Raw genomic sequence first — 72089 nt, forward strand, 5'->3', positions numbered from 1 at the left:
ACCTCCTAACACCTGTGTGTGATGGAGAATGGGGAAAGAGAGAGGTCTAGGGATGTACATCCAGAGGTAAGTGAACTTACCCCCAGATGATGAGCCATCAGCGGCATTAGGCACCCCCTCCTCTCCGGGGCCTCCAAGGAGCAGGACAAAACACTCTTCATTTCAACACACCTATGTTCACCCAGACCCTCTACCCCAGAGAGGAAGGGGGCAAGCGGCAACCTCCGGCAGTTAAAAGGGAAGCCTATGCGGAAGTGACAAAAATTGCAGTCATCCCCCTTATCCACCAGGGGCTCCAAAACAGAACAAATCCCCATAGACTCCCATGTTGAAAAGACCAACTTCACAGCAGAATTAAACATGTTAGCAGCCTCGTGCAAAAAACATTTCAGGTTTGATAGGTCAGGTTTATCGTCATGACAACTGTGGGGGGAGTAAATATTTTTCTAACTCCTCCATTTAGAAGTAATTTCAAATCAAAATTTGGCATATTTAGGAGTGTGTCCTTTTGACAGGTTTGATTGACAGGACAGATATCCCACTTCAAGAACAAGAATGTAGAACAACCGTTGTTTTTATATTATTAACAGTGTGGCTAAGCTTTAGCCTGCTTACCTCTATCTATGGTTAGCTCTTGTTAGTCCAGGGTTTGCTCGGATAGCTCTTAACTACAGGCAGGTCATCGGGCAGGTTGCTAGATGTCAATCATCCACGACACACTCACAGCCCCCCTCTCAGCTCTACTTCTTTGTATTTTCCGGGAGAGATGACACGCATAAAACTGCCAAGATGGCAATGGTAGGAACCGCCCAACGAGCTTCAATTTAGCTCTTCAGAAACCTACAGGTGACGTCACGGAGGCTCCGTCCATCTTTTATATATGGTCTATGAATTCAGCTAATTGATTGTTTGTCACTGTACTAATGTAATCTAAAAAGAGATTTCTGAATGACTGGATACACAGATTTTGTTTACTCAATTCAAAAGGATTATTTTTCTTTACATCCATAAACTAGTGTGGATTAGGTTTGCAAAATTAAACATAATGTTAATTTCACCCAAGTGACCCAGTAGGCACAGTTGGGAGTTTGATGGGTTCAGACCCATCCTGAACATCCTTAGTCCCGTATAACAAGTTCTATACAGAATTTTGAATTGTATTAGTTGTATATTTGAAGTCATAGTAATTTTAGATGTGTTTAAATATATTTGTCACCATTCATTGTGATTAAAGTTACTCGATAGGTCTGCTTCCCAAGTTGGGAGAGAGATGGAATCTTCTAGCTTCGATAATCCTTTTTTTTTTTTTTATAATAGCTTTGGGACATTGAGATTTAAGAATTCTGATATCCTAATGGGTAGCTGCAAGTTGAATTAATCAGGGGTGTATTTCTTACCTATAATAGACTTAAGTTGGTTGTATTCTAAGAATTTAGTGCTGCTGATTTTATATTATGAAGTAATTAAATCAAAGGCTGAAAGTTTCCATTTTCTATTATATGTTCTAACTGTTTCACTCCTTTATTTTTCCACTAAGGGAAGTTTATCATCTTTTTGTTTTGCAGGATGGCAAGATTGTTTCAGAGAGGTGTGAACTTACATGGAATAATTGCAGACTTGGTTATTTTCAAGAATTCCTACCAAGCCATTAGAGAGGAGCTGATGTTAATGCTTTTAGAACATGATATGATTTGATAGTTGAGCTGGTGAAAGGCAAATCAGAGATGATCAAATCCTCACACAATGCTTGCTCTACATCTGGCCATGGCTCATCCAGATTGAACATCTTTACCAAGCTGATCCCACCGATGTACACTGCCCTGATGATGTGAAGCTGTTCTTGGAAGGAGATGGTATAGTGGAGCTGGCTTCTGTTCATGCTACATCTGACCCTGGACAACATGGCCTACTAGAGGAGTTGAGCGGTCTGGCTAACCAGTCTGAACAGCAACAGGATGAACTTTGCACCCTTTTGCAGAAATGGGAGAAGGTATTTGCAAAGCATGACAAAGATTTCAGCTCGACCCAATCATGCTTGATTCAAAACTGTGCAGAACTTGAAAGGCTGCTGGAAATGTGGCAGTATGGAATTCTGAACCTTGAACAAAAACAGTTTCACATTGTACCGTGTGTTATGACTTCCCTCTTAAATATTCTTTTTTAAATGTCCATCCATCCATCCATCCATCCATCTTCTACCTTTGAACTGCTTATCTGGGATCTGGTCGGGTTGTGGGAGGCAGCAGCCTAAGCAGGGAAACCCAGTCTTCTCTCTCCTCAGTCACATTTGCCAGCTCATTGGTGGGATCCCCAGACCAGCCAAGACCACTACCAGTCAAAAGTTTAGACAAACGTTCCTATTGGATTTAATGGTAAAGTATGTCCACACTTTTGACTGGTAGAGTATAATCCTTCCGGCGTGTCCTGAATCTTCCCTGGGGTCTCCTCCTGTATGGACACGGCCATAACACCTCACCAATGAGGTGTCTAGGTGGCATCCTAACAAGGTGCCTGAGCCAACTCAACTGGCACTCTCAATGACAAGCGCAGAGTCCACATTACTTCAGATGCTGCACCCATCTTCCTGTCAATCTCAAGCTCCATCCTTCCCTTTTCAAATGTCAGGGTAAAAAAGACAAACAACAAACATTATGTTGGTTGAACTACACCTTCGCCATCCCATCCTCTCCGTCATTTTCACTACTCACAAACTACAGGGGAGGGTCAATACTGCACCCGCGCATACAGTAGCTTCCAAAAGTATTCATATCCCTTGAATTTTTCCACATTTTGGCACAGTACACGCCACAAACATAAATTTATTTTATTGGAATTTTATGAGAAAGACCAACACATAGTGTCACACAATTGTGAAGTACAATGAAAATGACATGATTTTATTTTATTTTTTGGGACAGGGAAGTTGGTCAGAGATGATGGGAAGATGGATGGAGCCAAATATCGGGTGATCTTGGAAGAAAACCTATTTGAGTCTACAAAAGACTTGCGACTAGGAGAGAGGTTTACATTCCAACAGGACTACGATCGTGAACATAAAGTCAAGGCTACAATGGAATGGTCCAAAGTCCAGACCTAAATCCCACTGAGATTCTGTGGCATAATCTGAAAACCACCATTCACAAACAGCCTCCATATAATCTGACTGAACTTGAGCTGTTTTGCAAAGAAGAATGGGCAAATATCTCAGTCTCTAGATGCACAAAGCTGGTAGAGACATACCCCAAAAGACTTGTAGCTGTAGTTTCAGCACAAGGCGGTTCCACGAAATATTGACTCAGTGGGGCTGAATACTTTTGTACACTGCACTTTTAAGTTTTTTTTTATTGTGAAAAAAAGAGTGTAATTTTCATTGTACTTCACAATTGTGTGATGATGGTTTTTCACATAAAATTCCAACAAAATGTACTTTTTATTATTAGACATTAGACACGTAATCAAAATGTGTAAAAGTTCAAGCAGTATGAATACTTTTGCAAGCCACTGTAACTCACCTGACTTGCACACATTAGCTGTGACTTATAAGACAGAAGAGAATTATTTCTGTATCACCATATAAGGGAAAATGTAACAGTATTCATACCACAACTTTTTCATACCATGCACATATCTGGAGCAGGGAATTATAGGAAACTTTCAGGACCTTAGGGACCAAGTTCCCCACCACTGTTTTAAATGAAGCCATGTCTCTGATAGAAGTAACTTTCTAACCCATGTTGTGATGAGATGTAAATGAAAGTTTATTCAGTAAATCCTACAGAAAAACCCAGAATAACCCTTTCAAAGCAAGCCAGGAGGCAATCAGGAAGTGTGTATAGCAGGCTGGAGTAGCTGCTGCTTCTGAGTCAACCACAGAGAGCAAAGAAGACGCAAACAGAAGCCAGACAAATCCACTGCAGCAACTGAATCAGACAGTTTATATTAGACTGAAATATGAGCTCATGCAGAGTGAAGTATGTCACTGAGCACTAGAGATGAGTTCACAAAGAGCCTGCTGGTTTGTATAAAAAACCAGCATCTACACTATCTGTATTGCACAAAAATGTGTTGGTCGTTTATATATTTAACTACCTGACATGAATTCAGAAGCAGCTCACACAGATGTGTTTGGTTTGGGGGTAAACGTCGGCTGCCAATAAACCAACAGCATCAGCATGGGCCGAGAGGTGTGATACGAGTCTACTGTTCAGAACGCAAGGCATGAGTGTGTTTGTGGGGGTTCTTTGTCTCCACCACAGCAACAAACTGTCTTATGTGTTTACAGGATAGTTTGTGTTTGCAAGATGTAGCTTCAGTTTCTGATGCATTCCTCACATGTCCTTAAAAGCTCCAAGAACCTCACAGCCATCACTCATCTCAATGTTAGCTTAAATGAGCTCCAATTTCTCTGCCGTGCACGCATAATTTCCACTGTGATCACCGGCTGAGTATTAGATTTCTAAGATGAGTGTCAGCAGATTATGTCACGAGCTGTGGTGTGTTTGGATGCCCATGACTAGCAGCAGATATTTACACATCAGCCCTCTGCTGCCACCTGATATAAAGGTTCCCTTCATGTAGTTTAAACATAGATGTTCTGTTTGCCTGGGTCTAAACCTTTGAGTTGGTCTTCTCCACCAAACTGGCAAGGTCATCTGGCATCAAGACATGAAACACCAGTTTCTCTGTAGAGGAAATTTGGTCCAATGAGCAATTAGCAAATAGCACCATGCTATTGTCAAGCTGGACTCTGACAAGGCAGTTAGCAAAATAGGCATGTTGACATGGCAAGATATCTATGTATGTCTAAATTATATTAAATGTATGCAAATATGACTTACAAGGATTTGGTTCTCATTGAGAGAACACAAACATTGTCCTCCATTACAGCTGAGATGCCAAAGAACCAGTGCTGATGAAAGGACATCATCATGCGCCCCAGCATCTGGAAAAACAAAGATACAAAGACCACCTCCTGCTCTGAGTTCAGACACGTGATCCATATATGTGCAAGAGGACACAACTCTACACCCTAAAAGGTGGTGATTGTTTGTATATTATGCAATAGGTGAAACTAAAGGCCACAAACATAGAAAAATAACAAATGAATCAGCGTTTTCTCCATTTTATTTTGCACATGTGGAAAAAAGTCCCTATAACATGACCCCTAAACCACCCTACCACTAAGAGGTGTGTACTGTGAAGTTTGATTTTACAACCCCATGTCCTCATTGGTCTACAGATTGTTAGATGAGTGCTTAGGAGAGACAGTTATTAGGAACAGGGCTTCCAAATGTAAATTTAACTGAGGGAAATCCAGTCTAGCTTTGTAGTGCAGACCTCAGCACCTCTTACTGATCATACTCTCAATAGAAGAGTAATACAGGAGCAGTAAGGTGGACAAGAAACTGCTATCCACAAACTGATGACAAAGACCCCGTAATAAAAAAGTGGTGACACTGTGTAAACTGTAAATAAAGAGAATGCTATTATTTAGTGAGCTTTGTCAACGCATATTTATTTTCCAAAAGAACATAAACAGCAAAGTGTTGAAACTGAGACATTTTATGGAAAATATGAGCTCATATATAATTTGATAGAAGCAACACATTTGTAAAAAGTTGGAAAATAACTGGTACAAATCCGGGAATCAACATTTGACAACTAATTAGTTTTATTGGAGGCAGGTTAGTTAATTAACTGGGTATATAAAGAGAATTTCAAAGAGGCAAATAAGAAGAAAATAAGTAAAAATTGTGGTACAATCGCAGAAATTTTAAGAGCCCACCATTTACAGTGTATAATATCCTCAGAACATTCAGAGAATGTGAAGGAATATCTGTGCACCGACTACAGCAGATGGTAAAAACTGGATGATGGTGATCTTGATGATGGGATCAACTAATTAAACTCTTCCAAATCAGGATTATCAGCAAAACAACACATCAAATCCCAATGGAACTGAAAAGAAAGAGAAGAGGATGCCGAGCAGGAGTGAGGCAGAGGAGAAAGCGATGGAGATTTAAACCATTTCTCCCAACTGTCCTCATGGGTAATGTGAGATCACTAGCTAACAAAACGGACGAGCTCGAGGTGCTAACAAGGTCTCAGAAAGAATACAGAGAGTGCAGTATTATGTGCTTCACCGAGACATGGCTGCATGAACACATCCCTGACTGTAATGTGTCTGTACCGGGCTTTAAAACGGTCCGTGCAGACCGCAGTAGACAACACAGCAGAAAGCTAAAGGGTGGTGGAATTGCAGTGCTGGTTAACCAGCGTTGGTGTCATCCTGGACATGTTACTGTCAAGGAGAAGATATGCACAAGGGACATGGAACTGTTAGCTGTGAGCTTTTTTAGATAACAGTGGGGAAAAGCAAGTCTATGATGCGCTGCCTCTCTTCTTACATTACCACGTTTCCAGTTTTTGTTTTTTGCAAGCATCTGACAGCTACTCACATTTAAAATTTACTATCTAAATCAATAAACACTGTTTATGCAACATTTGGTTCAGTGTAACATTTGCTGTTTGGTGTTGAGAGCCCAATAAAAGATGTTGGCATAAAATGACAAGCTGTTTGCTGTTACAGAGGAAATGTTTGGTATAAAGTGTTTGACCAGTGATGCTTCTGAGTAAACAAGGCATCGGTTTGGTTCAGCTCAACACATCCGTCCCCTTAACCACAAGTTAACAGTTTTTAACAATGTCAACTTGGCTTTGTGTCAGAGTAAAACTTTAATACGGTGTGATTAAACAAGCCACATTCTTCTAAAGCAGTAATCTCATCTCCTTTGACAGGATTTTGATTGGAGGAGGTTTCATTAGGAGCATGAAATCGTTCCACACAGCTTTGAGAAATAAAATTTAATGAGAAATTGAGCTAGTCCTGCATGTGTCGTCTGCAGGTGTGTCTGTCCTGCAGTCGCACACACAAGGGAGTCATCCTTTGAGCTGGCAGCTGCCCAGGCAGCAGGGCAGCAGGAAGCCGTGGCCTGCACATTCCTCCACAGCATCTAATAGGAGTGATGACAGCAGGGAGCACAGAGCAGCAATAAGTGGCCTCATTGCTAGCAATACTAGCAATAACCTGGCCATTGTGTGTGTGGTATGAGCAGGTGTGCTGCAGGCACTGACAGACAGGTCCCTTCCACATGGAGGTATGCAGCAAGTGGCTTTAACCAATCTCTCTTTCTGTAGCCTGTTAGCAGGCTGTACTTTTATTTCAAATAGCTTTAACTCTTTGGAAAAGTCTTTATTTTCAAGTACCTCGTGTTTAAAACATGCTCTTTTTTAGCAAAGGATGAAAGAAAGTTGTGTTTGATGTTGGAAACCGACACACGATCAGAGCTCCGCAGTGAAGTTATCTACAAGTCCTGAGAAGTTTCAGCATAACCACAGCAGTATGTGTACAGGATCAGGGTTAGAGAGCCTGAAATCTGATGGTACCCTCCAGGTAATTAGTCATCTGTTAGAGGTCTTGATGTTTTATCCTACACCTCTTTTCCCAAGTCTTAACCTGAAGTTAGCATGATGCTACATAGCCATGCTAATCTAGTTTTATGGTAGCACTATGTAGTTTTCAGAAAAAGTGGGGAAACCATGTGATATTTAGTATTTATACGAACAACACATCAACTTATTTGATCAAGATCTTCATATTATAGCCAAAAATAAACTATAAAGATGCTCCAAAAGTTTCACAAGTAACCATGCTACTGTAGCTAGCGCTACATGAACCAGTGTAGTTTAAAACCAGAGGTTAGCAAGGCTACTCGTTCATTTTAAAGTTGCTACTGCATGAAAATGTGGAGAATTATATCCTGTAACCTGTCTGATTTTCCAGTGATGGACTAGTGATTTATGCAGTGTGTACCTGCCTTTCACCCAGTGTTTGCTGGAATAGGCTTCAGCTTCCCAACAACCTTTAATCTGACTAAGCGGTTTGGAGAATTAATAAATGAATGAATGAATGTCTTATTATATAGAGGATGTATAAGAATAAAGAGACAGGGATATGTTTCTGATTTTTTGTAAAGATGAAGGACACAGATCAGGCCGAGACAGACCCAGTCCCAGTATCAGTAGTCCAGCAGTCCCCCCCGTGGAGCTCACCACACCAGTCTACCACCACCAGTAGACCAGAACCTCCAGAGGAAAAGCCACTGATCTACCTACCGCATCAAGCTCCACAAACTGAGCCCCAAAACAACCAACTTATCTTTTTACAGACCTTTTTAAACTTGTTGCCAATATTTTCACTTTGTTATCCAGATTATTAATGTTAAGTTTTATTTGTCATGTCTCTCGGATGTGATCACAAGAATTACAACACTGTGTGTGTGTAATTCATCTGGCAAAATCCACAGAAAACTCCTGGTTTCCAGTCTAACAACTGCAACTCAAGGACCTGTGATCAGTCTTTCACCCTTGTGGAGAAACAGAAGTTGGGGTGATGGGTTCTTTTCTCATTCACTATCCCAACTGGTTCTATACTGGGATGTCCTATTACATGCAAGCTGAATGCATCAGACTGAGGAACATCCATCACTGACCAGTGTATCCAATTTTACTTCTACCAGCTCTGATAAAAACAGAATGTGTGATGTGTCTGATGATGAAGCTTTACTCACCACTCATTGACAGAATTACAGATTGACGCGGCATCACTCTCCAGCTATGGACTCTATTTGGGGCAATGAAATCGGGTGTAACTTACTTTTGAGCCCACCTTTGTCTTCATTTTCTCAAGAAAATAAAGTTTATTCAGCTAACGACATAAAATTTCCCATCATCACAAGAGAAACAAAACCTTCTGGTTTCTGTGAAGTTGTTCAGACTGGATCCCAGCAGATGAGGATGCAAACTGGGCCACCTGCTGGGCTCTTAGTGCATCACATGAAGACTTCTATAAGCAACCTCTGCACTTTTAACTAAACATGTGCACCGTCATGTTTTTATTATCTTAGGAATATTTAATAGATAAGATAATTTATTACTTTTGGAGACTGAGAGGAGTTTTCCTGTTTAATCTCGGCTGGACAACAGCCTTTTTCCTTGTCTTAATAAAACTCCGGACAGAGCTCTGCTGCCAGGCTTTTCACCAGCTCGAAGAAATGTGAGCAGATTACGCCCATTTTAGCTGCATCAACTGCTGGTATGTTTTAGGATTTTATTGTTTACATTTAAAGCACTCAGTAGAACTTTGTATTTTTGTTGTGAAAAGAGCTTTATAAAAAGAGATTATTGTTATAAAAAGTGTATATTATGCATTAAACTGTATCAAAATGTATTATTATAGACAAGGACATGTGGCTCTTTGCTACTGGTTCCAGTTCTCCATCTTATCTGGACTCAGGTCTTGATCCACTTCTTCACTGTGGAGTCCAAATCATAACCAGCATTGATTCACCCATCATGACTGGAAACTGGTCTGATTGGGGCTCTGCAGAACCTCCTGGAGGACTTGTACATAAGAACAGGAAATTTAAAAACTTATTGTCTATTAACTTAATAAGATGTTTTGCTGGAAAGTGGAGATTTTGCTGCAGTAAATCCTACAGATTTACTCATGGATGAGGAGTCATGGAGGACAATGGCCTTTAACATATCGGCAAGAGACATGCGAATTCTAAAAATAGGAAAAGCGGTATGGGACAATCTTCTGCAGGGAAGATCTGATTTAAACTGACTGCCTTTACATGTAAAACTGTATGTGTACATGTAGACCATTTACAGCTGGCTGTACCACGGTGCCCAGGCAGCAGCTGGAGGTTCAGGTCCTTGGGACCCAGAGAGGTTCACCTGGGCTCCCCTGACCAGCACTTTAAGTCAGGCATCTCACATTCCCATCCTCGAGGACCACTGACCTGCAGGATTTAGATGTTTCCCTGCTTCATCACATCTGACTCAAATAAATGGGTTACTTTGCAGACCTCAGCAACAAGCCATTGAATCACTTTGATCTGAATCAGGTGTTCTGGAGCAGGAAAACATCTAAAACCTGCAGGACGGCCGCCTTCGAGGACCAGAGCTTGGCTAAAGACAAATGTACACCGCAATTTTCTTATTTTTATTTAAGAAAAACTTTGAAAACCACCTATTTTCCTTCCACTGTACAGCTGCGAGCTACTTTGTGTTGCTCTGTCAGTAAAGTTCATTGAGGTTTGTGTTTGTGATGTGACAAAGTAGTTGAAGAATACTTCTCAGTAAGTTGCATGTTGTACAGTCTTTCAGCAAATGCTGTAACTGTGTCATTTCAAATGGTCCGCTGAGTTTCCAGAGAAGTTTGTGGGTTACCATGACAACTAAGAAATGTTGCTTTATCTGAGTTACTCCTGTGAAGACTCAAAGATGCATGAAGTACAAGCACCTGTCCCACTACTGGACTTTATAAACAGGAATATGATGTTCATATGACTGGATGGTCACATGATGATACGAAGACAAGGACGCAAATTACAGAAATCCTGAAAAAGAAAAAAATAAGCATACATGGATTATTTAGGAACATATGATCAGATACTGTAACTCAGAGAAAGTTTGAGAGTCAGCTGTGGAACTCAAAGACAGCAACAGATGATACTAGTTTTCCTTTTTTCAGATCTGGATGGATGGATGAATGGATGGATGGATGAATGGATGGATGGATGGATGGATAGATGGATGGATGATGGATGGATGGATGGATGATGGATGGATGGATGGATGGATGGATTAATGGACAGATGGATGGATGGATGGATGGATAGGTGGGTGGGTGGGTGGGTGAATGGATGGATGGATGGATGGATTAATGGACAGATAGATGGGTGGATAGATGGATAAATGGATGGGTGGGTGGATGGATGGATGGATGGATGGATGGATGGATGGATGGATTAATGGACAGATAGATGGATGACGGATGGATGGATGGATGGATAGGTGGGTGGGTGGGTGAATGGATGGATGGATGGATGGATGGATTATTGGACAGATAGATGGATGGACGGATGGATGGATGGATAGGTGGGTGGGTGGGTGAATGGATGGATGGATGGATGGATAGGTGGGTGGGTGGGTGAATGGATGGATGGATGGATAGGTGGGTGGGTGGGTGAATGGATGGATGGATGGATGGATGGATTAATGGACAGATAGATGGATGGATGGATGGATGGATGGATAGGTGGGTGGGTGGGTGGGTGAATGGATGGATGGATGGATGGATGGATTAATGGACAGATAGATGGATGGATGGATGGATGGATGGATAGGTGGGTGGGTGGGTGAATGGATGGATGGATGGATGGATTAATGGACAGATAGATAGATGGATGGATGGATAGGTGGGTGGGTGGGTGAATGGATGGATGGATGGATGGATGGATGGATGGATGGATGGATTAATGGACAGATAGATGGATGGATGGATGGATGGATAGGTGGGTGGGTGGGTGAATGGATGGATGGATGGATGGATGGATGGATGGATTAATGGACAGATAGATGGATGGATGGATAGGTGGGTGGGTGGGTGAATGGATGGATGGATGGATGGATGGATGGATTAATGGACAGATAGATGGATGGATAGGTGGGTGGGTGGGTGAATGGATGGATGGATGGATTAATGGACAGATAGATGGATGGATGGATGGATGGATGGATAGGTGGGTGGGTGGGTGAATGGATGGACGAACGGATGGATAGATGGATGGATAGATGGATAGATGGATGGATGACACAGAGCGGGTGATGTTTGTTTGATACGTACACAGGATAGATAGAGTTCATTCATGATGGCTCGGAGTCCGATACATTACAAAATCTAATCTGTCTGTAATGAATGTACAAATTATGAGAATGATGGATGGAAAACTCAGGATTTATGTTTCACTTGTTAATCAGTTAAAGCACTAACTTGTAGCAAAAACAGACTTTCTCTGTTGAAATGGACATGATGTCACCTGTCACATCGGTTTTGAGAAGAAAAGCAGCAGATTTGAGACACCAACAGAATCTGATCTTTAACAGGCTGCGCGCCGTTTAATTGATTTCTGGCAGCCAATCACTTTATGGCACAACACCTGTTTGTGCCTGCGTGGTTACCAAGGAAAATTTTTTTTTTTTTTTTTTTTATGGATACAAAAAATGGATAAACTACTGTGTGATGCTTTTCACATGAATGTAAATCAGTGAAAAGATTCAGGAATGGTTCATACCATGTAGCATTTAACCATAATGGTTATATACTAGAATATTGAATTTCCCTTTGGGGATTAATAAAATATTTTTCATTTCATTTAATTTAATTTCATACAGGGAATAAATTTAGCCCAAAAAAGCAAATAGTGTTTTGATAACAAGCCCAAAAAACTGCAACCTGCAATTGATAATATTTACAAGCGACTTTCCATAAAAACAAGCCCAAAGTGGCTTAAAATAATTGGACCTGGCAACACTGTTCAAAACGCCTTTTGCACTGTGATCCTCCAGCGTGTCCTCCTCCAGATGCATTCTGGGAGATGTATTCTTTTGTAGCGTCTATCCGTGTTTAATCACCTAATCCTTGAAGTAGAAAAACTACAACCTTTCAATCTTTCAATGGACGGAAAGCAGCTGCAGTAAAGCGAGTGTGCAGTCGCTTTTTCTGTCCCCACCAGGCAGCTAAAATGTTAATTATTCTGTTTGTGCTGTTTTTATGCATTTTCAGCCCAGTCTGCTGCGTTTTTCAGAAACTGTTCTGCACCATATCAGAGAGCTGTGACTGTGACTTTAAGCCGAACATCAGAGGTAGGAAATGCTTCTGGCTGGAAACTTAATGCTGATGCTATTTGTTAGCGAGCAAAACAAAGTGCTGTTATGTTATCCGTAACTCAACATAAATGTTTTTTAAATAGTAATTGTGTTAGCCAAACAGTGTTTTGATTACCAATGCGTTGGATGAGGTGATGAAGCATGCTTGTGGTGGCTAATGCTAGCTCCCAAACAGGAAGTTGTACAAGTTACAGTTATAGTTATACTATAATATATAGTATAGTATACTATAGTTATAGTTATACTATAATATATAGTATAGTATACTAAAGTTATAGTTATACTATAATATATAGTATAGTATACTATAGTTATAGTTATACTATAATATATAGTATAGTATACTAAAGTTATAGTTATACTATAATATATAGTATAGTATACTAAAGTTATAGTTATACTATAATATATAGTATAGTATACTAAAGTTATAGTTATACTATAATATATAGTATAGTATATTATAGTTATAGTTATACTATAATATATAGTATAGTATACTATAGTTATACTATAGTATATAGTATAGTATACTATAGTTATCATTATACTATAGTATATAGAATAGTATACATTAGTTATATTTATACTGTGGAATATAGTATAGTATACTATAGTTATACTATAGTATATAGAATAGTATACATTAGTTATATTTATACTGTGGAATATAGTATAGTATACTATAGTTATAGTTATACTATAGTATATAGAATAGTATACATTAGTTATATTTATACTATGGAATATAGTATAGTATACTATAGTTATAGTTATACTATGGTATATAGTATAGTATGCTATAATTATAGTTATACTATAGCATGTAGTATAGTATACTATAGTTATACTATGAAATATAGTATAGTATATTATAGTTATCATTATACTATAGTATATAGTCTAGTATAGTATACTTTAGTTATATTTATACCATAGTACATAGTATAGTATACTTTAGTTATATTTATACCATAGTACATAGTATAGTATACTTTAGTTATATTTATACCATAGTACATAGTATAGTATACTTTAGTTATATTTATACCATAGTACATAGTATAGTATTCTATAGTTATTGTTATACTTCAATATATAGTATAGTATAGTTATCGTTATACTATAGTATGTAGTATAGTATAGTTATAGTTATACTATGGTATATAGTATGGTATACTATAGTTATACTATGGAATATAGTATAGTATATTATTGTTATCGTTATACTATAGTATGTAGTGTAGTATAGTTATAGTCATACTATAGTATATAGTACAGTATACAAGAGTTTTATTCTAGACTATTATTCTATAGTATATAGTATAGTATACTATAGTTATAGTTATACTCTGACATTAAAAGAGGCTGGAACAAATATAAAGTTATGTTTATTTATTGAAGTTACAGTTATAAAACTATACGTAGACATAACAACAGCTTTTATTCTGTTATTTAAAGGAACTCCTTTAATCAGTCATGTCAGTCCAGACAGAAATAGTTCATTTTGACACATGAGGATTATATGGTCTATTAAGGAGGTTGTAATGTAGGCATTTATACTTCAGGGGAGTAAAATCCTCCAACAAAGCATGAAGACTTTTATTAACAGTCCCATTGTGGCTGATCATGTGATTTATTAATGCAAACATAAACCTGAGCTCCAGCATCTCAGCTGTTCCTCTCCTCGTTTCCCGATAAGCAGACCTGGAGTGGGATCTCTATAAGAACGTCTTTGGTCAGCATCTGGCTCAAGACATTGTGTCGGAGGAGGTGGCTAAGTTCCTGAACAATAAAAACCCTGACCGACCCCTGGTACTGTCTTTCCATGGCTCTTCGGGGACGGGGAAGACGCTGGTGAGCTCCATGCTGGGGAATCATCTGTACGGTTCAGCCATGAGCAGCCCGTACGTCCACCAGTTTGTCCCCACGCTTCACTTTCCTTCGCCCCAGCAGGTCACACAGTACAGGGTGAGTCTGCCGTGCCTGGATTTAATCACTTCCAGTTGATATGAGAAGCTGCCATTTCTCATGTAAAAGACAAAAAACTTCATTAATTCTGTTACATTGATATATTTTTACATAACGCCGTCTTGATTTTTGTTAAATCGTCATGTGATATGTGGTAAAAACTAACACAAAATGGTGCATTAGTGATTAAACCAGTAGGATTTTCTCAGTCTGCTATCAGTAATTGTCCTCGCCTTGCTTTGCAGAAGCAGCTGAAGAGCTGGGTGGAGGGAAATCTGACAGCGTGCGCTCGCTCTGTCTTCATTTTTGACGAGATGGAGAAGATGCCTCCAGGCTTTATCGATGTTCTGGAGCCGTTTTTTGGGCCCTCCCATGTTGTGTTTCGCACTAACTACCGCAAGGCCATCTACGTCTTCATCAGGTACAGAACTCCAGCACTGGACCGACCGCGCTGACGTGCACGTAGAGTCAGCAGAGAAACTCTTCTTAACGTCAGCTGGCTGCTAGTTTTATTCCTTGTTTATTTGACAGGGACAGTTTGCAGAGTTAGCGAACAGCTAATTTGCATCTGCAGTCTCCGGGCAGGTCCAGACAAAAGCAGGTACAAAATAAAGACACCACATAAAAACTAATGATGATAAAACTAGGGCTGGTTGACATGACGATATATATCATCTGGACGATAGAAAATGTCTCATTTGAGGCTCCTATCGTTGCTGCTTTACTGCAGCATTTTACGTCAAGACACGCTTTACGGCACGCTGTAATACATAAACAAACATGGAGGAAGACGGTAGCAGACGTGTTTCAGAGGATAATTCACTAAAAGATGAGCAGCCAACCCAAACTGATGATCTTGTTCTTAAAAGAGGGAGATTTCTGTCTGGATGCAGTTTGGATATAAAAAGAGCGACGTGGAACCGACAACAGACTAGCTCACAGTTCCAACAACGGACTCTGACACAACTAACTCATTTTATCACCTGCAGGAATCAGGATAAAGAATACAGAATAAAGAATAGAGACAACCAGAAAAAGCAGCTTCAAGTGGAGGAGAAAGCTCAGAATAAACTCCAAACGCTGCAGCAGGTATTTACCTGTGGAACGTCAAACGGCCATAGTTCCCCCAGATGGAAGGAGATCACTGCTGCTGTTGCCTAGCAACATCTGACACATAACTGATGGCTGACACGTTACACAGTTTTATATCATTATGGGCATATAAATTAAAATTAAATGAAAATAAAATTAAATGAAATGGAAAAACACTTTATTAATCACCAAAGGGAAATTCAATTAAAAAAAATGTTTTTATTGAAAAAAATTCAATAAAATGAGCTATATCAGGAGATGGGATCTTGCTCAGCCCTAGACAATATACACACACACGAGACATTATAGAATAGAGGTATAAAAATAAAACAGTAACTGTACGATCTAAATAACAACATAAAAATGTAAGAGCAGTAAAGACACACTGTCTCTCCAGCCAGCAGAAGACCATCTTACCATGACTGTTTTCTCTTTTTCTCTCTTTTAATCTTGTGGGGTTTTTTGCTGAATCAGCAATGTTAAATGTTCAAAACATCCAGTGTGTTTTGTGACTGAAGTGAAACTCTGCTGCGACGTCACGTCGCGTCCTGGATGTAAAAGTTGCATGGTGTCGGTTTCTCAGCCTCGGGACGCTGCTGGGCAGCAGCAGCTCTAGAAATACACATGATAGATGTGACTGTCATCGAACACGTCCGAACACGGAGTTTTAAGGTCAGAAAGTTGCGTATTGCATCTTTAAAACACCCTACTGTGATTGGAGCGGCGATGTTTAAGGAGTTGAGCTCAGATGAATCATGGTTAGAGTCTGTTTGCTGATTTAAGCCAAAGCTGAAGTTGTTTGTTAAACGATACAAAGCTGCCAGAGTTCCTGATATCTGCAGGGAGGGAATCCCACGTCCGCTCCACTCCTACAGAAATTTGCCAGCGTTGTTCTCTTCAACGTGGGAATCCAGCCTCCCCTTGCCGAGGCTCGGCTCCCCACTCGCACGGTTCGACCGCTGTCAGGTGAGTTCAGGCTCAAACGGATCCTCAACACCAGGCAGACGTCTGAACAGAAAGGTTTCAGAGCGAAGAGGATGTTGTACTTTCTGTGTGCAGATTGGAAACTGCGGTGGAAAAGGTCACATGACAGTAACCATGGCGAAGGGAAGTTTGACTGTAATTAGTCATTTAATCATGACTGTTCTTCTGAACATGTCAGATGAAGACCTCTGGCCTGGCAAGCCAGACTCTCTCGCTGTACCAGCGTAGCATCTGGGGACTCAAGCTTGTCCCATCTTCCACAAGAAGCGAGAACCGAGTTCTTGTTCTCGAGGCTGCAAGAACAAGAAAAAACGTCTTGTACATCAGGTCCATCCATCCTCCAGGAGAAGCAGGTCTGCAGCGGGGAGGGGTCACTGCGGGGGGCGATATCTGCTTTATGTGCCATGAACCCGGTTGTTACCTCCACCGAGGAGGTTGTTTTTCCCGCCGTCTTTGTGCTCAAGATAACTCAAAAGGTTACGGAGGGATTTTTATAAACATTTCCAGAGTTGACGGAAATGTAAAAATGAAGAAGTGAATAAATTCTGGTGGTGATCCGGATCACCGTTTGGATCCAGGAATGTTTTAAAAGGATTCTTTAACGTCGTGCTTGGTGGAGGTTTCTGCTCTCCGAGTTTCTAGTTTCATATTTAACGAGCAGCTTCGTCCGCGGCGGGGCGGGTCGTGCATGCGGCGGGGCGGGTCGTGCACGCGTAGGGGCGGGTCGTGCACGCGGCGGGGTCCGAGTGTTTTAATGCCACATGTAAAAATGTTGGTACTTTCTCACCACCTCGATCAGCTGTTTTATTAAAACGATCCGTTTTACCTGCAACAGTAAAAACATGGAAGCAGCAACTCCGCTTCATGCTTTCTCCGTGTTAACCACGCCCACCTCACATGTCCGACCAATCACACGATACTTCTCGCAGCCCCGCAAGAAAAAAGTTCTGCCGGCCCGATGTGTCTAGAACTGTCTTCAAACGCGTCCGCGAGAACAAAATGAAGTCATTTTCTTCTCGGGGCGTCGGGAACAAGAAAAAAGTTCTCTCTTCTCGTGGAGGATGGAACAGGCTATTATTCTGGTCTGCTGCAAACCTATAATACGGATTAGCGCCCCAGTGCTTTCTGTCAGAACATGGAGGATGTGACAAGCTTCACTCACGTCAACGGATTTCTAGGGCGGGAAAACGAGTGTGGAATAAACCAATCAGACAAATGGCGGACTTGACGTCAGTAAAGCGGCAGCCTGCAATGTCCGGAAGTGTTCAGTAGAGCGAACGCAACAGAAGAAAATAAACACGGCGTGCTGTACTGAAGACATAAATGACCTTTTCGCTGTAAGAACCGGAGGCTACATGGCGTTATCGGCAACTCGCTGTTGCTTTGTGAACCTAACCGTAGAAGAAACGAACTCCCGCTACATCCGGGCGCCATCTTGAATGTTATGAAGAATATGTGGTGATGCTAGGCAAGAGGTAAGAGTCTCCTCAGATCAACCAGTCAGAGTGGCCGGTTTGTTAAAGACCTCATTGTGAAGGGGAGGGACTCCAGACTGAGTCGCTCTGCACTGAGCGCTCCAGTCTGGCGTGGCAGGCTAGGAGACCTCTGGCCGCTGTGTGCTTCTCTGTAATGTGATTTCAGAGGTTCAGGCTGGTATTACGGACTTCTGGGACAAACTGGAAAAGGATGCTGACGTTACTCTGACACGTTCAGGTCCCTGAAGGCCGAAGCAGGGACTTCTTATCCTCCACATGAAGCCTGAAGATGTTTCTGTAAAAATGCCTCCAAACAGACTCGTCCAAACGTTCGAGTTTTCCAGAGGAAAGCCTCACGTGGAGGTCGTGTTTCTACCACGAACAAACATCTGTGTTGTGAATCAGTGGATGCCAGTTTGTGTGTTTTCTCTGCAGCACGGCCGGAGAGGACCCGATTAACAAGGTGGCTCTGGAGAACCGGCAGGCTGGGCGGGAAAGAGAGGAGATCAGGTTGGCTGACCTGGAGGCAGCCGTCGCACAGGCGGTTTATAACAACAACACAAGTAAGGAAACGTTTCATTTTATCAGGACATTTAATCTGCAGACGGGAGAGTTTGAGCGTGGAGTCAACTCACAGCAGATGTTTTAATCTGCGTGTAGCCAGCGGGACAGCAAGTCCACCAGAGATACAGTCAGAAACATCCAGATATACGGAAGCATAGAGCTGTCATCCTAATTAAAAAAAAAAAAAAAAAGTTGGGGCCTTATCACGTCATAACGTAATAGTTTTATTGTAAAAACGTGAAACCTATTGCGTTATAACGTGATATTAGGACATTTTTGACTTTGCAGGGTGGACGGGAGATCACAAATGGCTCATTTACAGGACTTGTCTCAAGTTGGGTTGAGACATGGTGAAATTTGGCTGCTTTTTAAAAACTTTGGATGACATTGTAATAAGTATGCATACTTTAAGGGTCATTTTAGAATGAGTCTGGTCCTCTTGAGTTGGCATAATTTCTGATTGATCAAGTTGAGCGGCACGGGAATCGCTATGAATACAAACTGCTTCATCTTAGCTGCATTCAAGTGGTTATATGTTTTTACAATAAAACTTATCACGTTATAACCATAGATAGATAGATAGATAACCATATACAAAAAGATGGGCGGAGCCTCCATGACGTCACCTGTAGGTTTCTGAAGAGCTGAATTAAAGCTCGGTGGGCGGTTCCTACCATCGCCATCTTGGCAGGGGCATGCGTGTTGTCTTGCCTGGAAAATACAAATATGGGCAAAGATATGGAGCTGAGAGGGGGGCTGTGAGCGTCATGGTGGATGATAAACATCAAGCGAACTCCGAGCTTTCTGTAGCTAAGAGCTAACCGAGCTAACCCGGAGATAACAGGAGCTAACCAGCTAACGGAGGTAAGCAGGCTAAAGCTAAGTCACGTTGTTAACCGGCTAAAAACCGTGGTTGTTCTACGTTCTTCTTCGCACGAAGTGGGAGATTGGGTACCTGTCAATCAAAAGGACACGCCCCTAGATATGCCGAATTTTGAGAATAAATTACTTTTAAACGGGCGAGTTAGAAAAAAATTCACTCCCCCCACAGTTGTCATGAAGGTAAACCTGACCCATTAAACCTAAAATGGATTTTTGTACCAGGCTGTAAACATGTTTATTCCTGCTGTAAACATGTTTATTTCGGCTGTAAACATGTTTATTTCTGCCGTAAACATGTTTATTCCTGCTGTAAACATGTTTATTTCTGCTGTAAACATGTTTATTTCTGCTGTAAACATGTTTATTCCTGCTGTAAACATGTTTATTCCTGCTGTGAAGTTGGTCTTTTTTACATGGGAGTCTATGGAGATTCGCTCTGTTTTGCAGCCCCTAGTGGATGAAGGGGGAACTGCAGTTTTATGCACCTCCGTATAGGCTTCACTTTTAACCACCAGAGGCTCCGTCCATCTTTCATCTACTGTCTGTGGTTATAATGTGTTAAGTTTCACGTTTTTATATGAAATTATCACATTATAACGTGATAGGCCCCCCACTTATGTTTCATGAGGAAAACAGGTCTACGTTTCCGTGGAGATGACCTGAGATCAGCTGAAGATCCAGTCCAAACAGGTGGAAGTTATTTCACACCAATGTTTCTCTGAATGTCCACTCTAAGCCCTCCTTTACTACATAAACACTGCACGGTGAACTCGTTCTGTTGACGATACGGACACGAAGCTGGCTGTTTTCTCCTCGTCGTCGATCATGTGACTACGCACTGTCACCACGACAACCACCACACGTCGTTCCAAATCCAGTCCAAACTCATGAACAGCTGTTATTTTGTATTTTATTACGTCTTTGTTGCATATTTATTCAACAAATAAGGATAGAAAATTAATTTGTAGTTTTTTCTTAACCTGCTTTGTTGGGACTGTGAGCTACTTAGAGCTCCAGCCTGCAATGCATTGTGGTCTATATGGACCCGTCTACTGACCATCGATGCTCATTACGTTTCAAGATGCATTGTGGGTAGTTTTTAGTGACGACTTTTCTCTCTCTGGACTTTCGGACACCTCTAGAAAATGGCGTGAGAACTATAGATGGCAGCATGTAGGGAGCAGGGTGGAGATTCAGACCCAGCTTCGTGTCTTACGTTTCTGTTCCACGCAGCTTGAAATGTCCTCCGATACGAGAGGTGTGTCGTCTCCACGCCGACAGTCGCATCAACCTGAGACGCGGCCGTTTGCTTGGTGTTCCTACGTTGCAGCTGTTTGATTGGAAGAACTTTCAATACTTCATCTCCAAACACTAAATGAGCAAAGTTTCTTTAAGTTTTATGTTCTGGCTTAAAAAATTCTCCAGTGAAGGAAACTGAAGAGAGTTTTTCTTTCTTTCCAGGTGGTTTCTTCAAGTCCAGCATCATAAAGCAGAACCTGGTCACGCGCTTCGTCCCCTTCCTGCCGCTGAGCCGGTGCCACGTGGAGCGCTGCGTCCGCTCGCAGCTCTGCCAGCGGGGCAGCTGCAGCCGGCAGGACGTGGTGGAGGCGGTCGGGGGAGACATGACCTACGCCCCCGTCGCAGGAAAGTACTTCTCCACCACGGGCTGCAAAGCCGTCTCTGCCAAAATCAACTTCTTCCTCTGAGCCGCGGCCGACAGCTGCTGACGGATGAACTCCCGTCCCTCTCAGGATGGAAAGGGAATCTCTTGTTTTAGTTCCATGTGGGAGTTTTCAGCGTTTTGTGTCTCGACTGAAGGCAGCTGCAGGGAAACGGGCAGCGTGGCGTGCAGCCAGACATCCACTGGCCGACCCCACCCGTCAGTCGGGATACAAACCTGCGTTTGGGATCAGGGGGAACTGAACGTCTGGATCAGGGTTTCCCAGAAGGCATTGCTGCTGCTCCCGGGGCATTACTGAGGGTCTGAACGCGACCTCAGACCCGGCTCTAGTTTTAGTTCCAGGCCTTCAGGGTGGCACGGCGGCGTTTCAGTTCAACAGCTGCACCTCGCCGCAAGATTCATGTTTACTTTTCAGTCTTTTATTTTTACTCCGTACAAACAATCCTTCACGCGTCGGAGGTTCAATCCCTCCCTCGGCAGCAGCGGAGAGGAGCTCAGACTCTGTTGTTTTTCCAGATTTTAGGTTAAACGGATCACAGATCCAGAATGTGTCAAAGAAATAATAATTTAATTTTTTTTTTCTTTTTTAATCAATGGAAACAAAAATATGAAAAAAGCCTCATTTGCTAAATATTATCTTTTTGGAAAACAGATAAATGTGTTTGTGAAGGACGATGAGCCTTAATTTGGCTTTGAATAATCAATACATAAAATCATGAAGCTAATTAAGATGCTAATGTTGATCAAATATAAACTTGACTGTTTATTTGGCACAAACTCTATCTATCTATCTATCTATCTATCTATCTATTTATCTATCTATCTGTCTATCTATCTATCTGTCTATCTGTCTATCTATCTGTCTATCTATCTATCTATCTGTCTGTCTGTCTGTCTGTCTATCTGTCTATCTATCTATCTATCTGTCTGTCTGTCTGTCTGTCTGTCTATCTGCACTATGCGTGCACATCACTGATGCTGCCACCAGGTGGCTCCAGTCCTCCTGGACTGTTGAGGAGAAGCAGAGTGAACCTGCAGCTCAGTGCTTTCCATTCATTAAGCCTCCATGTCGGTGTGTTCTGTTGGAGATGTTTCTGCTTTCTGATCACCAACGTGTAAAAACACTCCAAATGCACTTTACGAGATTAAAACGGACCTGATGTCTTTTTTCCGGGTTGTTGTGCTTCTGAATATTTAAATTACAGACTGTTTCCATGAGTGTGAACCGTTTACAAACTATTTCCTGTTTGTAAAACATTATTTGTCGTATTAAGTTAACTCTGTTAAATGCGGCAGAAGTCAGATGAGTTTACATACCTGCACACTTCTACACAGTTTAAGGCTTTTTGGTAAAAATCTCTGTTTGTGAATCTAAGTATTTATTGTTTAAACACGACTGATCCTCCGGTCCAGGACACCACCTCCATGACAAGCAGCGAGCATTTAAGGCTCATGTGTTTCTGTCTTTTTGTGTTGGTGTTCGAGATTCAGGCTGGCGTCTCTGCTGAAGCGTCTGAGGAAACATGCTGCTGTGTACAGCTCCCTGCAGACACATCTTTTGTGTTATCTACTTCACAAATTCTGATTCATGGAACAGATCAAAACAAATAAAAAGCTGCCTGTGGCTTATTTCTTTGTGCTTCCCGGTGATGAATCTTTTACTCCTGGAAAGTGTTTAAATGGAAATCTGTGGGACGTGCAGCAGAGATGTCTATACCAGTTGCACTCATGTTGAATCTTGTTTGGTGTGAAGTGGGTTATCAGTCAGCATGATGTTCTCGGTGTACCTCCTGTAACCTGTATGATCCAGCTTATGGGTCAGAAGCTGGACTTATCACCACCACGCACATGAGCTCCAGGGTTAGGTCACAAATTGCGCCGAACACACCTGATCATTTAAATGTGGAGGCAGGTAATTGCCTGCTCAATCTGACACAATAAAGATCGTAAAAACGTGTAAAGTTAGCTGAAGTATTCAGAAGCAGTTTTCAGAGTATTTGGCTTTGTATGTCATGACAACCAGAAGCGTACGTTCACGTTTATCCTCTAAAGAAAGTCGTGAAGATTGTTTTTTCTGGCAGGATCATCCCCTCAGTGAGAAAGTTAACCCACTTTAAGAGCCAAACATCAACCTGTTTGAACGTATGTAGGCCATTGGTGTTATGCAGGAACACAAAAGCAAGAAGACTTTTTACGTAAATGATTTTATATGGGGAAACAGATTGCACAAGCATGAACACACATCTTCGCAATGACATGAGAGGAAAAGGAGAAGGGGTTGTGAAAATAGTGGTCTGGTCCAGGTCCTTGTCTGGACCACTGTAATGAGTAGTCCCGGCCACTAGAGGGCGATACATTTCAGACACCAATATAAGAAAGGTTTTGTCATTTATTTATTTACATTTTGTAGAGCAATAATAAACTAGTCAACCGCAGATGGAGTGACCTCAGTAAGAACATCCAAAAGCAGCGAATGGCAAATGTCGATAATTCTTCTATAAAATTGGTGATCTAATAAGACCTGTCACAGTTCCTGGGTGTTAATCAATTTACATTTGAATTATCAATGATGAATGAATATCTATCTATCTGTCTGTTTATCACGGTATTTACCGGTCTGGGAATCAGGGAGAGGAAGTCCCAGAGAATGTTTTTATGGCACAGCCTCTCAGTAAAGAAGATTCTGAACGCCAGGTCGTCTGCAAAAAACATCCAAGTCTGAGGTGATATTGTTGGTTATTTTTCCAGACCAATGTGAAGACTGTAACTGGTGGATGAAGGACGTAAGAACCTTTTTCTTTATTTTACAGACGTAGGAGCTTATCCACAGGATAAAAACCACAATAAAGTTGGACTACAGGGATGTCAGGAATGTGCATTACCTCACTAATGTCATTGTTCCAGAGGCTCTCAAGCCATAAGCTATAATTTTAAATACTTTGATGAAAATGTACATTAATTAAAATGTCCTGATTCTTAAAAAATAAATACAAAATAGAGGTTTTATAGTGTGAATTGTGAATACACTTTTCCTCTAAAGGCTGGATACTTGTATCTTCTTTCCATTTGTTCTTAATTAGAGCAGCATCTCAGGTCTGTAAGGAGAACAGAGATCAGATTATTGGTGGAAAACTGGACTCACACAGTCTGTATGGTAGGGCTGATGCGTGTCAGGACCATAGCTGATGCTGCGTTCACAAACTAATCACAGGCAGAGCTTTAAGATATGTGGTGATACTCCCTTAATGACTTGCTGTCAGCTTGTCATTCTCATACTGAACAATAACATGGCTGATGCTTATATGTAGATCTATAAACTGATCTATAGATTAATAGTTTTATAGTTTTTAGTACTACTGTAGTAAATGACTGTTAGTAGTACTACTGTAGTAAATGACTGTTAGTAGTACTACTGTAGTAAATGACTGTTTGTAGTACTACTGTAGTAAATGACTGTTAAGTAGTACTACTGTAGTAAATTTCTGTTAGTAGTACTACTGTAGTAAATGACTGTAGTACTACTGTAGTAAATGACTGTTAGTAGTACTACTGTAGTAAATGACTGTTTGTAGTACTACTGTAGTAAATGACTGTTAAGTAGTACCACTGTAGTAAATGACTTTTAGTAGTACTACTGTAGTAAATGACTGTTAGTAGTACTACTGTAGTAAATGACTGTTAGTACTACTGTAGTAAATAACTGGTAGTAGTACTACTGTAGTAAATGACTGTTAAGTAGTACTACTGTAGTAAATGACTGTTAGTAGTACTACTGTAGTACATGACTGTTAAGTAGTACTACTGTAGTAAATGACTGTTAGTAGTACTACTGTAGTAAATGACTGTTAGTAGTACTACTGTAGTAAATGACTGTTAAGTAGTATTACTGTAGTAAATGACTTAAGTAGTACTACTGTAGTAAATGACTGTTAGTACTACTGTAGTAAATGACTGGTAGTAGTACTACTGTAGTAAATTACTGTTAAGTAGTACTACTGTAGTAAATGACTGTTAGTAGTACTACTGTAGTACATGACTGTTAAGTAGTACTACTGTAGTAAATGACTGTTAGTAGTACTACTGTAGTAAATGACTGTTAGTAGTACTACTGTAGTAAATGACTGTTAAGTAGTACTACTGTAGTAAATGACTTAAGTAGTACTACTGTAGTAAATGACTGTTAGTACTACTGTAGTAAATGACTGTTAGTAGTACTACTGTAGTAAATGACTGTTAGTAGTACTACTGTAGTAAATGACTGTTAAGTAGTACTACTGTAGTAAATGACTGTTAGTACTACTGTAGTAAATGACTGTTAGTAGTACTACTGTAGTAAATGACTGTTAAGTAGTACTACTGTAGTAAATGACTGTTAGTACTACTGTAGTAAATGACTGTTAGTAGTACTACTGTAGTAAATGACTGTTAGTAGTACTACTGTAGTAAATGACTGTTAAGTAGTACTACTGTAGTAAATGACTGTTAGTAGTACTACTGTAGTAAATGACTGTTAGTAGTACCACTGTAGTAAATGACTGTTAAGTAGTACTACTGTAGTAAATGACTGTTAAGTAGTACTACTGTAGTAAATGTATGTTAAGTAGTACTACTGTAGTAAATGACTGTTAAGTAGTACTACTGTAGTAAATGACTGTTAAGTAGTACTACTGTAGTAAATGACTGTTAGTACTACTGTAGTAAATGACTGTTAGTGGTACTACTGTAGTAAATGACTGTTAAGTAGTACTACTGTAGTAAATGACTGTTAAGTAGTACTACTGTAGTAAATGACTGTTAAGTAGTACTACTGTAGTAAATAACTTAAGTAGTACTACTGTAGTAAATGACTGTTAGTGGTACTACTGTAGTAAATGACTGTTAAGTAGTACTACTGTAGTAAATTTCTGTAGTAGTACTACTGTAGTAAATGACTGTTAAGTAGTAGTACTGTAGTAAATGACTGTTAGTACTACTGTAGTAAATGACTGGTAGTAGTACTACTGTAGTAAATGACTGTTAGTAGTACTACTGTAGTACATGACTGTTAAGTAGTACTACTGTAGTAAATGACTGTTAGTACTACTGTAGTAAATGACTGTTAAGTAGTACCACTGTAGTAAATGACTTTTAGTAGTACTACTGTAGTAAATGACTGTTAGTAGTACTACTGTAGTAAATGACTGTTAAGTAGTAGTACTGTAGTAAATGACTGTTAGTACTACTGTAGTAAATAACTGGTAGTAGTACTACTGTAGTAAATGACTGTTAAGTAGTACTACTGTAGTAAATGACTGTTAGTAGTACTACTGTAGTAAATGACTGTTAGTAGTACTACTGTAGTAAATGACTGTTAAGTAGTATTACTGTAGTAAATGACTGTTAAGTAGTACTACTGTAGTAAATGACTGTTAAGTAGTAGTACTGTAGTAAATGACTGTTAGTAGTACTACTGTAGTAAATGACTGTTAAGTAGTACTACTGTAGTAAATGACTTAAGTAGTACTACTGTAGTAAATGACTGTTAGTACTACTGTAGTAAATGACTGTTAGTAGTACTACTGTAGTAAATGACTGTTAGTAGTACTACTGTAGTAAATGACTGTTAAGTAGTACTACTGTAGTAAATGACTGTTAGTACTACTGTAGTAAATGACTGTTAGTAGTACTACTGTAGTAAATGACTGTTAAGTAGTACTACTGTAGTAAATGACTGTTAGTACTACTGTAGTAAATGACTGTTAGTAGTACTACTGTAGTAAATGACTGTTAGTAGTACTACTGTAGTAAATGACTGTTAAGTAGTACTACTGTAGTAAATGACTGTTAGTAGTACTACTGTAGTAAATGACTGTTAGTAGTACCACTGTAGTAAATGACTGTTAAGTAGTACTACTGTAGTAAATGACTGTTAAGTAGTACTACTGTAGTAAATGACTGTTAAGTAGTACTACTGTAGTAAATGACTGTTAGTACTACTGTAGTAAATGACTGTTAGTGGTAATACTGTAGTAAATGACTGTTAAGTAGTACTACTGTAGTAAATGACTGTTAAGTAGTACTACTGTAGTAAATGACTGTTAAGTAGTACTACTGTAGTAAATGACTGTTAGTACTACTGTAGTAAATGACTGTTAGTGGTACTACTGTAGTAAATGACTGTTAAGTAGTACTACTGTAGTAAATGACTGTTAGTACTACTGTAGTAAATGACTGTTAGTGGTACTACTGTAGTAAATGACTGTTAAGTAGTACTACTGTAGTAAATGACTGTTAAGTAGTACTACTGTAGTAAATGACTGTTAAGTAGTACTACTGTAGTAAATGACTGTTAGTACTACTGTAGTAAATGACTGTTAGTGGTACTACTGTAGTAAATGACTGTTAAGTAGTACTACTGTAGTAAATTTCTGTAGTAGTACTACTGTAGTAAATGACTGTTAAGTAGTAGTACTGTAGTAAATGACTGTTAGTACTACTGTAGTAAATGACTGGTAGTAGTACTACTGTAGTAAATTACTGTTAAGTAGTACTACTGTAGTAAATGACTGTTAGTAGTACTACTGTAGTACATGACTGTTAAGTAGTACTACTGTAGTAAATGTATGTTAAGTAGTACTACTGTAGTAAATGACTGTTAAGTAGTACTACTGTAGTAAATGACTGTTAAGTAGTACTACTGTAGTAAATGACTGTTAGTACTACTGTAGTAAATGACTGTTAGTGGTACTACTGTAGTAAATGACTGTTAAGTAGTACTACTGTAGTAAATGACTGTTAAGTAGTACTACTGTAGTAAATGACTGTTAAGTAGTACTACTGTAGTAAATGACTGTTAGTACTACTGTAGTAAATGACTGTTAGTGGTACTACTGTAGTAAATGACTGTTAAGTAGTACTACTGTAGTAAATTTCTGTAGTAGTACTACTGTAGTAAATGACTGTTAAGTAGTAGTACTGTAGTAAATGACTGTTAGTACTACTGTAGTAAATGACTGGTAGTAGTACTACTGTAGTAAATGACTGTTAGTAGTACTACTGTAGTACATGACTGTTAAGTAGTACTACTGTAGTAAATGACTGTTAGTACTACTGTAGTAAATGACTGTTAAGTAGTACCACTGTAGTAAATGACTTTTAGTAGTACTACTGTAGTAAATGACTGTTAGTAGTACTACTGTAGTAAATGACTGTTAAGTAGTAGTACTGTAGTAAATGACTGTTAGTACTACTGTAGTAAATAACTGGTAGTAGTACTACTGTAGTAAATGACTGTTAAGTAGTACTACTGTAGTAAATGACTGTTAGTGGTACTACTGTAGTACATGACTGTTAAGTAGTACTACTGTAGTAAATGACTGTTAGTAGTACTACTGTAGTAAATGACTGTTAGTAGTACTACTGTAGTAAATGACTGTTAAGTAGTATTACTGTAGTAAATGACTGTTAAGTAGTACTACTGTAGTAAATGACTGTTAAGTAGTAGTACTGTAGTAAATGACTGTTAGTAGTACTACTGTAGTAAATGACTGTTAAGTAGTACTACTGTAGTAAATGACTTAAGTAGTACTACTGTAGTAAATGACTGTTAGTACTACTGTAGTAAATGACTGTTAGTAGTACTACTGTAGTAAATGACTGTTAGTAGTACTACTGTAGTAAATGACTGTTAAGTAGTACTACTGTAGTAAATGACTGTTAGTACTACTGTAGTAAATGACTGTTAGTAGTACTACTGTAGTAAATGACTGTTAAGTAGTACTACTGTAGTAAATGACTGTTAGTACTACTGTAGTAAATGACTGTTAGTAGTACTACTGTAGTAAATGACTGTTAGTAGTACTACTGTAGTAAATGACTGTTAAGTAGTACTACTGTAGTAAATGACTGTTAGTAGTACTACTGTAGTAAATGACTGTTAGTAGTACCACTGTAGTAAATGACTGTTAAGTAGTACTACTGTAGTAAATGACTGTTAAGTAGTACTACTGTAGTAAATGTATGTTAAGTAGTACTACTGTAGTAAATGACTGTTAAGTAGTACTACTGTAGTAAATGACTGTTAAGTAGTACTACTGTAGTAAATGACTGTTAGTACTACTGTAGTAAATGACTGTTAGTGGTACTACTGTAGTAAATGACTGTTAAGTAGTACTACTGTAGTAAATGACTGTTAAGTAGTACTACTGTAGTAAATGACTGTTAAGTAGTACTACTGTAGTAAATGACTGTTAGTACTACTGTAGTAAATGACTGTTAGTGGTACTACTGTAGTAAATGACTGTTAAGTAGTACTACTGTAGTAAATTTCTGTAGTAGTACTACTGTAGTAAATGACTGTTAAGTAGTAGTACTGTAGTAAATGACTGTTAGTACTACTGTAGTAAATGACTGGTAGTAGTACTACTGTAGTAAATTACTGTTAAGTAGTACTACTGTAGTAAATGACTGTTAGTAGTACTACTGTAGTACATGACTGTTAAGTAGTACTACTGTAGTAAATGACTGTTAGTAGTACTACTGTAGTAAATGACTGTTAGTAGTACTACTGTAGTAAATGACTGTTAAGTAGTACTACTGTAGTAAATGACTGTTAGTACTACTGTAGTAAATGACTGTTAGTAGTACTACTGTAGTAAATGACTGTTAAGTAGTACTACTGTAGTAAATGACTGTTAGTAGTACTACTGTAGTAAATGACTGTTAAGTAGTACTACTGTAGTAAATGACTGTTAGTACTACTGTAGTAAATGACTGTTAGTAGTACTACTGTAGTAAATGACTGTTAAGTAGTACTACTGTAGTAAATGACTGTTAGTAGTACTACTGTAGTAAATGACTGTTAGTAGTACCACTGTAGTAAATGACTGTTAAGTAGTACTACTGTAGTAAATGACTGTTAAGTAGTACTACTGTAGTAAATGTATGTTAAGTAGTACTACTGTAGTAAATGACTGTTAAGTAGTACTACTGTAGTAAATGACTGTTAGTACTACTGTAGTAAATGACTGTTAGTGGTACTACTGTAGTAAATGACTGTTAAGTAGTACTACTGTAGTAAATGACTGTTAAGTAGTACTACTGTAGTAAATGACTGTTAGTACTACTGTAGTAAATGACTGTTAGTGGTACTACTGTAGTAAATGACTGTTAAGTAGTACTACTGTAGTAAATTTCTGTAGTAGTACTACTGTAGTAAATGACTTTTAAGTAGTACTACTGTAGTAAATGACTGTTAAGTAGTACTACTGTAGTAAATGACTTTTAAGTAGTACTAATGTAGTAAATGACTGTTAGTAGTACTACTGTAGTAAATGACTGTTAAGTAGTACTACTGTAGTAAATGACTTTTAAGTTGTACTACTGTAGTAAATGACTGTTAAGTAGTACTACTGTAGTAAATGACTGTTAAGTAGTAGTACTGTAGTAAATGACTTTTCAGTAGTACTAATGTAGTAAATGACTTTTAAGTATTACTACTGTCATCACCAACTCTGCTCCAGTTTGTAACATTACAGCTGCTTTAGTCTTTTTTTCTCTGTCTTTCCTCTCATCCAAAGAACGTCCACTTCAATGTAAACACAGAAGCGAGTGAACAACGTGACTTGCGGCGTGACGTTGTGGGCTACAGCAAGCATCTAAACCGGTTTTAACAATACATTTCTTTTGAGGCAACTTCTTATTAAAATCAACAAATATAAGTTGTAATATGATGTGAAGTCATAGGAAGGTATACTGGTTGCTGAGGAAAGCCCGTAAAAGACCCAGTATGCAAAGAGATTTCAGAGTGCCGGTACTGCGCGTTGCATACACAGGGGATCCTTCTGTGTAACTGTACTGTAAGCTGGAGTTCACATCAGGTCTGGAACATGTGAGTCAAGCCTCAGCGGACCCACACTGAGCCTACAGTGTGGTCCATACAAATCCTGCAATCTGGTAACATTTGTACCTGATAATGTGATTTTTATTCTCTGAAGCAATGTCTGGGGTTTTTTTTCTGAATGGGCTTGTATGAACATATTTATTATAAACAGCTCTAATGTGGACTTGTTTTATTTAGATTACAATGATGGAGTGTTTTGTTGATGTTCTGAGGGATGTAAGCCACGCCCAGCGTCACGAGGGGGCATACAAGGGCACCGCCCCCTCAAACGAAATGTATTGCCCCTAAAAAAAAAAATTAATGAATAATATTTTTATATTAGGGAAATTGTCTGTATTTTCCACCACTTATGACATTTTACTATAAAACCAAACGTAACTAAAGAAATATAATAAAATATGTACAAATGTCAGGATCCGACTGGCCAGAAACACATCTCCATTGTTATTTGATATGTGGATAAAATGTGCGCCGTGAAAGAGCGACTGCTGTCACTGTGGACTACAGACAGGTGTGATGCTCAGTCGTTGACTGATCTGGTTCTTGCCGAGCTGTCAAACATTGGTCTCAACGCAGGCAAAATACTCAGTGTTACGATGGTGCCAGTGTGATATCTGGGAAGAGCGGTGCTATGCAGAAACTCGTTCAACGCGCATTACAGAGGAAAATCCATTGTTTTAATCATCAGCTGCACTTAGTTGTCGTGCATGCCATTTCATTAGAGCGCACAGTTCAAGATTTTTTTGACGTGTGTGATCAGCTACACAAATTCCTGAAAAAGCCAGTTGTAGCTGCTCAGTATAAAGGAGAAAAACTCAAAAGATTATTGGGACAACGGTGGAGTGGACACTTTGAGACAGTTTCTGCTATTCAGAAATCATACACAACTCTCGTCCATTTTCTGAACGAGATCGGGGCCTGGAGAACAAGTGCGGATGAGAAAATCGAGGCTGTCAGACTCCACAAAGCCATAACAGAACCAACGTTCAGATTTCTAGCCTGTGTGATGCACAAGCTTTTAGGACTGATGGATCCACAGAATAAAATGCTCCAAGCAGAAAACACCGACCTCATCACCGCAGTTCAGCTCATCAAAAGCACATCTGTTTGCATTGAAAATCTGCGATTTGAAGAGGAGTTTTTAAAACTTTGGGCCGACAGTTTGGTCGACACAGGTACCCCACTTCCCCCAACGTCAAGCACCTGCATCATTGCAGCACTACGTGGTGGAGGAAACACTTGGTCATCAAGAACGGGATACTGAGCAGGACACCAGGAGGCTGTTTTTCGGGATTCTTGACTGTGTTCTTGGAGAGATGGCTGGACGTTTCAATGAACGGAATCACAAATATGTTGAAGCTTTGGAAACACTAAAACCTGGCAGCGGGACCTTTTTGGACGCTGGAAAAGTGAAACCATTACTGGACTTAACAAAGACAGAAAGGAATGATTTGGAGTTGTCGTTGCACGTCAGTTTTTTGGAAGTCGGTGTGCCGTCCAGGGTGCTGAAACATCAACCGCCGGAGAACTTCTTTCAGCCTATTCCAGTGTTTTGGAAACTATGCCTGTGGTCCAAACATGTGGACCACAGGCATTGCTCTGACATGTGGGGCGTCCACAGCTATGTGTGAAAACTTGTTTTCCACACTGAGGAACATTTTTTTCGAACACAGACACACGATGCTACACAGGCGAAAAGCAAACTTTTAAGAAGGACCTAACCAGAAAGCTTAAAGCAGAGTGGAAGGATGTTCTTCTCAGAAGATTTAACTCGTCAGCCACAAGAAGAATGCAACTCTAATAAACGGATTTAAAGAGAAACAAGTAAATGTCTGGAACAACAACTTTTGTGACTACTTAGTTTGCGACTGATGCAGAGTCCAAGTTAAAAGAGTGATAATGTCGTCATTCAAAGGGATTTTTTACATAATTCAGTGATTGTTGCAAACACATGCATTTAACGTTTGAAAAAAGTGCACTAACTCTTCTCAGAATATGCCTATTATTATTATGCAGTGTGTGATGGTAGCTTACTATTGTTTCTTGAAAATAAATGAGATCAGTACAAGTTGTTGGTGTTGTTGTTTTATTATTATTATTATTATTATTATTATTATTATTATTATTATTAATGTGAATGCCCATCAGGCATTAATTGAGTTCCTGTTCTGTCTATCTTATTAATGTGAATGCCTATTAACGTTGGATCTGTTATGCTTTGTGGAGTCTGACAGCCTCGATTTTCACATCCGCACTTGTTCTCCAGGCCCCGATCTCGTTCAGAAGATGGACGAGAGTTGTGCATGATTTCTGAATGACGGAAACTGTCTCAAAGTGTCCACTCCACCGTTGTCCCATCATTCAGATCTTAAACTGTGCAGCTCCTTCAGGACATGTGTGCTCCGATTTTTTATATTTGAAATCTAGTTTTTGAGATATTCTGCATTTTCCATCCATCCATCCATCTTCTGCCGCTTATCCGGGGTCGGGTCGCGGGGGCAGCAGCCTAAGCAGGGAAGCCCAGACTTCCCTCTCCCCAGCCACATTTGCCAACTCTGCGGGGGGGATCCCGAGGCGTTCCCAGGCCAGCCGAGAGATGTAATCCCTCCAGCGTGTCCTGGGTCTTCCCCGGGGTCTCCTCCCCGAGGGACGTGCCTGGAACACCTCACCAGGGAGGCGTCCAGGAGGCATCCTGACCAGATGCCCGAGCCACCTCAACTGGTTCCTCTCGATGCGAAGGAGCAGCGGCTCTACTCTGAGCCCCTCCCGGATGACTGAGCTCCTCACCCTATCTCTAAGGGAGAGCCCGGCCACCCTGCGGAGGAAACTCATTTCAGCCGCCTGTATACGAGATGTCGTTCTTTCGGTCACGACCCACAGCTCATGACCATAGGTGATAGTACGTAGATCGACTGATAAATCGAGAGCTTCGCCTTCTGGCTCAGCTCCTTCTTCACCACGACAGACCGGCGCAGAGCCCGCATTACTGCAGACACCGCACCGATCCGTCTGTCGATCTCACGCTCCATCCTTCCCTCACTCGTGAACAAGACCCCGAGATATTTAAACTCCTCCACTTGAGGCAGGACCTGACTCCCGACCCGGAGAGGGCAATCCACCCTATTCCGGCTGAGGACCATGGTCTCAGATTTTGAGGTGCTGATTCTCATCCCAGCCGCTTCACACTCGGCCGCGAATCGCTCAAGCGAGAGCTGGAGATCACGACCAGATGAAGCCAACAGGACCACGTCATCCGCAAAAAGCAGGGACCCAATCCTGAGGCCACCAAGTCGGATCCCCTCAACCCCTCGGCTGCGCCTAGAAATTCTGTCCATATAAGTTATGAACAGAATCGGCGATAAAGGGCAGCCTTGGCGGAGTCCAACCCTCACCGGAAACGAATCCGACTTACTACCGGCAATGCGGACCAAGCTCTGACACCTGTCGTACAGGGACCGGACAGCTCATACAAGGGGGTCCGGTACCCCATACTCCCGGAGTACCCCCCACAGGAGCCCCCGGGGGACAGGGTCAAATGCCTTCTCCAGGTCCACAAAGCACATGTAGACTGGTTGGGCAAACTCCCATGCCCCCTCCAGGACCCCAGAGAGGGTATAGAGCTGGTCCACTGTTCCGCGACCAGGACGAAAACCACACTGCTCCTCCTCAATCCGGGATTCGACTATCCGGCGGACCCTCCTCTCCAGGACCCCTGAATAGACCTTACCAGGGAGGCTGAGGAGTGTGATTCCCCTGTAATTGGAACACACCCTCCGGTCCCCCTTCTTAAAAAGGGGGACCACCACCCCAGTCTGCCAATCCAGCGGTACTGCCCCCGATGTCCACGCGATGCTGCAGAGGCGTGTCAGCCAGGACAGCCCCATAGCATCCAGAGCCTTAAGGAACTCCGGGCAGATCTCATCCACCCCCGGGGCCTTGCCGCCAAGGAGCTTTTTGACCACCTCAGCGACTTCAGCCCCAGAGATAGGAGAGTCCACCCCTGAGTCCACCAGCTCTGCTCCCTCATGGGAAGACGTGTTGGTAGGATTGAGGAGGTCTTCGAAGTATTCCCTCCACCGACCCACAACGTCCCGAGCTGAGGTCAGCAGCTCCCCATCTCCACTGTACACAGTATTGATGGAGCACTGCTTCCCCCCCCTGAGCCGCCGGATGGTGGACCAGAATCTCCTCGAAGCCGTCCAGAAGTCTTTCTCCATGGCCTCGCCGAACTCCTCCCATGCCCGAGTTTTTGCCTCGGCAACGGCCGAAGCCGCATGCCACTTAGCCCGCCGGTACCCATCAGCTGCCTCCAGAGTCCCACAGGCCAAGAAGGCCCGATAGGACTCCTTCTTCAGTTTGACGGCATCCCTCACTGCTGGTGTCCACCAACGAGTCCTGGGATTACCGCCACGACAGGCACCAACGACCTTGCAGCCACAGCTCCGGCTGGCCGCCTCAGCAATAGAGGCACGGAACACAGCCCATTCGGACTCAATGTCCCCCGCCTCACCCGGGACATGTTCGAAGCTCTGCTGAAGGTGGGAGTTGAAGCTCGCTCTGACAGGGGACTCAGCCAGACGTTCCCAGCAGACCCTCACAACACGTTTGGACCTGCCAGATCTGACCGGCTTCCTCCCCCACCATCTGAGCCAACTCACCACCAGGTGGTGATCAGTTGACAGCTCCGCCCCCCTCTTCACCCGAGTGTCCAAGGCATGTGGCCGCAGGTCCGACGATACGACTACAAAGTCGATCATTGAACTGCGGCCCAGGGAATCCTGATGCCAGGTGTACATATGGACACTCTTATGCTGGAACATGGTGTTCGTTATAGACAATCCATGACGAGCACAGAAGTCCAATAACAAAACACCATTTGGGTTCAGAGGGGGGGGACCATGCCTCCCAATCACTCCCCTCCAGGTCTCACTGTCATTGCCCACGTGAGCATTGAAGTCCCCCAGCAGAACAATGGAGTCCCCAGAAGGAGCACCCTCCAGCACTCCCTCCAAGGACCCCAGAAAGGGTGGGTACTCTGAACTGCTGTTCGGTGCATAAGCACAGACAACAGTCAGGACCCGTCCCCCCACCCGGAGGCGGAGGGAAACTACCCTTTCATCCACCGGGGTAAACCCCAACGTGCAGGCACCAAGCTGGGGGCTGATGAGAATGCCCACACCTGCTCGGCGCCTCTCACCATGAGCAACTCCAGAGTGGAAGAAGGTCCAGCCCCTCTCGAGGGTACTGGTTCCAGAGCCCAAGCCATGCGTCGAGGTGAGTCCAACTATATCTAGTCGGAACCGCTCAACCTCGCGCACAAGCTCAGGCTCCTTCCCCACCAGAGAGGTGACGTTCCACGTCCCCAGAGCCAGCTTCTGCAGCCGGGGATCGGACCGCCAGGGTCCCCGCCCCTTGCTGCCACCCAGCTCACACTGCACCCGACCCCTACGGCTCCTCCCGCAGATGGTGAGCCCACGGGAGGTATTCTGCATTTTGTACAAATAAATTCAGCCTTGTGATTGGATGAAAGTACTTCAAACCCAATCCAGATTGGACGTGAAATTCAGCTTGGCTATTGGTCAGTTTTTGCATAATGAGCTGAAAACAGCTTCAACTGGGGTTCGGAGCGCTGCACCGGTTTGCAGTGTACGGTTCGTCTTGGTCCCAATCGCCATTGTCTTTTCTTGCAAAATCTTTGAAACGCTACTCCTCCTACACCGTTTGTCTCACTTCAACCATTCAAGTATCAAAGTCTTCAGCCCATTCAGGAGATATGTTCTACGACATTTGGTCTTTGTAACATTTAAACTTTTTAAGGTATTCAAGTTTTTGTCAATGTATTGAAATCCGTTCCTGTGATTGGAGGAAACAGAATTCAGCTCAGCGATTGGTCCATTTTGTACACCGGTTCAAATGCAGCATTTAACGTATCACTCTGTTGTCGTTTGTCGGCTGTTGCTTGTGTGATGGTGCGCAGTTCTGCACGCTGCTCAGTGTGAACAATTGGTCTCAGCTGTGCACTTCAAGTAGCAAAGGAAATTGCTTTGCAAATGTAACAGTTAAATATGAAGGATTTGTTCCAACAATGCTCCCTGCAACGTTTCAACACTTTGATAAACTTTAAACACATTTTAAAAAAACGTTTTTCACATTAAACAATAAAGTCTGTCACATCTTTACTGGAGTTTAGTTCAACCTTGCACATGTTTTTGCAGTCCTGCTAATTACACCCTGCTGGAAGTGGGAAAAAAAGGTGTTCCCATCACAATTGGAACACATATAAATGCTTTTTCCAAAGTGCCACTAAGTACTAGTGGCGTAGTAAGTAAGTCAGTCAGTCAGTCAGTCAGTCAGTGTGTTTTACAACAAGAGTTCATGGGTTCAATCCCAATGTGGGGCAATGAAAAAAAAAACAGGTGTGCTTCCTTTTTTTCAATTTCTTATACTTATGCAATTTCATTTCAATCATTCAGTGATGTTCAATAAATGGGTATTCACATTTATTATTATTTCAATTATAGCTGGTTCTAGCTATTATTATTAGGGTCCGAGCCATACGAAGTATGGCAGGGCCCTATTGTTATTGTAATGTTTTATTATTATTATTCTTCTCGGCGGCACAACTCACTCAATTTTGACCCCCTTAGCCTCAGTGAAAAGTTGCGAAACTTGGCACACTCTTCAAGCCCGGCGAAAATAGCCATATTCTAGGGTCCGCATTCACGCCAATGCAAAAATGCCTCGACAGCGCCCCCTAGTTATTATTATTATTATTGTTTTTGGGGGTTTTTTGTTTTTTTTTGTCTTGTCCAGCATTTAGGTAGCAGAATGATGGTCTGGATGCTGTGTTCTGCTGAGCAAATTTTCTTTGCCAAGGAAAGCTTTATAGATATATTGATCCCCTCATAACACCTCATAAGAAAAGTGAAAGAGATAAAGGGAGAGAAAAGGGAGAGAAAAAAAATAACCCAAAAACAAAAAGAAAGAAAACAACCTACAGATGTATACATACACACGCATACATACACATACACATACACATATACACACACATATATATATATATATATATATATATATATATATATATATATACACATATATATACATATGTACACATATACATACACACACACACCTCTATGCACACACATACACACACTTACATACGTACAAACATATACGCACTTGCCAGTATGAACACATATACATACACATACTTTAGATCATAGTAACTAAACTATGAATCTAAAAAGTGAAATATAAATGAGAAACAAACAGAAATGAGAAAACCAGCTGCTGTTACTGAATAAAACTGCAGACGACTCGGTGACTGTGTCACATGCAGAACATGCAGAGTGGAACGTGTTCCGGAAAAGGTGATCATGCCAGTGTGACCCCTCCCACACAAAGGCAAGAAGCACGCCAGGAGGACCCCCGAGACCCGAGCCATCGGCAGCCACCCCCAGGCGCAGACCCCAACCCCCCCACCCCGGAGCCAGCCATGCACCGACCCAAGAGGCGGCAGAGGGGGGTCCCAGCCAGAGTCCCCCGCAGTCAGGGGGAACAGGCCCCAGCAGGCCCGGACCAGCGAGGACCGGCCCCACCGGGCACCGGCCACCCAGGGCAGACAGAGCGCGGGCCCCACGGCCCCAAGAGCCCAGAAGCAACCCCCCACCCCCGCAGGCAGAGGGCCCAGCCCACACCGACAGGGGGCCGGGATCCCCAGACCGCCACCGAGCGGCAGCCAGGCCGCACCCCAGTGCACCAGCAGCGCTCCCCGAGCACCAAGACCCTCCCCCACTCACGCACGCGCGCACACACATACGCACACACATGTACACACACACACACGCATCCACACTTCCTCCTTAAGCACACCCTATCCACCCCTTCTCTTACACACGCTCAAACTCACACTCTCCTACCCCCGTTCTTCTTCTTATTATTATTATTGTAATGGACCTGCCCCATACTGTGTATGACACGCCCCCTTGTGTCCATTACGCTGATGTAAGCTGATATATCATCTTAGACATTGGAGGAGTTGTAAGAAGAACCTTGTGACAAAAGTTATGAAACTGATCAGAGGTGGAAAATAAAGGATTATATTCACTCATGTTATTGTAACTGATTAGTTTTTTATAAGTAATTTGTCATTTTTTAAGTAAATTTTTTAAATAGATCATTTTACCTTTACATTTTACATTTTGACCGAAATGTTTTATTGCATTATATTGGAAACCTCCCTTGTTACTGAGTTGCAGGGAAAAAACCATCAGCCTGAACTGACATTATGCCGAACGTCACTAATTTTCCATCTCTGCTGCTGATCTACTTCAGTCACGTTTGATGCCCACTGAAAGGAAAATGCACAGACGTGTGTGTGAATTCTCACTGATCAACAGGATGAAGTTCATTACAAACGGTGTTGGATTGGATTTATGACTCATCCTTTGTTTACATCAGTAGCTAAATAACTTTTACAAAATAAATTTAGTTCTTTTTTACTGTTATTCAAGTAGAATTTCAGCAAAGTAAAGATACTTTTACTTAAAGTTTTCAGTACTGTATCCACCACTGGAACTGATTATGACAAAGATCAGAGCTGCAAACAGTCTGTTATAAAAATGTCCACAGACTAATTATATTTCATACGTTGCATTCATCAGCGGTTCCAATAAACCCTTCCAGGGCAGCTTGTCTCACCCATCCTCCCCAACAACTCCTCCCATCAGCTGGTTGTAATTCTATCTTACCTGAGGTTCTGCTCCTCTTATCAGTCTGTTTTAGAGCAGACGCAGGATGAATGCAGCCCGTGTGTTTCTGCCTTTGAAACAAATCTCTGAAAGAAGACATTTAGAAGCAGCTTTCAGCTTCTGTGAATTTTTCCCAGCAGAGAAAAATGAATGTTCTTTAATTTTTACTGTAACAGGCAGGTGCAGAAGATAAGTTGTTGGAGAAACTTTTCATTTGATTTAAGCGGGTTGTAGCAGGGAAACCCTAAAACCTGCCGGGTGGTAGCTCTCTGGGACCCTCGTTTAGATTAGGTTGTTTTGCTGTGTATGCTGCGACAGCCAGTGGAGGTATCCCAGATTTCCTCTCAGTCGCCATGCTGTTTACAAGGTGTGACGTGCAAGCGCTAGAAGAGATGGCATCGTTACTATGGCAACACCTCTTGTTTAGCAATTGGCAGAGAAAAGCCATCATGGAAAGTTTAGAAGCTAGTTAGCATTAGCAGCCTCCACCAACTAAAAAGGCCTGGACTTGTACATATGCACAACCATGAGTGTTTTATTGTATAAAATTAACTCTTTTACCACATTACATATTGTATAAAAAGCATTTTTCCTGACAAGATTCAAATCAAATCAGGTTTCATTTCTTTAAGTCGTATTACTCATGTTTCCTAAACTTTGTTAATTCTTATTTATGTGTATTGTTTTTTTCTGGTCTGCTAACAAAGCTTCATTTTGTCAGCAGAACTTAGAAATGCTGTTGCTAACATTCAGTATGACAAGTTAATTTCATCATTATGTCCAGTTTTGGTTCTTTCCATTTTAAAATACTATTTTCATTCGTTTCCCCAAATTTTGTTATTTTCTATATTCTGATCCTTTGATAGTTTTATTATAATTAATTCAACAGAAATAAGACTTTATTTTTTACTTGTACTTTCACTGATATGTGACATTAACCTGCTATGAACTCCGTAAGCTAATTACACACTTTAGATGTTGAGGATGACACATTGAATGGAAGACAAGTGTCAGAGGATCTGCTGGTTTACTTAAGATAGGATTGTATGAAAACAGTTCTTATAAATTGGACTTATGTGCATTTTTTAATTGAATCCCAAAGAATCGGCTCAGACAGGTTAAGTCTGTAAAGTGCCTTGATTTGACTTAGTTGTGAATTGGTGTTATACAAATAAAGCTGAATTTAATTGAATACGAGATTTATAAATTTAACAAGCAAAGAAATTCAAACGTTTACAAGTCTTCTTAGAAACTATCATACAGACATGCTCCGACCACAAGGACTCTACTAAACTGAAGCAAATCAGGGAAAACAGACTGTATTGCTCTTTGATACATGACATTAAAAAAAGACATTACTATCATTGTTATATCTAAGTTCAAGCATAATTAGACCTGGTCTTATAAAATCAGATTAGAAAAAAAAACACAGATAGACAATCAAATGATAAAAAGTTTCAAAACATTCAAACTGTGATAAAGTCTAATTTCATCATTTTTTCAGGTTTCACATACATTTCTGTCAAATACTGTAATTTTACTAAAAAATAACATTACTTTAGGAAGAAAGTGACATTTATTCAATAAAAATACTAAAATGTACCAAAGTTAACAGTCTAGTGCTTTGTGTAAGGTTCCTGTACTGAGAGAGGTCTGCTTTACTGGGAATGATGGTTAGAGTCAACTACCTACTGTCTACACGTTAAACCTTCATTTTCATGCTCAGTTTCAGTGGAACCAGAAAAGTTTAGCTGTGTCTGATATCCAACCTCGTGTTTGAGTCTCTTTTCAGTTTTATTGGTCCAGTTTATTCGCAACATAATGTTTAAAACTGCGGCGTGAACATGGCTGCCCATCAACAGTTCCCCAGTGTGCTGAAGCTGACAGTCGCCAGTCAGAATCCAGAGTGGTGGTGTCTGCCTTGCAATTTAGCATTTATCATGGCTACCAGGCGTACATTTCAACAAGCAGCAACATCCGACCCAAAAATTGCAGTTCCCCCCTCCTCCACTAGGGGCTCCAAAACAGAGCGAATCCCCATGTTAAAAAGACCAACTTCACAGCAGACCAACTTCACAGCAGAAATAAACATGTTTACAGCCTGGTACAAAAATCCATTTTAGGTTTGATAGGTCAGGTTTATCTTCATAAAAATTGTGAGTGTGTATGTGTGATTGGGGGTGATGGCTCATCTGTTTAGATTTTATTTAATCTTGAACTTCAGCATACGGGGGTGTGTCCTTTCGACTTGACATGTATCCAATATTTAGTGACAAGAAGGCAAGAAAAGAGTGTCGCACAACTGTAGTTTTTAGCCGGCTAACAATCAGCTTCAGCCCACCTATCTCTGTTAGCTGATTACCTCTCGTTAGCGGCGGGTTAGCGTGATTAGCCGATAGCTACAGGCAGTTTAGAATTTAATAGGTGTCAATCACCCATCCCCACGCTCCCAACCCCCTCTCAGCTCCATCTCTTCAGAAACCTACAGGTGGCGTCAAAGACGCTCTGCCCATCATGTTATATACAGTCTATGATACACACCCTGTGAAATGGAATACGCATTTGCAAGCTGCAGTATGTGAGTAACCACTAGGGGCAGTGCCCGGAGACAGACCAGATGTAAGGTTGGCAACGGTATAAATGGTGGGAGGTTTTGAGTGAAAATACAGCATCTTTACAACATTTGCAGATTGTCTATCATCTAGGCTAGCTCATGGTAAATGTAATAGCTTGAACTAAAGCAAATGAACTCAAAAGATTTTGGTTCTTGAAGAACTTAAAAATAGAAATCCTGCCTTTATTCAAGCTTTTCCATTTGTGATGCATTATTGCTGCTACATAGCCACATACTTCCTTGTCACATACAATGATCAGTAGTGTAGAAGTCTGAAGGTGCAGATCAGTGCACGGAGGAAGATGATGGAGACACAGAGCGCAGATGATGCCGATGGAGAGTTTTGTCCACCAGTCCACCAGATGCCTGAGTTAGCTCAGCAAATTTGTCAAACACATGTCTAAGACACACTTCTGAGTCGAACACAACCATACCCTGACTTCGCCAATCACTGCCATGTTTTTCTGTTTTGTTTAAATCCTAGAAAAGCAGCAAATCCATCAGGTCTGAGTTCTTCAATGTGCCCCCTAGCGGAATCTTCTGGTACCAGCATAGCACACAACAGAATCTGTTTACATTTCCTGTGTATTTTAGCACGTTTTCAGAAAACTTACGGTTCCGTACCAAAGTGCAAAGCACCCAAATACCACTGGAGATCATGGGAGACATGTTGGGCATAATAACTCTTATGCAGCAAACAAAGCAAAGCAAAGGATGAAGAAATGGAAGACACAAATGGATGAAAATTTGGAGACGTGTTGCGTGAATGTTTACTTTGCTATTTTATATTGCTACTGATACTGACACTTGGTCCTTGGAAGTTACCTCTGTGCTGCCCTCTAGTGGATGTATTGCCTAACAGACATGCCAACATAAAGCACACAATGGGGGAAGTGACATTTGGCAGAGTAAAAATATGTGTATTATTTTTACAAAGGTAAGTAAGTCCATAAGCCACAGTTATGTTCTACGTTAAATATGCATACGGACAGAGTTTTGTGGTCATCTCTTACATCATTTACACTTGTATTTCATTCCTTATTCAGAGAGCTTGCAGATGCGTATCCAGCCAGAGCAAACGACAGTATCATGAAAAACCATGGGGACAGTGTTGACAAGTATGCCTGGCATGCAACTAACAACAGGAACAAAGAAGAAGCTGCGATGTGTTCAATGACCACGCGGACCACCACCGTCTCCTGCACTGCCTCTTGTCATGTGTATTTATGCAAATGTTCATCGTCATGATTGCCTCTGTTATCGCCATTTTTACCATTATCTGAAACTGACAAAAAAACTAGCAAGTAAACTCTGATTCTGCTCCTTTCTGCAGTGGATGTAGAGCCAAACAACTATGGCATCATAAAGCACACAATGAGGGCAGTGGTTTTTAACAAAGTTTAGAACAGAAATACCTTTTTACATACATAAAGTCTGTGTAAATGAGCCTTTATCTCTACATTAAATATACATATGGTTGAAGCCTTCGGTCTGTCTTATGCAGAGGTGGAAATTCCTGGTCCAGAAAGTAAAAGTCCAGTCCGGCAGCTGTTCTGACCAGTCACCAAACGAGCTGAATTTAATGAGCAGAGTTTATTTACCAGGTAAACGAGCCTGTTAGTGAAAAGACCCGTTCTATATGTACAGGTAGATCCAAAAACATGACAGGACTCTCTGGACCAGGAATTGCCACCTCTGGTCTTATGTGTCCTTTATGTTTGTATTTCAGAGCTTGCAGAAATGTTAAGTAATATCATCTGAGACTACAGTGGCGCTGCTGAGCAGTGCGGCTGACATGCAGTCAGTAAAAAAAAAAAAAAAAAAAAAGGATGGCCACACAGGCCATCTGAAAATATTCAGGTTCTGGATCGTCGGGTTTAGGACAGTGTTTCTCAATTCCAGTCTCAATTCCAGACTGGAATTGAGAAACACTGGTTTAGGGTTAGGGTAGTTTTGAAGAGCGCCCCTCAGACCTGGTTTAAAACAACCAGCATCTTAATGATTTTTCCTCTTTGTTGCACAGTGACAAACACTTGTGCCAAACAGGTAGCAACAGACTGATGAGCTGTTCTTTACAGAAATTTCAGAACAATACAACGTGCCTGGGACTTTTCACTATTTTATAGTCCAAGTGCTGTGTACTACCCTAATAGTGACCCCCATTATTGAACCTTTTAAATAACCCCCGGCTGCAGCCTGGAGAATGGGGCGGGGCTGGATATTTGGCGGAGTTGGGCCTCGTTCTCCAGGCTGCAGCCAAGACCCTCTCAACCTTTTGCCGGCATCATGCCTCAACATATACAGAGATGTAGCATAATGTTGTCATGCACCCTGCAAGTATATCCCACGCCTAAGATTAAAGCCAACGTAGACTTAAACATGGGAGTATATGGGCAGCGACATCAGACAAAATTTAAAATGCATGTATGCATTTACGTACGTAAAATGAGCATTATTGAGCCCATAAGAGAAAAAGGTGACGCCCCCAGAACGTGTGCGCACATGAGATGTCACATCTCAAGAGGTTTTCAGAATTTCCAGATTCAAAATCATTTCTGTAAATACATCTCAAAATAAAACCAGGGGGAATAAACAACAAAGTAAGAAATCTCAGCCAGCATTGGACCTGTTGAAGGGCAGATTGGCTTCAGATGTTGCTAAATGAGCTGAAACAACCTCTCTCTGTCCTGGAAGTACAGAAAAATATCCTGATCTTCTAATTCTCCCCAAAGCGGAGAATCAGTGGGTTTATTCTATAACAAAACCGTGTTTGTGTATGAGGCTATAGGGCTGTGAGGGGCTTATTACATTTTAGAAGGTGATAATATGGGAGGTTTTGCTGATTATTTCATGTTACTGTATTATGTGATAGAGCGTGACATTATAGAGGACTTGGTGACCATTGTTCCAGGCATATAGCGCTCTGTCTCTAGGGTTGTAGTCCAGCATAGACAGGTGGCTGTATTTATTTGTCAGAGGAATATCAATGTATTCGTAGGTGGAGGAGTTGGTGGAGTAGGCGTAGTAGACTTTGGTTCCACCGGAATACCCATTGGTGACATATAAAGTTCCACAGATCATGAAGGCTTCACCAGCACTGCGTTTGGGATGGTTGGTGGTCCAACTGCGGATGATCTGCAGGGTGTTGGGGTTTAACTGGCTCAGGACGATGTTACCAGCATTTTGATTGGTGGCATATACTGCCCAGAGCCCGCCTTCGTCAACCATCAGGTCAATGTCGGAGTGCCCACCCCAGGAGTAGTGGTACATGTTGTTGTAACCAGCAAAGTCGAGCTGTTGGGAGCGACTGATGACTGATGTGCTGAAGTCGAATTTGATGATGGTGTGACTCTGATACTTGTTAAAGTAAAGGGATCCATTATAAACCACCTGACCAGTTCCAGACCAGGGGTGAGGCAGACGGTGGGACGTGAAGTTATCTGTCATCATAAACTCGTACATCGATTGGTACTCCCTAACAAAGCGGTTGTTGTGATAACCATCCATGTACCACACCTGTAAGGGAAAGAACAAAATAAGTCACTTCATACAAGATCAGCAGTTTTCTCCCCAAAACCCTGATGGCCTCCATGTTCATGTTGACCCGAACACATGTTAGATCTACTCGTGCAAAATACTGCATCTCTTCTGTCTTTTCAACATCTTCCATTATTAGGATCATGGTTCACTAACAAAATCTTGGAGTAATCAGATAACTGTATAAACAGATCTGATTGGTCTAAATCCACTTTTGAAATGCAAAGTTAGAAAAACCTCCATCATATCCAGTCCATTATTGGATTTATTTCAGAGTGGTGATGTAACTTCCTGTAATTTTCAAAACATCCAGTCTTAGCTGAACGTAGCGGCACCAGTGATCTTAACATTAGCTTCTATTGTGGGTGCTAATAAAGTGCTAGACTGCATGTCTGATCAGGAAAAAAACTGAATAATATACCTGGATGTCTCCCCAGTACTCCGATCTGTTCATGCATCTACACCTGCGCATGTGCAAACACTGTCTGTTCTGTCGTTTTAATAGAAGATTTTAAAAGACAGAAACGACATAAGCATCGTAAGAGGAACAAAGAAAAATACGATAGCATGCAGTGGCGGAAATACGGCATATAAACTAAGTAAACATTCACATTTAGCCTGTTTAGCAGCCCATTAGCTTCCACTTTAGCGGCTATCGCTAAGATCGTGTACACCGCTATGTTCAACAGATATTCTGAAAATAACTACAGTCTCATGTTATGTATTGGTAATGGACTGGAAAATGTAGATGACGGTTTTTCAACTAACAAATTTAGGAGGTGATCTGATCACATATCTAAAAACTCAGATAAGTGGTCAAACATGGTAAACTGGACCATTGTTTCTGATCCGTTGTATTCCTCATTGGTGCAAAATGTTGTTTTTACTGCTAGTTTCTCATCCTAATGCTTCCTCTTTAACAGGTGGGTCCATCAGCCCCCGAGGAGGGCTGGCAGGTCCTCGGCTCAGGACTCTGATGGTCGCTGGTGTCAACCAACCCCATTCTCCTCTAAATGCTCTGATCAAATTATTGATCCTGCCTCTGAACACAGTTGGGTTTCTTAATCTCTTCACTTCCCAGTCTGTTTCTATCAGGAATGCAATTTCACTGCTCCATTTTCTGCTCTGAACTTTTATCCATGATCCCTGTAAACCTTCACACCACCTGTTTTTCACACAGATTCAGAAATTATTCCACTTTGCTATTACTCTTAACGATTTACAGGTGCGTTGTAGATGGTGGTGGTAAACACTCACCCTGTGGTCTCCAGCTGGAGCCACTGGATCCGTCATCCACGAGCCAAATCTGGATCCAGAGGTCTTGATGGTGATTGGTTCTGAGATTCCTGTCAGCTTACCACAGGCTGAAAGAAATAGCAGAAGTTTGTCATACACAACTACAGCCGATGAGACAGAAAGAGTTCATGTTGGGTTGCTTAACGTCCATTTTACTCTCATCATCAGAAGAAACCGGTGGAGGAGGGTTACCAGTCTGCTACGATCTACAGCCTGTCTTCCTGTGGTCTGGTGGCGTCACAAGTTCAGTCTCATGTTTGTCTCATTTTAACCGATTAGGTTTTATAGCCTCCACCAAGGAGGTTGTAGCTTTAACTTGTTTGTCTGTCTGTCAGCCACTTTCACACAAACTGCTGGATGGATTCTCACTATGTTTTTCTCAGAACGGGTCATGACTAACTTCCTTATTGTGAGACAAAACCATTTTCAGTGGATCTGCATATAACGCCACAAAAAATGGTGAGAAAATCCAGGAGAAGTTCCAAACAGGTCGTACAAGATAGCAAAGATAGATTTGCATCCCAGTAACATTCTGGATACTACGACCCAGAACAGGAACAACACTCTCAATACCACCATCCAGAAAAGGAACAACATTCTATATACTACCATCCAGAACAGGAACAACATTCTGAATACTGCTATCCAGAACAGGAACAATGTTCTGGATAATACCAACTAGAACAGGACCAACATTCTTCACACCACCATCCAGAACAGAAACAACATCCTGGATAATACCAACTAGAACAGGAACAACATTCTCAATACCGCATTCGAGAACAGGAACAACATTCTGGATGCTGCCATCCAAAACAGGAACATCGTTCTGGATACTACCATCCAGAACAAGAACAACATTCTGGATACCGCCTTCCAGAACAGGAACAACATTCTGAATACCGCTATCCAGAACAGGAACAATGTTCTGGATAATACCAACTAGAACAGGACCAACATTCTTCACACCACCATCCAGAACAGAAACAACATCCTGGATAATACCAACTAGAACAGGAACAACATTCTGGATAATACCAACTAGAACAGGAACATCGTTCTGGATACTACCAACTAGAACAAGAACAACTTTTCATCACTGTAAGAGAACAAACATGCAACAAACACACAATATAGCTGAGACACTGTGGATTCATTATCAATCTGATAGATGATCCATAGAAAATGAATGTAGGACCAGAATGAGATGGAAATCCTTGTATGGTGGAAATGAGTTGCTTGGTGAAGGTCTGACCTCTCACGCTGCTCTTTTAGTTTAAATATTTGCATATTTGCAAACCCCTGCGATGGACTGTTAACCTTTCCAGGGTGTATCCTTCCTCTCTCCCAGTGGTTGCTGGGATGAGTTCCAGTTTCCCCACAACCCTTGATTGGGCTAAGTGGTTAAGAAAATAGATGGATATTTACAGACGTTGCAGGTCTGAATGGATAAATCAGAACAGACCAAACCAGATCAAATGGCCTGAATATATATCTTGTAGATTCTTTGCTTATTTTCTCAGTAGGTCTAAAAATTCAGAAGTTTACCCACCAAGTTTCTGCATGCAAGCCCTGAGCCGCTCCTCAAGGTTCATGACCCGACTGTGGAGCTCCTGGTAGTCCAGACCCCCCACTTGTTCCTGTAGCGACCCCAGCAGCGCCGTCACATTGGCTGCCTCTTCTTTAAACTTTCGAACCAGTAGAGCATCAGCCTTGTAGGACTCCAGAACCGGGATTAGAGGAATCAGCTGTGTCATCTTTTCCTTGATGGACTGAAAACAAAGAAAAAACATGAATAAAACGGACAAGAAATAGGTTTGTTATCAATCTGAGCTTCAGATATTGGATAATTTATGGACCTTTAACTGTTTATATTCCATCATTGAGATTAAAGAAATAATTTAACTGTTTAAAAGGCATTTGAATTAAATCATGTTTTCTCAGCCAGTCAGCTTCACAAAATCCTCACATCTGGTGGTTTATTATTTCTAGTCACTCATTTATGAGTTGTGAACAGTTTTGACAGACAGATGTTATCACCACGGAGGCATTTGGTGAGATGATGCAGTATGAATGCAGACCAGGGGTGACTTATTATGTCAGCATAACTGAAAGCCTTTCATCCTATAAAGTTTCTCTTTCATGAGAAAAAAAATCCATTAAATGAATAAAATTCCATTTTCTGTAATCTAACTACAATCCGTAAAGTGTGGCCAATCCCACACATAATAAATGCCCATCAATCTGTGGAAACAGGCGTGTGATTGGCTGCTTGGTGGCATGATACTGGCGCTACCTTGTACTGACGAGCAATGTTGCTCTCGTGTCCGTTCTCCACTTCCTTGAATTTGTCTTGCAGGCCTTTCACCTGGACCTCCATCTTCTCCACAAACTGCATATCTATCCGAGTCCGCCTCTCCAGAACCTCAATGGACTGGCTCATATTCTGTACCTGAACATCACATGAAGGACTTTGTAACACCATGTTGAAGCAGTCTGCTCTCCTCCAGCTGAGGTGTTTCCTACCTTCTCCAGCAGCTGCCGCAGCTGTTTGGTTCGGGCGTCCCTGGAGCAGACGGTCTGCTGAGGAGCAACCACGGTGCAAACGCAGCGACCATCAGAGTCCTGAGCCGAGCTGTACACCTGCCAGCCCTCCTCGGGGGCTGATGGACCCACCTGTTAAAGAGGAAGCATTAGGATGAGAAACTAGCAGTAAAAGCAACATTTTGCAGTTATTGTGGCCAGTTTTACCAGAGAAAACAAGTTCTGCTGCAGCCTTTTTCTTTAAATCTTCTGCAAAAATCTTTTTAGTGGTTAGAATAAAGTTTAGTGTGGAAACGGTAGTTTTTCTGCCCTCTGCTGGCTGAGCTCCATACAGCATCATGACCCATTTCTATGTGACTGATCTTTAACACAATCAGCTGAATCAATACTGTTCACTTTCTGTTTTACAGCCAAACAAATGAACACAGAGTAAAAATAAGGAAACCATAAGATATATTGACTTTTGTCTTCTCTCTGTTACTTTGTTTCTCTCTTTTTTCTGTCAGGTTTCGTTTGCAGGCTTGTCATCGGGACCAGGACCTGAAATCTTCACAGAGAGAAGACTGAACGACAGACGAGTCTTTAAAAATGTGTGAATACTGCAGAAATCGAACAATGTGTGAAAGATGTGTTCATCTCGCACCGTGGTTTCAGCCTTTTCACTCATAGTCTGCCTGTTTTCTTTCCCACATTTTGTGTTGCGTGGGTGAAACCGGCCCCATCTTCATCATTTCCAGAACAAAGTATTGGATCTGTTTCCATTTGGGTTTCACTTCTTTCATTTCTCATGACTTCTGCTGTGTTTGGAGTGTTTCATCCTTCTGTAAGCTCAGTAAACACTGGGTGGTGCAACACCTCCAGCCGACATGCTGTGTGTGTCCTGAACACAGCGTGTTCGGGGTGGAGTTCTGGTTTCTGTCCACTGGACACAGAAAATCATTTCTATTTATTACCCTCAGACTGAAATATTAATAAACTGCTGAATGTCTCTGCTGTTGTATTTCTTCTGTAGCAGGGGAGCTGGGTTGTGTCATAATTTGCTTAATAATCCAGATTACAGCCATGTAGCCTGTTTATCATTCTGTGCTGCTCAGATTAACAGTCTGCAGGTAAACTGTTGTAGGATTGATTTCTGGGATTGATCCAGGAGGGAAAAGAAAAGAAAAAATATTATGAATCGCATTCAGAGTACAACTAAATCCCAGATTATCTGACAAAATAGCATTAAAACATCATATTAAATGAACACAGATCCTGTTTCGGGGACTGGTGTTTAAACAGAGATCAACTGATATGATTAGAAGTTCATTTCCTTATCATTATGACACATCTGAAAAAAGATGAGCAGCAAAGAAGCGGATGGAACATGAGACGAGGTGTTACAGCATCAGAAGAGAAACGATGAAGATGAAACGTTACCATAGTGAAGTGTGATCCAAGCAGCAGCAGCAGCAGATAAGTGCTCAGCAGATTCTCCTCAGACTCCATCTGGAAACACAGACGTCTTCACTCAGCTGTGTTCAACCTGCTTTCTGTGCTAACCAACTGCTTAGTTAACCCGTTTGTCTGACTGGTAATCTGGTTATCTTCCGTTCGTCTCTTCCTCTGCTCTCCTCCTCCTCCTCCTCTCTCTATCTCCTCCTCCTCCTCCCTGTTGGTCTTCTGTGATGCGACGCCAAAAATCAGTCGAGTGGAAACAAGATCCTCCAGCTCAGTGTGTGTGTGTGTGTTTGAAATAGAGAGCAAGAGTGAGAAATGATGTCACAGCTCGGCTGGTGAAAAGATCTGTGAAGCAGCAGGAGGAGGAGGAGGAGGTAGAGGAAGAGGAGGAGGAGCTGTCCACAGTGCTGAGTGTGTCACTGTGTTTACTGGAAGCCATTTCTCCTCGGGGGGAAGAAAATGTCGTCTCTTTCCAAAATATTTCTGGGGCCTGAAACATAAAAAGTTGAATTTCTTTATGATTTCTTGGATTTAATTGACTAAAAGCAGGAAGTGTGTCTGACCGGCTGCTTCAAGGTTTAGTGATAAACATTTATTTATGCAGATTAAAATCCAAGCAGGATATTTTGCATGGCAGTAATGTGATGAAAAAGAAAATACAAGCACATATAAATGATAATAACCAATAATTTAGCAATTTTATACAGGTTAACTGGTTTTAGAGAGAACAGCTGAAATTATTCTGGATTATTAAGGAAGAAGTTGCTGAGTTCAGCAACAAATGAAGCTAAATGAGTTCCAACATCTTCAGCTCAGTTTAAAAATTTTACAGAAGCAAAACTAGGAGCTCATTTTCCCACATTCATTCTCTGGGAATATTTATACAATACTCCTCACAAACATGCAAGGCATAGTTCTTATGGTTACTGGTCCGTTGAGGAAGACGAGACAGATGAGATGGAACCAATCCCAGAAGACCCTCATACTGGAGACAACCACCGGGTGGGTCTACTGGAACTCAAAGAGGCCCACTTGGCTTCCATGTCCAGGTCACAATGGTGAGTGAGATGAACTGCACCCTGTAATAAATCTGAAAGCACAGTGAGAGACTGTTTAGATTTGTTACCGTCCCTAAACAAAAGGACAAAGCAGCTCAAGAGAAGGAACCATGAAATGCAAGAGAGACCACCGCCAGACAGAAACGTTTAACAAAAAGTTGATGAAATAAAACAAGGGAACAAAGGAGAAGGGCGCCCCGGGCGAAATAAAAAAAGAAGGGGAGCAGTCCCATACCAGCCACGTAATGGACCGGAGGATCTGCTCCCAAACCAAAAGAGTATCAAACCCCTAAAACTGAAACCGAAACTGGACTACCGGACTCCCAACTCAAACAACCACATCTTACTCAACTTCCCTCACAGAGTCAGTCCAAACCGGCACACATTCATTTAGAAACAGATCACTCATATTTCACTCTTAACATTTGATTCCTTAATTCCATTTAATCAACATCAATGCACATTCTCAGCAACACTTTATTTCTGGATATTTTTCCCCTATTAAATCACTCACACTTCATCCCCGACAGCTCCTCTTTTCTACCCACTTGTTGGCATGGTAACACAGAAAGCTTGCTTTAAACACGAGAGGTTCGTTTCCTGTTGGTTTGCACTAAAAATTTATCCCAGATTCATCCAGGAACTTTTGACAATATACAATATTATATAAAGAGGAGCCAGATGAGATAGTCTAGTTTAAAAACGTGGACTATAACATATTTCAGGGCTTCATGACCAAACTACTCAGTCGTTGCATGTGATATCCTGCCCCACCAGATGGTGGCGGTAATGCACCAAATCAGTTCATGTCAACAGTAAAGAAACAAGAGAAAGAAGTCGCAGGAGATTGTGACGCGAGTGGAAGGTAGTGGAGGTAAAGAAAAAACAAAGATGAAACCAATGCAAACACCTGTAGCACGATGAAGCACCATCTCAATGCCAAGCTGGATGAGCAATAACAATTTTTTTCTTTTCGATACGATACCATTAGCTTGTAGCTCTTTTTCATACAGACACCGATACTAATGCTTTTTGTTCCTTCATAGAAAATCTCATTTGCACAGTGTTTGTTAGTATTTCACTGCGAGGGGAGTGTGGAACAAATATAAACTTGAAACAAATGCTTTAGTATCAGCAGAATGGCATCTCATTATTTTTTAAAAAGTGTCAAATATGCTATTTTGACTGGCAGATATAGAAGTATCGACTCCAGGGTATCAATACGCCCATCCTTAATGCCAGTCATGCATTTGTTGTGGCCTTGATTTTAAAACGCCGAGCCATAGACTGCCAAACTGCAGATTCTATTGTTCACTCTTGTTTGGTGTCATTTAATGGATTAAGTCTGAGAAAAAAAAAGACATTTTGAGAATTTAACTTTTTCCTAATTTAACAAACATACATCCAAACAGCAACCTCAGTATCTTGGAAGAAGGAAACACAACTATCATGGTCGTCATGCTGCTCACCAGCTTGCTCACACACTGCTGTGGGATGGCATCCCATTTATCAACCAGCATCTGTCATCAACCAGCCAGTGTGATTATGCTGGTGAATGGTTGATCCTTTCTGTTAGCAAGTACTGGAGGAAATGTCTGAAAATTCTTGCTTTTTGGCCCCAAACCAGCCGATCAAGACAAAGTTCTGACCTGAACCTGCATAACCGATCTGAGTTGGTGTCTTTTAGCACAATGCACCAATACCAGCACATATACACTCTACTTAACCTGGCCTAGACCTTCTTCTAGCAATCTGACTGTACGTGTTTCCACAAATCATCAGACCTGCACTCGACACAGCTTTGTGTTGCAGCCATGAAACAGAAGCAGCAGCGCAGTGGATCTGGCTCAGAATCAGCTGATGCCTGGGTCTGATCTCCATCTCCCTGCACCGAGATTTCCTCCGGTGATGACTAGCTTTGTTTTCCCAGTTAGGAGGAAGCAGGCACACCGTCGTACTGCCTTCACCCGCAGCTCTGCAGCCTAGTGTTCTCCATGTTTCTCTCCACTTTGTCCCAACAAATGCTGCAAATCAGGCATCTGAGTGTCAGCGCCAGGACTACCAGAAGCTTAAAACAAGTGTCAACAGCAGAATCAGCTGTTCGTCGTTGGTGGTGAGGATGTGACACGTTTTCCATGGGCCTGACCCACACTGGATAACCACACTCTGTTGGTTATCCAGTCTTTAAAAACATGCATATTCATGATGAAAAGCCAGTTAGCGGACTAGCCTTCTGGGAGCCTAGGATGACAATAAGATAAACTCACAGTTTCTAAATGAGATGTTTCCTCAAACAGGATATTTAGTCAGAAATATGACCTGAGGGGGTTGATTCTCAGTATAACACTCGCTCACTTATCACTGTCCATCTCCAGACAGTTGATTTAAAGTGCATGCTCTGAAGAAGGTTTAAGCTTTTTGGCTCCTCCTCCTGAGGCCTTAAAGTTTGTGATCAATGTCACATCAGTCTTTTCCGCCACTATGGATGGAGGCTGATGGAACATTGGAACATCGGTCCTCCTGTTACCCACTTTGTCACCTGGAAAAATCTGCCAGTCCAGCCACATTTTCAGCTGCTGCTTCAAAACACCCGAGGGTCCTACAACAACAACCTGATGGTGACGTTGTCACTTTCAAAAGTACAGTGGCACATGCAGAAAGTCAGTCTGAGAGTTTCAGGCTGTTTCTCCCTGGTTCACATTCAGGAGCATCATCAGCTGAACTTGAATCTTTCCTCGGAAGGAAATCATGTTTCTTTAAACTGATCGTGTGTGATCAACACTCGACTTTGGTTAATGCAAGATAAGGATGAGGCCACTTGTCTGAAATTAAAGTGAGAAATGAGTCACACTGCTTCACACGTTCTGTCAGCATTAGCCACAATATATTAGCCTGCAGAGAAATGTTCCAGCTTTCCTCATCAGATCTCAGTTTAATTGGACCTGGATCAGTATTTCTGTGTACTTCATTACGAGTCCAGGTTTCACCCACCGTGTGTGTGTGTGTGTGTGTGTGTGTGTTCATAACAGACTGATGATATAAAAAGCCCAGGCAGCAGGAGAAGAAGAGATGGAGGAGAGAAGCTCTTTAAATTAATCATGTTCCACATTGGGTCGTCATGGAAACAACATCACCATCTGCAGGCTCTGCGTATGTGTCTCTGAGAGTGTGCGATTTGGTGTGTGTGTGTGTCAGATGCTCCTCAGCAGGGCTCTGAACACACACACACACACACACACACAGCATATTGGACAGATACCAACATTTCTGGGAGAGAAGAAGAAACGAGGCATTCATAGGTTTGTAGTAAAATAAAATCAGAAAAACATTCACTCATTGAATCTATTATCAGTTATGTTAACATTCAGATTTAATCTGTTGCTATGGCGATAAGCAATATTTCCAGATGTGTATTTTGGGTTCAGAGGAGGAACAGCTGCAACCTCCTGGTTAAATAAGAAGTTAAATCTGGCTTTTAATGATCATACTCAGGAACACTGTAAGGTAAAACGCAAAGTTCTGATGAGAACGTAGGACCAATATTACTAATATTACAATATTATTAGTATTAGGTTTTCCCTTCATGCTCCCAGGTGAGAGACAGCATCCGGGTGCAGGTGTGTCTAATGTGGATGCTGAGGCACAGTGTGAGCAGGGATGGAGCAATGTAAACCCATTTGGTCCCAGAAGTCTTTTAAATGCAGCCAGATTACAGAACCAAGCCATCTGTGCTGGAAACGGAGCCATAAAACCAGGAGAACCACAGGACTTATTGGCTGATTCTGGATAATCCCTTTGATGAGAGTACAGAGGAACGGAGGTCTTAGATTGGATTTTCATGTCCTGATTCTTTCCTCTCTGCATGGAGGCTCTCCTGTATTCCCGAACTGAATTCTGGGTCCACTGCCAGCACCGCTCGCCGTGGAATCTCAGGAAGGTTCCACTTTTTTCAGCGGCAGTGGAGGCATTTCCAATCAAACAGCCTGACTTGTTCACTGTAAGCATGAGATTCACCCACAGTCTGGAATCTTTATTTCTACTGTTTGAAGAAACTGTGCAGACCAGTCGTTCACTCTCAGAAAATAAACTATGTCACTGGTGTGGTCCCTCAAAACTGCAGATCCGGGCCGTTATTTAATCTAACCTCAGCAAGTTTGTTTAATTAACAAGAAAATATAATTTTTGCAGTTTAACAGAAGTTTGTTTGCATTTTGAGTGGAGAGGATTAGTTGTTTGTTTAGCTTTGAATATGAACCTGATTTGATACATTGTATCATATATCATACAGTGGGGCTCCAAAGTTTGGGCACCCCTGGTAAAAATTTATTTTAATGTGCCAATATAAGCTAAAAAAAGATGGAACATCTCCAAAAGGCGTCAAATTACAGATTAGACATTCTTATAACATGTCAAAAAAAAGTTACATCTTATTTCCATCATTTTAACTTTTAAAATAACAGAAAACAAAAGTTTTGGCACCCTGCATAGTTACTACCTTCTAGTCCCCCCTTTGGCATGTATGACAGCTTGTAAACACTTTTCATAAGCAGCCAATAGTCTTTCAGATCTTGTTTGAGGTATCTTCACCCATTCTTCCTTGCAAAAGTCTTTCAGATCTTTGAGATTTCTGGGTCATCTGTGACGCACTGCTCTTTTAAGGTCTATCCATAGACTTTCAATTATGTTGAGGTCAGGAGATTGTGAAGGCCATGGCGAAACCTTCAGTTCATGCCTCTTGATGTAATCCACCGTGGATTTTGAGGTGTTTTTAGGATCATTATCCATTTGTAGACGCCATCCTCTCTTTAACTGCAGCTTTTTCACAGATGGCATTAGGTTAGCATCCAAAATTTGCTCAAATCCCATTGAATCCATTTTTCCTTCTACTCGTGACATGTTCCCTGTGCCACTGGCTGCAATACAACCCCAAAGCATGATTGATCCACCCCCATGCTTAACAGTTGGATAGAGGTTCTTTTTATTAAATTCTGTGCCCTTTCTTCTCCAAACGTACCTGTGCTCATTCCGGCCAAAAAGTTTAATCTGAACCTCATCAATCCACAGAACTTGTTTCCAAAAAGCATCAGGCTTGTCTATATGTTCCTTTGCAAACTACAAATGCAGATTTTTGCGATAAGGACGTAAAAGAAGTTTCTTTCTGATGACTCTTCCATGAAGGCCATATTTGTACATGTACCTCTTTATAGTGGAATGGTGCACCATAACTCCAGTATCAGCCAGATCTTCCTGGAGGGATTGTGCAGTCAAACTTGGGTTTTGACTTGTTTTTCTTACAATCTTGCGAGCTGTTCTGTCTGATATTTTTCTTGGTCTTCCAGATTTTGCTTTAACTTCCGCTGTTCCCAATGACCGCCATTTCTTGTTTACATTTGGAACAGAGGATATTAGCATCTGAAAACACTTTGCTATTTTCTTACACCCTTCTCCTGCTTTGTGAGCATCAACTATTTTCAGTTTCAGTGTTCTTGACAGCTGCTTAGAGGAACCCATGGTGCCGATTGTTGAGGCGAGGTCAGATGAGTCTGAGCATTTAAAACCTTTGAGATTGACATCACCTGGTCTTTCCAGACACTAACTGTAAACAATCCAGGACACTGTCAGGTCTCTGTTGTCAAATTAGGGGCGTACAAGGTACTAACTTTTACAGACGCCATATTTTGTTTTCTGTTATTTTGAAGGTTTACATCAGGGGTGTCCAAAGTCGGTCCTCGAGGGCCGCTGTCCTGCAGGTTTCCCATGTATTCCTTTTCCAACACATCTAGCTTCCACCAAATGGATCAAACAGCCAATGACGTGCACAACTGATTAAGCTCTACTACTAATCAATTTGAATCAGGTGTGTCTGAGCAGGGATACATAGAAAACCTGCAGGATTCTGGCCCATGAGGACCGGAACTGGACACCTCTGGTTTAAATGATGGAAATAAGATGTAACTTTTTTTGACAAATAAATTTTTACCAGGGGTGCCCAAACTTTGGAGCCCCACTGTATGTATGTAGTGGCAGGAAGTGAGTGAAACGCCTCACACATTCATGTTGTGTAAAGTAGAATTTTTCATTATTTATTTGTTTTGTAGACTAAAAAAATGAATATTACATTTTTCTACAAAAAGCACTTGATGTGCACAATTCATACTTTGACATTAAGAACCTGGAAAATTTTTACTATCTAATAAAATAACATTTTTATTCACATCTAATGAAATAACATTTGTAATTTTTCATATCTAATAAAAGACACATGTTTAGAAGCTTTTTCCTGCATATTCATGAATGAGGATGGTATAACTGTATATAAACCACTTCAACTGACATTGGTGCGCAAAACAATTTTACACCTTTCACTGAACAATCGATAAATATACTATATAATTGAACAATGCATACATTGTAATTATGCAGGCCTTCCTTGGAGAAATAGCTACAGCTATATTAAAATTAAAACTATATAAAGTCAGACATAACTAGAAATTTTGTTCTGCTTGCAGAAGAGCATCTGTGAATGCCTTTTCATGCTGAATGATTGATATGCAGTTGTATAACCATTTGGAGAAGCAGCACAACTATCCAACTTTATTTATCAAGTTCCCGCATCGGGATTCAAACCCACAATCATGTGAACAAAAGCCCGTTCCTTTAACCACTAACCAGCAAAGCTCTCAGCTGCACTCTGGCAGAAGCATTGATTTTTTTTTCTCCATTGGGATAGGAATGCTTTTTAAAAACTTCTTGCAGTGTGTGATCAGCAAAAGAACTTAGGATTTAACACTAGAAGTCCTAAGAATTTCAGGTTTTCCCGCAAGCCCCCCTCCCCTCTGCAAGTTTGTGTTTTCACTCTCACCTTCTTAACTGTCACTGTTGTCATGCAAAAATCCTGATTTCCAACTGTGTGTATTTTATCCCCCTAAAAATGTCATTACCATGATTTCCTACAAGGCAAGGCAGAGCTTGCCCATTTTCCATAGTTCTCTCAAAGTCTTTACACACCATCAGACCACACAAATTGACCAGTTTGTCAGTAAGACTTCAGTGCACAGCTTACAATGTGAAAGAACCAACAACAACTTGATTGAAAAGTCCATTGCATTGCAGTTATTTCAGCTTAGAAAATGACAGACAAACAGTATGACTTGAGTTTCAGGAATAACATTTATTATATATATACATATATATATATATATATATATATATATATATATATATATATATATATATGTATATATATATATGTATATATATATGTATGTATATATATATATATATATATATAAATAGTAGTCTTTTTCCGGGAGGGAGCTGTGGTCTGCTCTGAGGTCTTTTAACCACTGTGTGTCACTGTTATGTGATGCTTCCTTCTCCCAAATGCTTTCCCAATATTGTTCCGTCTCCAGCCTTGGTGGGTCAGCTTGTGTAGTGTTACCCTGCCACTGGGAGTACACTTTAGCCGGGTTAGTTTAGAACAGCCAGTTTATTCTTTTGGCCTCAACTTTGCTTGTGTATCTCTTCAGTCGCGCAGCCAATGCTTGGAGTCTTTGTTTGGCAGTGTCCAGGGCCTTAGGTATGAACATCTGGCTGTACCTCTCTGGCACCCTCTTCATGGTTGTGCCCTTCTGGAGTTCTGACAGTTGACTAACTTTCCTTTGAGTTACCTTGATCTTGATTTCTAACCTCCTCTTCCATGGTGCCTCCTTCTTGGCCTTGATGTTGGCCAAGCTTCTCCAGGATCACTGTCGCTGCACTATATATCAGCTCATTGGTTTCAGTGATGGTCGCTGTAGGGATTGTACTTACTGCTGCATTCACCTCAGAAGGCTTTCTGGTGGTACATCACAAATTCTTGCCAGTGGGTGCCAGGGGTGCCTAACTCTAATCTTAGCTATGATGCTGTCTCTGAGGCTGATTATTCCCTCACTTATCTCTAACATTCAGGCTTGGCACCCAGTCTCAATGGGGGAGTTGAGGTTATCTCCCCCATACCTTTCGCCCCCAGTTGTCCCCTTTTCAGTATTAGTGTGTTGTATCTCTTCAATCTCCAATTGTAATAGCAGCTGCCGTTTGCATATGTTTGAACATTGTGCTACTAGGTGTTTCAGTGTTATTGTGGACTGTGGGTATCAAAGCGTCCGTATGTCCCACAGCCTCTTCATATAGCCCCACTCACAAGGGTTACTTGCATAGTAGCACTCCAACAGTTCATTCATTTCACCACTACACCACAACAGCTCTCACCAACAGCCCTGCAGGAGCACTAATATTTTTTTGGCATTGGGATGAGAATGCCTTTGCCACCAATTTGTAGCAACACTGTGTCAAGTGTTTCAAACATTTTGCAGGAAAGACCACTTTGCGTGCTTGCCAATTGGTAGAGGGCGCAACACTTAAAACATGAGCAGGGCGCACATTCCCGGTCTTGCAGACTGGTAGTGGGGGTTCCGTCGTTTCTCCTCCGGAAGGTTGGCAGGTAGGTTGTGGCTGCAGATACATAATTGTTTGGCTTTGCCCATCACTCTTACTCTGGTACATTCTTTAGACTCGCAGGCACTGCTGCAGGCTGTGTGCTCATCAAGCCTGGGAAACAGCAGTTACCGGCTGATCCCACATGCGGCTGTGGATGTCAGCTGCTTTGAGTTCCTGAGCTGTGCTATGCGTTAGCCTACATAGCTGCAGAAGACAACGGGTGGTGATCGGCTGCTCCACAATGCCGTACGGTTCGGATTACATGACGGGGCTATGAGCCAGTGGTGCAACGCTGGATAGTGCACTGCAAAGGACCACCACTGCTGCTTTGCTATAGTGGGATAACCTCTTACCTTTTCTGCTGCTTCGTCTCGCGGAGAGCTTCGGCTGGGGAGCTTTGCAACAGGACCAATCTGAGTGGATATTGGACACTTGGATAAGTGCTATTTTACGGACATACTTGAAACACTCTACCTGGTCACTGATGTGATCTCAGCTGGAAAGCTAAACTGACTGTGTTTTAACCTGACTGTTTACCCGTGTGTGTTCTTTTTAAGTACGTGTGTCTGTGTGTGCGTATGTGTTAGTTCGTGTGTGTGTGGGCTGGGAAGTGTTATATTTATTTGGGGTTATTGCATTGTAAAGTTTAATTTGTTATCTTGTGTTCCAGGTGCTGAGCCTAGAGTGGTGGATGGGTGTCCCTGGTGGTGGTGTCCCTTTCGTGTGTCGTGTTTTGTTTGGATTTGGCTTGTGGGTTCAACTTCACGTGTGGTGTTTCTCAGGACCTTCCTCTTCCCTTCTATCTGGGACTCCCTTCCTCCACACCAGTAGGTCTCAGCCCCCAGGTGATTTTTTTTTTTTTTTTTTTTTGCCCTGTCCAGGGATTTCTTTTTTGTTTTTTTTTAAACTGTGTATCTTTAAAATTATTGTTTAGTTTGGAACTCTTCTCTGCCTCGTCTGTACGGACCTGGGTGTCTAGGGTGGGTCGTAACCCCCCCCGATACATTCCCTGGGTAAATTCCCCAGGGTGGCGTTGTCTGATGTCTGAGAGAGATCCCCTCTTACTAGCCTTCACGCCACACATGGATGACATCCAACTATACACTAAGAGTGAGCGGGACATCAACTCACTGATCCACACCACCAGAATCTACAGCAGGGACATCGGAATATCTTTCGGACTGGAGAAATGTGGGCAGATAACAGAGGAAAAGTAATCAATATGCTGTGCATTGCACTCCCAGAGGGCAGGATAACAGATGTAGAGGAAAGCTACAAGAACCTGGGCATGCCACAGGCGAATGGCAACCATGAAGCCACAAGGAAAGCTGCCACAGCTTAATGGTGAGAACAAGATCCGAGCAATTAACAGCTATACCCTGTCAGTGATCAGATACCCAGAAGGGGGGCATGGACTAACAAGTATCAAATTCACTATCCTAGATCAAACATCCAAGCTCCACGAATGCATTAGAAAGAGGACACCGAGGGATGAAGCACTTAGTGAGGGTCTCAGACAATGAAGTCTGGAGGAACACGAGATGGAAGAACCATCATGGAAGGAAAAGCCCCTGCATGGGAAGTACCACTGGCAGATCACTGAAGTGGCTGATATAAACAAGTCCTATCAATGGCTGGAGAGGGCTGGACTGAAGGACAGCACAGAGGCAGTCATTATGGCAGCACAGGAGCAGGCCCTGAGCACCAGAACAATCGAGGCCCAGATCTACCATACCAGGCAGGATCCCAGGTGCAGACTATGCAAAGGAGCCTCTGAAACAATCCAGCACCTCACAGCAAGGTCAAAGATACTAGCAGGCAAAGAATACTTGAAGTGCCATAATTAAGCAGCCGGCATAGTGTACAGGAACATCTGTGCAGAATATGGACTGGAGACTCCTAAGATCCTATGGGACTTCAAGATCCAAACAGATAAAATGGTGGTGGCCAACCAACCGGACATTTCTGATAAATAGCCAGAGTGGTTTGTAAGTTGACACAGGATACTGCATGAGGACATATCATGTCTGGATACCAGGTGTGTCTGACTTTTGTCATATATGGGTTCTGAATATGACCTGGGGTCATATCCAAAAGGATGTTGGGTCAAGGTAATGACTTGGACCAGGATCCTGATATATGTCAATATTTCTCTTGACTGTTCCACACCAAAAAGAAAGAAATCAAGTGAATGTATTCATCAGTTTCCTGGTAAAGAAACAACAGTGATCTACTGAGTTTTATAAACCAGTGAGACCAATGAATACACTGTTGGCCCCAAAAACGTGTCAGGCCACCAGTAAAATGTTGGTATTCCAGATTGCCAGTCTGCGGCTTTAAATGGGCCAATTTTTTTCCTGTACAAGTCTGCCTTAATCTATTTTGTGCCAGTCATACAATAAATATGTATTTTTTTTCCACATCAAAGAAATAAAAACAGAATTTAGTCTGTTAAAATTAGAGAAAGCTCAGGCATCTGACATCCCAGTTGAGGTGAAAGTGTTAAATGTTTCGTTACATCGGAAATTAGTGTTTATATGTACAAATCTGACACCTATATTGTAAGTTATTCAATGTACAACATACCAAAGATGGATCTTTCAAGACAGCTGCCTTACCACACAAAATTGTGAGTAATTGTGTTTTAGAGGCCTGTGATGGACTGGCGACCTGTCTAGGGTGTACGCTGCCTATTTCCCAATGATTGCTGGGTTCCTCCTCATCCAGCTTCCCCATGATGCTGAATTGGACAAAGCATATTGCTTCCTTAGCAGGTTACAAGGTTACGCCTCCTTTTTAATAAACAATTCAGATGAAGAAACTTGCAGTGCTCTACATGGCCACAGAAGCAGCAATCAACACACTGTGTTAGATGCTGGAGTTGAACCTGTGGCTTGTATACCAATGTGTACCTGTGTACTGGTGCACAAAATGGACCAATTGTCGAGCTACATCCCCTTTTGTTCAATCATGCGACTGGATTTGAAAACTTGACAAAAACCTGAATAACTGGAAAAGTTTAAAGGATAGAAAAACCACAAGTTATAGCCCATATCTCCTGAATGTTCTGAAGGGTTTAAGATTTAAATGAGTGAAGTAGCACAAAAGATTAATTAAATTGAAGCAATGCTTTTCACAGCATAAGCTTCACCATTAGAACAAGCACAACTATCTGCCATGTTTTAACAAGAAAGTGCATAAGCATAATCATTTGGAGTAGAAGCACAACTATCCAACTTGTTATACATACTGCATCGAAGTTCAAACCCCCAAACATGTGAAGAAGACCCCATTCCTTTAACCACTACACCAGCACAGCTCTCAGGTGCACCCTGACAAAAGTGTGAATATTTTTTTTTTTAACCATTTGGATAGGATTTTTTTTTTTTTTTACTTCCTGCTGTGTGTAATCAGTGGAAAAGCCTAAGATTTAAATAGGGGAAGTAACACAAATGATTTGCTAGCTTGCCTTTCTCAGCATAAGGAGAAGAAGTACAAGCATCTGACATGATTTATCAAGACCCAGCAGCTGGGTTTGAACCCACAACCTTCTGAATGTAAGGCAGTTCTTTTTACCATTACGGGACCACAGTTCTTGCTCACCCTCTTAGCAAGAGCGCTAATATTTTTTGCAATCGGGATTGGAATGCCTTTGCGAGCCAGTGTGTAATCGGCAAATTGCAAAAGGATGTTAAAGGTTGAACTGCTGTCAAGAAGCTAAAGATAGTTTTATATAGTTTGTCAAAACAACTGAAATTCTGAAGTCAGTAGTTAAACTGCATTAATCATTGGAGAAAATAATTGCAGAAAACCATTTAAAATAGCCTGAGTTATCAGTGAAAAACTTTGTTTAACATGAAAAACTTTGTATCATTCGAAGCTTTGTAACAACAAGATTTTAATATTGAAGTATCATTTCTCCACAGTTTATTTTCTAACCAGAAAACAATCACTTTGTGCTGTTTGTGCTATTTCAGAAGACAGACATTGCACGTAAACTATACTGATTGTCCAGACCAATAACACAGCAACTTGCAGCTAAGCACAATACTGGAACAGTATGCAGCATTTGAAAAATTGAAATTGAACAAATTTACAAAAACTTAAATAACTTGAAAAGTTTAAATGTTACAAAGACCAAAAGTCATATCACATATCTCCTGAATGAGCTGAAGAGTTTAAGATTCAAACAGGTGAAGTAGCGCAAGAGATGTTTTAGCTTCAAGCCATGCTTTTCTCAGCATAAGCTTCAACATTAGGAGAAGAAGCACAACTATCAACCATGTTTTGTCAAGATTCAAGATCAGGGTTTGAAACCACAACCTTCTGAACAAAAAGCGATTCATTTTACCGCTGCACCACAACAGCTCTGCTTCACAACCTGGTGGAAGCATTAAAATTTTTTGCCATTGGGATGGGAATGCCAGTTAAAGACTTTATTGTTTAACGTGAGCAACTTTGTTTCAATTGAAGCGTTGTAACAACAAGTATTTTACATAGAACTGTGCATAAATGACAGTTCTATTTTAGAGATCGGTCAATAAAGCCTTGCGAAGCTTTTGAGACTTCTATTTGATTGCACTGAAAAAAGAGTCAAAGCTTCAAAGTCTTCAGTCAAATAGACCATACCAGTGACATCTGGTGGCATCAGCTGTAGTTATTACTGGCACAGATCGAATGATTTCACCAACTTGATGTATCTAACACAAACAGTTCAGTCAGTCTTGCAGTTGTCTTCATTCTGAAGGGTTGTCACATCTATAAGTGTTGTAACATTCTGTCTTCTCAGTGTATTAGTTATGGCTAAATGTGTTACCCTGTTATTCATTAGATTTTCTAACATGATTTAGATACCGTGTGCTGTGAAACAAGATGACAATGACAAAATTAGTTGATTGGAATATGTGATGGTCAAGGCTTGACCATATATATATAATATATATATATATATATATATATATATATATATATATATATATATACACAACTACATATACAACTACATATACAACTATATATATAGTTCTTCTATATGTATGTATATATATATATATATATATACATATATATAGAAAAAGATGCTGCCCAGGCACCTCCAGCTGCTGCCTGGGCACCGTGGTAGAGCCAGCTGTAAATTAGTGGCTTTAATGAATTATTTTTAAAGGATTTATCTTTTTGGATTTCTCTACAATAAATTACACTTAAAATCTAATTGATAACACATTATTTTAAATGTCACACTTCTTTATGGAACCGGATTCCACATTATGTATTTTCAGAGGTAGGTGACCTTAATTTTCTTTTACTTTGCGAGTATAATATAAACAAAATTACCCTGAAATTATCTACCTTTCATACCAAGTATTACTGGCAGGTCTTTAATCTATAGACATAACTTCAGTCCCCATAACTGTATTATACACAATAGATACATTCTGTATAATACATCAATATTTGTTAAAAACTGGATCGATAACATTAAACCAGTTGTTTAATCAAAATGGACATTTATACAGTTATGATGAGTTTCTAAAACATCATGGAATTCCTGTTTCACCAAAAGAATTTTCTTTGATTTTTTATGTGATATCAGGTATCATCTCTCTGTTTAGAGGTGCTGAAGTAGCTGCACTAAACCGTCTCTTCATCGGCCACTGAAACAAAGCAAAGCTTGTCTTTTATCAATTCCATGATCCTCCAAACAGAAAAAACAGGCAATTCAGGACCTTTTTCTCCAGGAAATCACCTGCTCACCTTCATCTCACACCTTCTGGTCTTGGACTAAAAAGGTAAAGGAAATTTCATGCATAATATTGCACAGGTTTTATCCGACTAATCACTACCTTCATAGATTTACAAGAGCCAACTGCTCCTTTTGTGAAGTCCAAAGAGAAACAATAATATATATATATTGGCACTGACCACATAAAAATCATCTTTCAAGTAAATTTTCACGTTGTGTTTTAGACCACATCCACCCTCTCTTTTTGTCAATTTGGGAAAACGTGTTATTTGAATCAATAGCTCATAACAATAAGTTTGAACCTCCCATCTATTTAATTAACCTGCTACTTATTTCGACAAAATTTATCGTCTATAAATCTAAATTCTTCATCACAAGCTAAACGTCACTGAGTTGATCCTACATGTAAAACACTATATATGTTCAATAACAGACAGTAAAAATAAAGAAGTTTAATTTACTTCTGCAAGCCTGATGTACTTTAATGTGATGCTGTTATAACCCCCTGGTATTTTGTGTTCATGTATTATTCTGTTGTATTCAATAAAGTTTTGTTTGTTGTTGTTTTTTTAAATCAGTAGAAGAAGAAGAAAGAAAGAAAACTGTTGATTGAGATCTCGAGTATCCTCTTCATTTCATGCGAGGTATTTTCCACATTATTTCATTGATACCTTACTTTAAACCACAGCTGGTGAGTCCGATGTAATTTTTATACTGACTAATGTTCGCTTCTGTCTTCTGCGCCACACCAGAAGGATCGTTAAAAGACATCTTTTTTTTTTCTCAAAGCCTCGTCGGTAGAGGAGACTTTACCTCCTTGGTGTGATATGTTTGGTTTAATAAGTAAGTGGCCATATTCTGGGTAGTGATGAGGGTAGCCACCTTTCATGAATTAGGTGGCTACCCTCCTAAGGGATTTTAAGGGACGCAAACCACAGCTCCAACAATGTTATATCCAACATTGTTGGATATAAAGTTTTGCTAATTAGGCAACATAAAGCTGTGATTACATGGATCTCTTCTAACATATGAGAAAAATACTTTTTATAATAAAGTACCATATGCACAAAACTTAGATACACTGTAATTAATTAATCTTAAAGAAGATTTCTGTGGAGAGTGTGCAACACTGAACTTTACCAAAAAAATTGTCACTTCACCTGCATGCGGTAAGAGGGGAGGAGTGGGATAAATTTCTATAACTTATATCGTGGTCACTAATAGTTGGATAAGTTAAATTACTATCTTATCATTCCCTTAGGGATGTTACCATAGCAACACGTTAATCAGGTGGTTGAGATCAGCTGACTTTTGAGGGGTGAATGGGAGAAAAGCCACTTAACAGCTGTTTGGCATAAAAACTATAGAGGCCAACATAAAATAGTTCCTATATCCTACCTTAGAATATTTTGTGAGTTTTTTTTATATAAAAACAAACAAAGAAAAATAATAAAGGAAAAAAGAAACAGAAATAAACATTTGTTATACATTGTTTATTGTTTGGGACCATGGTGATGACAACGGTGCGTTGTGGCGTGAAATGCGGCTCCTCGTTGTTTAATCCTGCGTATTGGACTGTATCTGTTTGCTGCTTCATGACATGAACGGAAGTCATGTTGTAACAGTTTAACAACACTAATAAACAAAGGCTAATTTATCGAATGATCACTTACTCCAGATTACTTAAAAATTGACTTAAAAATATACAGCTCTAAATATTCTAATGCAGGAAATGCATAAAAAAAAAATGTTTCTCTTTAGCTAGGCTATTTGTATTTCTGTGTGTATTTATTAGCTTTTCATTCATTGATAATACGTTTTTAATGGGTGAATATGGTATTTATATTGGCTAATATAGTTATAATTATATTGACTTATAAACATCTTCACTGGCGCTGCAGCATCTTTATGTCTGTTTTACATGTGCTTTTTATTTTCAGCAGGTAGAGTACCAGGTAGGCTACAGTCATAAGGTCTATGGCTACAGTAGACATTTTTAAAAGGCGCGGGTCTTCTGAGGAGTGTGCATGACTCATGTCTGTCTCTAGGTAACCGTGGCTGTCCAACGCACAGGCGCAGAGGGGAGGACCTGCGCAGATTCTGCACGAAAATTATATTTTTGTTGGCTGTTGTATTTTCTGTGTTTTATTTAGTTAATTATTTTTAGATTGAGTGTTGATGTGTTTGACTGACATGTGTAGGCCGCTGGAAAGTTATAAAATACAGAACACAGTATTGGTTCAATCCATGACGCAACATTTGTCTGTCCATTAAAGGATGATTCCGTATATTACGGGACGGGTGGCCCTACCACATCCACCCTCTCTTTTTGTTATGTTGGAAAAATGTGTTATTTGGATCTATAGTTATAATTAGAAGAAGAAGAAGAAGAGGTATTTTCTACATTATTTAATTGATACCTTACTTTAAACTACAGCTGGTGAGTCCGATGTAACTTTTATACCATTAATGTTGGCTTCAGTCTTCTGTAGAGAAACTGCGCCACACCAGAAGGATCAGAAAAAGATGTTTTTTTTTTGTTTTTTTCAGAGTCCAGAACGGGATTCCCACGGTTGTCCAGAAGGGTAAACATTTAGCAGGTGTTTTATCTGGAGGAAGGTTTATATGAACTATTAGGGCCTTGTGGTTAGTTAAAGGTGTTGGTAAAACATGGATAGTATTATTTTCCTCAAAAGGTAAATGGGATACCAGCCAGAATTTCATACTTGAACATCTGGAATAGTCTTTGCTGCTCCAGGTTTATGTTCTATCATCTGGAAACTTATCTCTCCAGATATCAATCTTAAAAAGCTCTTGTATATTTATACAAGAGAAGAGTTTCCTGGAGGACATCTGTCAAAAACCTCGTTCATAACAACATTACAGCATGTCAGAAAAAAAATTTTCGGACTAAAGACCCCTGCAGTGTTCAGTGCCATGAGGCTGCCAAATGGCATCGCCCCACTGAGATCTCCAGAAATTACAGTCCTTGGCGAACTGTTTTGCAAAACAGAAAAAAGTTTTCCGCTCCTCGGTTTGTGTTCATCCCTTGGTATTTAAAGGGGCTTTATTGTGCTATTTCAGCTTTTCTGAACTTTCTACAGTGTTATAGTGTTGAATACTTGTCAGACATGTGAATGTCACCCTTTCCTTTGAGTTTTACAGCACCTCTCTACATTCGGTTTCCATGGCGACCGAAACGCGCGATTTTAGCTATTTGTTTCTACTTAGAGATTTTAGTGACGCCTTCACTGCTCAGTAAAAGAGTGAAAAAGCTACAGCTATGGTGGACATTTTTACTGCTAACATGTTGCACAAGAAATGCTTCTTCAGCTGTGAGGGAAAACTACATTTGTTCACGTCTCAACGACAGCTAGACAGCAATGGACAGTTTGTTTTTGGAAGCCAGCCATGGCTTTGGGATATTTGTGACTGACACTGCACTGCAGACTGGTAGATAAACAAGGTCCAGCATGATGGGGATTTGCTACCAGGCTTCTGCTGAAATGAAGGTCTGTTCCTACAATCAAGGACCGCGTTTCCCATCAAGAGACACAAGCTGTAAGTAAAACTAAATTACTCAAAAAACGTGTTGTTTTGGTAGTGCATGATCAACTACTGTACCAAAGTGAAGAAATTAACCCACAATTATTTTATGTGAATGCTATCAGCAGGTAACACTTTGATAAAGATGACTAGTTAGCTGTCAAACCTGTTGTTGGAAATTACTATTATGCATTTTACTGTGGCATTTGAGATATACTTTGCATTGAGTAACATTCTTCTTGTAGGTTTTGTAATTTTCATGAGACAATAGATGTTGTAGGAGGATGTTACTGACATAACCATGCTAAAAACATCATGGTGATAAGCTATGTAAAACAATAGATATATAAGGAGGGATGCTATAAACGTGATGATTCATCACTGATGACCATGCTAAAAGCATCCAGGTGATTAGCCACTTGAAACCAAGATGTAAAAGAGGATAAAAGTAGCAATCATCACTGTAGTTCTAATATCTGCCTTGTCCCATTTAGGACAACACAAAGCTAGGTCTTCTTTCAATCATGGTCTTCAGAATATTCATCACTTCTTTAGTTCAAACGTATCACTTCCGGACTGGGAAGTTGTTGTCCAAACTGTGTAAATGCTCAACTTTTCATGAATTTGAAATGTTATTTTCAGAGTGGTTCTGGGACACATGGCCAGGACACAAAAACATTCACAACCATGGCATGACACACTGAACTTCCAAATACTGTGAGTGTTGCATCACAGCATTCCGTGGCAAAGAAGTCTGTCGGCAGCCAGAGTTCAAACCTGAAATTATTCACGTCTGTAGCAATACAGCTCTCTCTTGGAACACGAACAAAGTCCATGTACACAGTATAGCATGTTACAGAACTTGAATATTATTTTGAAGATTTTTTTACAGTAACGTATGAACAACTCTATATACCGTATTTTTTGGGCCACAAGGCGCTCTACATTATAAGGCGCTGCCTCAATTACAGCGTCTGTTTTTGTCTTTGGGTCAAACATAAGGCGCACCGCGTTATTGGGCGCCTGCTAAAACAAAAGTATAACAAAGTAATGAAACTATATTCAACAACAGTGCCATTACTTATTTTAAAATACACACAAATTTTTTTATCAGTCTGCTGTAACAGATCTGTCAAAGTCCTCATCTTCTGTGTCAGAATTGAACAGCTGGGCAATTTTACCATCAAGCACACCGGGTTCTCTCTCTTCCTTGTCAGCGTCAGTGTCGGTTGCTGGGTGAAACCTAGTCAGTCTGGAGCAGAGCGGATCGTTCAGATAGGAAAGCAGTTGATGAAACCAAAGTGGATCTGGTGGATTTTGCCAGTAAAAGACTACATGTACACTTTGGATGCATTTTACTCTGAAACTTCAACATTTCTCCATTACCACTGGCACCAAGCTGTTCGGTGCAAGACAGCTTCACTTAATCAATGACAACGTGGAAAACGCGCATTTATCTTGGAGGAGGAAAGCTGCGCTGTTTTGTAACTTATTGTTTTGACACCACACATCCCTACTATAAAGAACTAAAGAGCCGCACTTGAGACGTGGTGGAACTGTGCCTGTTTTTTGTTTTTTTTTGCTGGTTTATTGTTCACTTTAAAGCAGTTTTATAAAGCATTTTAAGTATGCCTGCACCGGCTGATGTATGATTACGCAATCCTTATGTGAACCGCGACACAGATGTTCCACTTTGAAATCAGGTGCCAGGTGGAAAGCTAGGCACACCCGCTCCACAGTGCTTCCA

The 72089-nt window shown here is 40.9% G+C and overlaps 2 protein-coding genes across 2 annotated transcripts; one reads left to right on the plus strand and one right to left on the minus strand.

Annotated features, from left to right (window-relative positions):
- Positions 1-12653: 12653 nt before the first annotated feature.
- On the plus strand, positions 12654-22866 carry tor2a (torsin family 2, member A; the record flags this gene model as incomplete). Its single annotated transcript, XM_079250754.1, has 5 exons — positions 12654-12774; positions 14504-14769; positions 15015-15190; positions 18756-18883; positions 21228-22866. The coding sequence occupies 5 exons, from the start codon at positions 12654-12656 to the stop codon at positions 21470-21472; spliced, it is 936 nt and encodes a 311-aa protein (XP_079106880.1). The 3' UTR covers positions 21473-22866.
- A 22687-nt stretch (positions 22867-45553) lies between these two features.
- Positions 45554-51565, minus strand: LOC306763854 (noelin-like; the record flags this gene model as incomplete). Its single annotated transcript, XM_079250803.1, has 6 exons — positions 45554-46216; positions 47495-47601; positions 49086-49305; positions 49830-49985; positions 50060-50209; positions 51497-51565. 6 exons carry the CDS (start codon positions 51563-51565, stop codon positions 45554-45556), a joined length of 1365 nt encoding a protein of 454 aa, XP_079106929.1.
- Between the last annotated feature and the right edge of the window lie 20524 nt (positions 51566-72089).

This window comes from Telmatherina bonti (genome assembly GCF_933228915.1).
Source record: "Telmatherina bonti genome assembly, chromosome: 13".
In the NCBI taxonomy this organism is placed as follows: domain Eukaryota; kingdom Metazoa; phylum Chordata; class Actinopteri; order Atheriniformes; family Telmatherinidae; genus Telmatherina; species Telmatherina bonti.